General features: G+C 41.8%; 4 protein-coding genes across 6 annotated transcripts; 3 read left to right on the forward strand and 1 right to left on the reverse strand.

Moving 5' to 3' along the window:
• The first annotated feature begins 13,945 nt into the window (after nt 1–13,945).
• On the forward strand, nt 13,946–15,253 carry LOC120726491 (fer3-like protein). Its single transcript, XM_040020099.1, has one exon. It carries the CDS (start codon nt 14,238–14,240, stop codon nt 14,649–14,651), a length of 414 nt encoding a protein of 137 aa, XP_039876033.1. The 5' UTR covers nt 13,946–14,237; the 3' UTR covers nt 14,652–15,253.
• Nucleotides 15,254–16,739: 1,486 nt separating this feature from the next.
• On the forward strand, nt 16,740–18,478 carry twist1a (twist family bHLH transcription factor 1a). The gene is made up of 2 exons (XM_040021430.1): nt 16,740–17,541; nt 17,998–18,478. The coding sequence occupies exon 1, from the start codon at nt 16,966–16,968 to the stop codon at nt 17,512–17,514; it is 549 nt and encodes a 182-aa protein (XP_039877364.1). The 5' UTR covers nt 16,740–16,965; the 3' UTR covers nt 17,515–17,541; nt 17,998–18,478.
• Nucleotides 18,479–32,239: 13,761 nt separating this feature from the next.
• snx13 (sorting nexin 13) lies at nt 32,240–58,770 on the forward strand. 3 transcript variants are annotated; one of them, XM_040020811.1, is made up of 25 exons: nt 32,240–32,261; nt 43,239–43,351; nt 43,473–43,575; nt 43,708–43,797; nt 47,318–47,439; nt 47,628–47,746; nt 47,889–47,993; nt 48,086–48,174; nt 48,407–48,490; nt 48,604–48,742; nt 48,890–48,978; nt 49,119–49,218; nt 51,486–51,679; nt 51,877–51,981; nt 52,091–52,261; nt 52,351–52,420; nt 52,928–53,070; nt 53,396–53,503; nt 53,600–53,710; nt 53,932–54,093; nt 54,194–54,265; nt 54,547–54,692; nt 54,806–54,874; nt 54,957–55,069; nt 56,168–58,770. In XM_040020811.1, exons 4-25 carry the CDS (start codon nt 43,720–43,722, stop codon nt 56,401–56,403), a joined length of 2,625 nt encoding a protein of 874 aa, XP_039876745.1. In that variant the 5' UTR covers nt 32,240–32,261; nt 43,239–43,351; nt 43,473–43,575; nt 43,708–43,719; the 3' UTR covers nt 56,404–58,770. The 3 variants fall into 3 exon arrangements, with proteins under 3 accessions (XP_039876745.1, XP_039876746.1, XP_039876744.1); XM_040020812.1 differs by lacking the exon at nt 32,240–32,261 and adding an exon at nt 34,054–34,230; XM_040020810.1 differs by lacking the exon at nt 32,240–32,261 and adding an exon at nt 34,246–34,572.
• Nucleotides 58,771–59,948: 1,178 nt separating this feature from the next.
• Nucleotides 59,949–60,730, reverse strand: dmac1 (distal membrane arm assembly component 1). Its single transcript, XM_040021234.1, has 2 exons — nt 60,289–60,730; nt 59,949–60,214 (listed from the first exon to the last, which is right to left on the reverse strand). The coding sequence occupies exons 1-2, from the start codon at nt 60,497–60,499 to the stop codon at nt 60,150–60,152; spliced, it is 276 nt and encodes a 91-aa protein (XP_039877168.1). The 5' UTR covers nt 60,500–60,730; the 3' UTR covers nt 59,949–60,149.
• Between the last annotated feature and the right edge of the window lie 218 nt (nt 60,731–60,948).

Consider the following 60,948-nt stretch of genomic DNA (forward strand, 5'->3'; position numbering starts at 1 on the left):
ACTTTTACTTTTACCTTGATTCTTTTCTTTTTCAGCCATTGCTGTACTTTTAATCATCGTCCTGTTGATTTACTAGTCAGACAGATGGTCTCAAGTTTGATTCTTGAATACTTTGGTCCACAGAGTAGTTCATGGTCGACTGAGTGACTGCCAGGTTTATTTGGTCTTGTCTGACCAAAAGGACTGCTCCACTATTCCTGTAGTTTGTTCAGATCCAACTTTATAAACCCAAACCATGATGTCATGTTCTTCTTATAGAGAAGAGGTTTCTTCTGGCAAGCCTTCCAAACAAACTGTGCTGTCATAAACTTTAAATTTTAATTTGCTAACTGAGATTTGTAGAGTCTGAGATGTAGCTCTACCTTTTTGGTTTTTTGTAATTTTTCTGAGCATTGCATGGTCTGATGCTGGGATGAATTTGCCGAGACGTCCGCTTTGGCAGATTAGCAATTATCTTGAATGTTTTCCACTTGCTAGTGATCAGTAAACTAGGTGCACTTGATTAGCTGCACTCGCTGCTGCTTACCTTCTTAATTCCTATGTAAGCAGTAAGGACAGACCTACTTGTTGACAGAACTGCACAAAGTCATGTGAAAACTTTCTGTCTCACAAGACTGTACCTCACTAATGGTTAACAAGAAAAAAGAAAAACAAACATTTCAGAATAAAAATGTCAGTTACCAACATAAACCATCATCTCCTCAACAGACACAATAAAAACATTAACTCAAACTGTTTGAGGTGTATATGTTGGCTTCCTAAACTGGCACTCAGTCATTAAAACTGTGAGAAACCCTGCAGGTTAAGATAGCATGTCTAAAAGTTACAGATAAAGACATTATATCATCTTTGTTTAACCTGTGCAAGAACCAAAGTGTAGGAGAAAAGGAAAAAAAAAAACTGGCATTTTACAGAGAATTATGAGTATCAGACTATTTCTTGGCTGGGATCAGCTACTTCCTGGAGTCTCTGCTGGTTCCCTAGCATTTAATGTAAGCCCAGAAATAGTTCACATTTTTAAATACTTAATCGCGGCATTAACCCTTTACATCCAAACCTCAGCGAAAGGGTAAAGGAGGATATTTCACAACATTTCAAGCTGTTCCTTGAACGAATTGTCAGAATTCCTATTTTTTATGACTTGGCTTGAAAAGAAAATCTTTGATAAAGACATTTTTTACAACTTATCAAGTGTGAGTAAGTAGATAGCGTTGACCCAAAATAACCCGAGTGTTTCGTATATTGAAACACGCGCACACAAAATGCATACATATAAATGCTCGCATTACACATATTTCATTCCTCTGCAGAAAAAAAAACAACAACAACTACTCCATTTAAGTTTTCACCATCTTGCGTTCTTGTAATCACACAGTCATTACAGCGTTCCCAGAATGCCGTGGATGACCTCAAATTGCACAACTGTGAAAATACGCAAAACACTTGTAATCTTAAAGACATTTAGAAACAATTATGTGAGAAGTTCAAGTGATTGTTCGCTGCAATCCGTCCTCCCGTGACCTCCTTCGTGTGTCTTCACTTTCATTCGCCCAGTTCCAACCCCAGCCCGGGTGCACTTCTTTTGCACCTGTGCCCTCCCCTCCCTCCATCTTCGCTCATTCCTCTTGTCATTCCTCCTATCACTCCCTAAAGCTGACTGCCCCCCTTTCCTGCTTTACCTCTCCTTCTTGGCCTCCTCCTCCTTCTCCTACTTGTCTCCCTGATTTATACGAGGCAGTGTGCAGTTCACACACATTCCACTTCTGACACCCCTCAGCCCACCACCACCGCCTCCCCCTCCTGCAACTGGACTCTCATATCTGTGCACGGTCATTTATCTTTGTGATCCTCGGATGGGAAGAAGAAGAGGGAGGGTGGGAGAGATGAGACAATAGGAGGAGTGTTGTTTTTGCTGAGGAGGCCAGACTGTCTTTTCATATACTTCATAGATTTCTGTCAGCCTTGGTAGGAGTACTATCTGAGTATGTGTGTGTGCTTGTGTGTAAGTGTTAATGAGTGTGTAGGCTGGCTGCCGGCCTCTATCTCCTGTGTCAAAGTTTCCAGGCCTGGCGGCTCCTCACCTACATGAAAGGCCCAGTAGAGTCTTTATGGAGAACAAACGGCGCTCTGACGCAATTCTCCAGGTTCGGGACACATGCACACACGCGTGCGTGCATGCATGCACACACACACACACACACACACACAACCTGTGCCATACATTCACTGGCTCGCTCGCTAATTCAGTCATGCAGACACACCACATCCACAACCCACAATCCACAAATCCCCATCCTTACACACCTCTGTTGGCCAAGTCTAATTAGTTATGTGGTCGGCACTCTGCTCTATCCCAGAGCCCCAAATGGCAGCAGGTCATAAAACCTTAAGTGTTCCACCAGTCAGAGCCGTGCAACTGTGGTCATATATCCTCCCAACACGACTCAGGCAGGGCCGACTTGTATCAAAGCCCATCTCTCACAGGCCTACTGACATCCATGAAATCTCTTTATGGCATTTTCAAAGGCATTTCTGGGAGATTTTTTGTGGCACTTCTGCTTTGCGTCTCTGCTTTTTGTGCTCGCTCAGGTAGGCGAATAGCCCGCGCTCGCGCCACAGTCGCACCGGATCAAGTGTTCAGCTCTTCCTCGAGGGATCTGCACACAAACATATTCAGGCATACGCGCACACACTACTAACACCCAAAGTAAACATCACATATGGTTGGTGACCAGTTTCACTGCCATGCTTAGTTTGTTTTCTTTGGCACAATCCTGTCCTTAGTAACCTTCACAACTACAGATGTCTACAACTACATTTTGCTCAAGGGAGTAGTTTTGTGTGAGAAGCAGTCTAAAATGAAAATAAAAAAAAAACAGAATGTATTTTATTTTACAATAAAACAGAAAACAAAATATTTAAACTGAGAAAATGTGCCAATTTAATAAAAAAAATAAGCTAATTTGATGGCAGCAACATGAGGGGGTAACAAGAGGCTGAAAAAGTACTAAAAAAGGAACAGCTGGAGGAAATCGTATTATGTTTATTGGCACCTGATCAGTAACAAGATTAAGTATAAAAAGAGCATCTTAGAGCAATTATAGAATAATGTTACCCTGGTGTCTCATTGTGTACCAATCATAATATCATACCAAGGTTATGAGAATCTGGAGAAATCTCTGTGCTCAAGGGACGAGCCCAAAAATCAGTATTGGAAGCCTTTGATTTTTGGGTCCTCACACTGCACTGTGTTAAAAATGAAAAACACTGCGCGGGCTCAGAAACACTTCCAAAAATGACTGTCATGGAAAAAATGGACACCACATCCTCTGGATTAAAGAAAACAGGGACCATCCCGCTTCTTATCAGGGCTAACTTTCGTAACTTTTGGTAACTAACTTTGACTAACTTTGGTCTTTCTGATGGTATTGGGGTTCATTACTGCCTTTGGATTTGGCAGCTTGCAGATCTGGAAAGGAACCATCAATGCTCAAAGGTTTTAGAGAAACATACAGGGAGTGCAGAATTATTAGGCAAGTTGCATTTTTGAGGAATAATTTTATTATTGAACAACAACCATGTTCTCAATGAACCCAAAAAACTCATTAATATCAAAGCTGAATGTTTTTGGAAGTAGTTTTTAGTTTGTTTATAGTTTTAGCTATTTTAGGGGGATATCTGTGTGTGCAGGTGACTATTACTGTGCATAATTATTAGGCAACTTAACAAAAAACAAATATATACCCATTTCAATCATTTATTTTTACCAGTGAAACCAATATAACATCTCCACATTCACAAATATACATTTCTGACATTCAAAAACAAAACAAAAACAAATCAGCGACCAATATAGCCACCTTTCTTTGCAAGGACACTCAAAAGCCTGCCATCCATGGATTCTGTCAGTGTTTTGATCTGTTCACCATCAACATTGCGTGCAGCAGCAACCACAGCCTCCCAGACACTGTTCAGAGAGGTGTACTGTTTTCCCTCCTTGTAAATCTCACATTTGATGATAGACCACAGGTTCTCAATGGGGTTCAGATCAGGTGAACAAGGTGGCCATGTCATTAGTTTTTCTTCTTTTATACCCTTTCTTACCAGCCACGCTGTGGAGTACTTGGACGCGTGTGATGGAGCATTGTCCTGCATGAAAATCATGTTTTTCTTGAAGGATGCAGACTTCTTCCTGTACCACTGCTTGAAGAAGGTGTCTTCCAGAAACTGGCAGTAGGACTGGGAGTTGAGCTTGACTCCATCCTCAACCCGAAAAGGCTCCACAAGCTCATCTTTGATGATACCAGCCCAAACCAGTACTCCACCTCCACCTTGCTGGCGTCTGAGTCGGACTGGAGCTCTCTGCCCTTTACCAATCCAGCCACGGGCCCATCCATCTGGCCCATCAAGACTCACTCTCATTTCATCAGTCCATAAAACCTTAGAAAAACCAGTCTTGAGATATTTCTTGGCCCAGTCTTGACGTTTCAGCTTGTGTGTCTTGTTCAGTGGTGGTCGTCTTTCAGCCTTTCTTACCTTGGCCATGTCTCTGAGTATTGCACACCTTGTGCTTTTGGGCACTCCAGTGATGTTGCAGCTCTGAAATATGGCCAAACTGGTGGCAAGTGGCATCTTGGCAGCTGCACGCTTGACTTTTCTCAGTTCATGGGCAGTTATTTTGCGCCTTGGTTTTTCCACACGCTTCTTGCGACCCTGTTGACTATTTTGAATGAAACGCTTGATTGTTCGATGATCACGCTTCAGAAGCTTTTCAATTTTGAGACTGCTGCATCCCTCTGCAAGATATCTCACTATTTTTGACTTCTCTGAGCCTGTCAAGTCCTTCTTTTGACCCATTTTGCCAAAGGAAAGGAAGTTGCCTAATAATTATGCACACCTGATATAGGGTGTTGATGTCATTAGACCACACCCCTTCTCATTACAGAGATGCACATCACCTAATATTCTTAATTGGTAGAAGGCTTTCGAGCCTATACAGCTTGGAGTAAGACAACATGCATGGAGGGGATGATGTGGACAAAATACTCATTTGCCTAATAATTCTGCACTCCCTGTATAGTCACATACAGATGCTGTCTTTTTCAGTCAAGGCCTTGCAAACATTCAGAGCATCATTAAATAAAAATAGGATAAAGAAGACTCAGGACTGCTGAGCGTTAGCTGATTTTCTTGCTTCAGTGTTTAATGAAGGATGTTCAGTTTTAGAATTCATAGAAAGTATAAAAATGTGTAAGCTTGTTTCTTTTAACCCAAAAAGAACGCAATGACTTGCAAATGATTTGAAGCCATATTTAACTGAAAATGGTTGAGACGCATCACATGTTGCAACCTATATGAACTGAATTTTATGCAACACCTTCCAAAAAGGGTTGGAAAGGGCAAGAAAAGATTTTATTTGAGTGTCTTAGAGCCTGCACAGGGCTCAGTATAATCAGGAGGTAATGGGAGGCTCATAGGCGTCTAGACAGTGTCCAGAGCAGACAGACTATAACTCCTACACCCAAAACAGTGAGAAAAAAAAGCAGGGAAAGGACAACGGGTACATACTGGGAGTTACAGTTAAGATTAAAATGAAGTATGCTGCTATTATGGTGATCTGCAGATACAAAGATAATTAAAAGAAAGAGGCTATAACATATGAGCAGATGAGAATTACAAAACAAGCTGAATTTTAAAATAAATCTTTATCACTCCTTATACCTTTTGTATATAGATTTAAAGAAAAGCAAACATGGAGAGGAGTTATAAGGGGAGGGGTAAGGAGAGGAACACACACAGCATATCATCAGACATTCAGCCCAACCTCCCGAAACCACAGAAAAATAAATAAGCCAAGAGGGGAAAAAAAATTTAGGACTGGAAAAAATGATCTCATGTTTAGTCACGTAGCTTTTCAGGACAATACCCAGGACACAACTAAATGTTTTATTATTGTATTTTAATGACGACCTTGTCAAACTGCAGAGGAGACTGAAGGCACTGCTGGGCAACACTGAGATGGAATGGGAGTAAGATGAAAAGAAAGTGAAACCTGGGTGGCCTGTACTGCTGGTGATGCGTGCATTAGAGCCAGATTCTGGAAAAGCACTTACAGGAAAAGTATGTCCCCTGATCAGTGAGCCATCTTCTGACTCTAATGTGCAAACAAATTTTGATTACAGAAAGCTAAAAAATACTGCAGACAGATAATATAGCTATTAAATCATTGCCACTATGATTATAGTGCGAAAAGAGCAAGGATCAACGCATGCGACAGGTGCAACAGCAACTACCAAACATCTCTTTAATAACAGGATGAAGTCGTGTACATACAGGCTGGAGAGGGGTTTTTCTTTTTTCCCCCAAAAACAACAACATAATTATTTGTCTTCTTTCACTTTTATTTTAAGTCTGCATCATGGTGCAAGCACATTTTCAGAAGATGATGTATATTCCCAAGAACTGAGGTAAAACTGGAAATTACCAGCCTTTCCAGTGTGTTCTCTCAACTTCCAAGAAATCCCAGGCACTCATATTATTCATACTGAGTAAAAGCATTTCCATCTTTTGAATTTTGCCCAGAGCAGCAAAGTGGTGCATCAGGACCATTCTGTTCAGAGTTTGAATGTTCTCCCTGTATCTGCCTGGGCTCTCTCTGAGTCCCTCGGCTCCTTCCTGCAGTCCAAAGACAGGCGTGTTAGCTTAATGGGTGATTGTAAACCGGCTCTAGGTGTGAATTTAGTGTGAATGGTTGTCTGTCTTTCTGTGTTAGCACTGTGATAGACTGTCCAGGGCGTATCCTGGAAGAGGCTCCAGTCCCTGCCACCCGGATGGATGGATGGATGGATGGATGGATGGATGGATGGATGGATGGATGGAGGACGGATGGACGGACGGACGGACAGATGGATGGATGGATGGATGGATGGATGGATGGATGGCCGGACGGATGGATGGATGGATGGGCGGCCGCCCGACGGACGGATGGATGGATGGATGGATGGATGGATGGATGGACGGCCAGCCGGCCGGCCGGATGGATGGATGGATGGATGGATGATGGATGGATGGAGGGATGATGGATGGATGGATGGATGGATGGATGACGGACGGACGGACGGACGGACGGACGGATGGATGGGATGGATGGATGGATGGATGGCCGGCCGGCCAGACGGATGGATGGATGGATGGACGGATGGATTGACGAACGGATGGATGGATGGATGGATGGACGGATGGATTGACGAACGGATGGATGGATGGATGGATGGACGGATGGACGGATGGATGGATGGATGGATGGATGGATGGATGGATGGACGAACGGATGGATGGATGGATGGATGGATGGATGGGCGGCCGCCCGACGGACGGATGGAGAGGGATGGATGGATGGATGGATGGATGGATGGATGGACGGCCAGCCGGCCGGCCGGATGGATGGATGGATGGATGGATGGATGGATGGCGGGATGGATGGATGGATGGATGGATGGATGGACGGACGGACGGACGGACGGACGGACGGATGGATGGATGGATGGATGGATGGATGGCCGGCCGGCCAGACGGATGGATGGATGGATGGACGGATGGATTGACGAACGGATGGATGGATGGATGGATGGACGGATGGATTGACGAACGGATGGATGGATGGATGGATGGACGGATGGACGGATGGATGGATGGATGGATGGATGGATGGATGGACGAACGGATGGATGGATGGATGGATGGATGGATGGATGATGGAAGGGGACTGAGGACGGGGACGGACGGAGGATGGAGATGGATGGATGGATGGATGGATGGCCGGCCAGACGGATGGATGGATGGATGGATGGAGGATGATGATCGGATATGGTGGATGGACGACGGAACGGATGGATGGATGGATGGATGGATGGATGGATGGACGGACGGACGGACGGACGGATGGAATATACTTGCACAAACACATCTTTTAGTGAACTGTCATCATTTGTGATAGACTAGTGACACTGAAAACTTTCCATGCTTTCTTTTATATGCATACATATACTCTTGCAGCGGATGTTCCTTTGAAACACAGACAACATTTCCACTAATGAGGTCAGTGCATGTGCAAATAATCCCCGCGAGTCAAAAGCTAAGTTTCAGACAGTTTTTATTATTTTTGTACCCACGTGATGGCTTAGAGAGGGGATATCCTTAATATGGTCATTTCAGACACACAGCTTTGCCTGTGAGAACAGCAGTCCCACCAACTCGCTGTTCAAACCTTCTGTTTGCTAGGAGCAGCAAATCCACGTGAAGCTGTACTTCTCAAACTTCTCATCTAATCACTAATAGAAACACTTCAGATAGGATGCAGATGACCAGGAAAACAAATATGGAGTAAAAAACAGTTTAGTGAATATAATATTTTTGAATGGAAAACAAAGAAAAACAAATCTGCAGATATTTTTGTGTTGAGCAAAAGTGCACTTAGAGATAAGCAAAAGGTGGCCTGAACCCCTGCTCCTCCAGTCCACGTGCTGGAAGACCGAACCCCAAATTGGTCCGGATACATCTCTGTGTGAAAGTTATGTAATGCATCAACAACACAGGAAAAGTAGAGCAGTATCAGAGAAGAGCTATCTGACACTGCATAAAAACACTGAAAAGACTGATGCTGTGTTCCTGGCTAAATGTTAAGGTAGAGTCCTGTGGAAAAAGAAATCACAGGACTGGTCTGCAAACCTCAATGGTGTGAAGTAATGTTGTAAAAAAGAGTGGGAACAATTCCTTTACAACAATGTGAGAGACTGATAGTCCTACAAAAAATGATTACTTCAAGTTATTGCTTGACATTTTTTCTGCATGATTGTATCTGATGAAACTGGCTGGAAGCCCAGAGGTGCTAACAGAGGTGTAGCTCATGCAGGTCTGCCTATTATCAATAGTTCCCTTGGGAGATTAAAAATGTTATTTATTTGTGTGAGAGTTACTGGCATTTCTCTTTGGTGCTGTGCATATTTTCAAGCTTGTTCGTCCTACAAAAAAATCCTAATCTGTGAAACACTCAGAAGTTTTTCTACGAACCTGTTCCACATAAATAATCTTGGTGTAAAGAGGAGAAAACAATGTCTCGAGCTACATACAAACAAACCCAGACAAGGGCAAACCCAGAGTGCTGAAGCACATACTCGTTCTGCTACTATCTACGTTGTCATCATCATCATCATCAAAGAATAACATCTGTTGCCTAGGAAACTCAGACATCTGAGCACACGGGCTGAAGGTTGAGAATATGACTCTTAAAACAAATGAAACACGGCACCCTAAAAATACACAGTAAAGAGTGGGTGAGAGTAAACACAGACATTACTCAGACAGAACGGGTGTGGGGAGGGCTGGGGAGGGCGAGGGGGGGAGGGGAAAGGTGCTGACATGGGTGAGGGTGGATAGAGGAGCCACGTGGTGAGTGAGCTTGGATTAAAAGAAGGAGGGTTTTTCAGAACAGAGTAACTGAAGGCATGCAGCGGTTTGGCGAATGGGAGGTGTAGATCTGGAGGAGGAGGGGGAGGTATGGGAGGGTGGGGTTAAGAAGATATATTATGTGGTATCAGGGTTTGTCCAAGGCATGAGCCCTATCTTTCACATGGCCACCCAGCTGTCTAAACAGCCCGTGACTGGTTGCTGGCTAAAGGGTCTGGCCAATGGGAGGGGGGAGATGTAGCAGAAGGTGGAGCGAGTGAACAGTTGAGTCAGCTTCAGGATGTGCAGAGAGCCAGAGTGACACAATGAAGACTAGGCACACAGGTCAGGAGTTAAACTCATCTTCCTCACTCCCTCCCTTTCACTTTGACTCTCCTCCCTCTCAGATTTTCAAATTTGAAAATTTGCTTTATTAGTATGTTATGAAATGTTTGGCAGAAACACGATTTGCAGGGTGGGTGGAATTATTCTTCCACGCACATGAGTGTAATCCGCACACAAACTGAATAACAACTTTGTGCCTCTGTAAGTAAGAAACGGTGAGTGTCTCAGCATGGATGTGTATTAAATCACCGTTGTGAAAACAAGCAATGAAACAGTTCAGCACAAAAAAACCTGAGAAAGAGACACAGAGAGAGACAGAAAGAAACAGAGCGAGAGAGAGAGAGGTGTCTAGTTTCAGATTTACAGTGGTGGTGGTGGGCGAGATTTGGCCATGCTCTTACAGCACACAGAGGACACAGCCAGAGGAGGAGGAGGAGGACAGATTTACATGGTGAGAACAGCTATGGCTGCTCTGGAGCGGCCATAGCTCCAGAGCAGCTCCAGAGCAGCTTAAAAACTAATATATGGAAGCCATCACCGTGTAAAAATACAACCAAGAAATGTTACCCTCAGAAGTGTGACTTGATGAAATGTGTGATTTCTTAACTGACATGAAACAAAGTATGTTCCTTTCAGGGTTCCCTCTTACATTTACTGCAGTATTATGTTGATTTGCGGACCCCTAATCCGTTAGGATTAAGTGTCGAGATGCTCTTTCTGTGGGGGCCGAGCGACTGTTCATTTACTCAGCACAAACTCCGCATTGATTTCACAAATACTTCAAAATGCGTTAATGAAATTCACGGCACAGTCATACAATCGCTGAAAAACCACCTTCTTCGACTGAGCATCCAGACTTTGTGGAAAGGATTTGGTTTAACACTCAGTTTGTATCTGCTAAAACGCCGACTGTTTACTTCCATAAACATTTAGTCACACCACAAACTATCATTAATTTCTCCCTGTGTAACCAGTAATAACAGAGCAGAGCAGGAAATGAACCATTATGAGTGTCTGTGTGAAGGTCTGTCCTGTCTCACACAAAGTTGGGATAAACCCTTGTAGGTGTGTGTGTGTGTGTGTGTGTGTGTGTGTGTGTGTGTGTGTGTGTGTGTGTGTGTGTGTGTGTGTGTGTGTGTGTGTGTGTGTGTGTGTGTTTGTGTGCCTCTTTTGGGGTTTTACTCCTTATTTAAGACCAATATTTACAAAGTAGCCCCAGGGTGAGATTACCTCATATTCTCCCGCCCAGCTGTGCTTTCTCAGCGTTTCCACCACAACCAGAGGAATGTCCCATCATGTTTATCTGCGTGCCAGGAAAACACAGAAAGAGAGGAAGAAGAGGCAGCAGAGGGAGATGGAGAAGTATGCTTAGGTTGGAGTGTGTATACAAGACAGACACTTGTACATTCACACTCTTGGGTATGGAATAATCACACAAGAATGCATAAAAAACTTTAAATAAAAAAAGAGCATGCCCTTGATGTCAGTGTTAACTCAACCAGGAGGACATTCAACATCCTACTGGAGGATTAGCTGTGTTAATCACACTCTTGGTGTTCTACTTTCATGAGAAAAGTCTAAATGCCCACTATGAATTCAAAGTGGGTAAGGTTAAATTGAACTTAAAATCTATGACAAATATTTATTTTTTATATTCTGCTAGTAAGATGGGAAATATGTGTAGCAATTTTTTTATAAACATTTTATAAATTTTATAAACAAAACTGGAGTTGCTACAATTCTAACAAGCTTATAAGTCGATATTTGATATGAACACCTTTATTCTTCAACACAGTCTGAACTCTCTTAGGAAAGCGTCCCTTTAAGTAGTCTTCAGGAATAGTTTTCCAGGCTCCTTGAAGGACCTTCAAAGCTCTTCTTTGGATGTTTGATGCCTTTTTTTATGTTCTCTGTCAAGATGATCGCACACCATCAGTAATGTTGAGGTCTGAGCTGTGGGGAGCCTAATCCATGACTAATAGTGTTCCAGTGGGTGTTTTTATTTCCGGGTATGCTTTTACTGTACTGTCAGTGTGTTTAGGATCATTGTCATGATGAAAAATGAAACTATAGCTAGTCAGATGCTTTTGATATGGTATTGCATGGTGGATCAAACCTGATCTCTAAGTGCAACCATGACAGAGCCTCCACTGTGGTTTACAGATGGCTGTAGACACTCCCGTTTGTACCTCTCTCACGACCTCCTCCTGACTTACTGACAAGGATTTGTATGAATAATTTCAAGTTTGTAATCATCACTCCATGAGACCTGTTGTCACTGATTGATAACGTGTCTAATGAGGCTTCAGCAAACAATACTTTCTTAAGTATGAATTTCAGAAACTGTTCATCTGCTGCTGAAGAAGTTTTAAGCCTGCCACATCTTCTTTTGTTCTTCTTTTGCTCTTTGGGAATCAACTTGTTGCTCAAAAAATACAAATTGTGTTACCTTTGGCATTTTTATGTAGATTCAACTAAAGAAATTGGAACAAAGTATGTGTTTTTGCAAGAGACTGCTAGTGACTAAGGATACAATTTAAAATTGGCTCTCTGCTATGTTGTCTGTTATGTACAGACACAACACGGATTCTTCCTTGAGTTAGATGCCTTTTATGCTTCAGTGACTCTTAAATCAGTGTTAAATAGTTAAAACAATAAAACAAGCAAACAAACATTCATCAGAAAAAGTGGACAGAAGAGAAAATTAGTGGGAACAAAATAGTGAATGTCCAAAGAAAAACTTTGAAAGTCCACTTTAAGAAATCAGAAGAAAGTCTGGCTCCTTGGAAGCAAAATATAAAAAAGAGGGGCAGCTTGAGGTCTTTCAGACATAATCAGTGCTCAGCGATACTCCTGAGATGCAATTCTGGGATCCGGAATAAAACCCAACTTTCCAAGATGGACAAAGGAAAAAAACTAATTAAAGATTAGCTCATTTTCAGATGATTCATAAAACATCTTGTGAAAGGCTGATATAAGAAATGTCGCTGGAACAGCTTGTCAGCATATGAGTTTGCTGCGAAACCACCGGCAAAGCTGAATTCAGCAACTTTCAGACCAGCACATTCACTTCCCGACACCACAATAATTCCTGTTGCTAAATATGCACATGCAGGTGACCCTTTCTGCTGGCAATTCATTTATGAGGTAAAAGGTAAAACAGCAAATGGACTGTACTTATATAGCACTTTTCTACTCAGCTGGATCTGAATTTATGCTCTTGGTCTTTGTGGCTGGTTAAGGTAATATCACATTAAGCTGGAAAATTTTAAATGATCAAGAAAAATAAAATAAGGGATTGATGCGCCGTTCAAGTGAACGCTCACATAATGTCAGTGAAAAACACTCTAAACTCACAGAAGTAGGAGTAGAGTAAAATAATGATTTTACTCTTGGAATTTGGGTTATTGCTGTGAATTTATTTAGGTTAGCTGAATACAGTCTGACAAAAATCATTATTTTTAGATCATAAACACAGCAAGGAGCCTCTGGCTTTAAAGCCTCCATCCTTTTGTCCACCCTTATACCTCCATATCTCCAGGGTTTCTCCTATAACCCTGAGATATTCAAGATATGCTAAGGTAACGTGAATGAGTAAGTATAAAACTGATCTGCAACTTTTAAAATGCCAAAAATGCTGTGATTAAATCAAAGTCATAATGTTATCAATACAGGCATAAAAGGTGTCTGTATAAGTTACAAACCACAAGTGTGCAGTGCAGTAACCTTATGAGTTTATTGGAATTACCTTGCCTTAAACTGCATTATTTTCTGAGAGTGCAGTGTTTTAGGCTGAGCAGTGGCTCTCTTGTTGGTCCCTGCAGTGTGGACACTGTCCTGCCATGGGAACGGACAGTTATTTGCTTTAATTTGCAACAGAAAAGCTTGTGGTGTGTAGTGACTGTTAGAGAATGTTCTGTTTGGCCTTCTCCTGGCTGGTTTAAGTGATAAAAGTGTCATTATTTAGCCTCTGAGGCAGAGGAGAGAGTGCAAACAAGACTGCATGACCCTCTGTTAAGAGCCCTCGTTCTTCAGATGCTCATTAAAGGCCTCCAGGAGGACAGTGCATCAACTGGCAGGGCCGTCAAGCTTGCCTTTTTTTTAAAAAAAAAGTCTTTCTCATCCCAGTCACCGGTCGACTGATGGCAAAAATGGGCTCAATTCAGAGCAAGAGGGACATGAAAGATGTCGCGCTGTGAGGTGGTATAGGCGACTTATTAAAACAGCAGGAAGAAGCTCTTGGACTTGGGCCCAATAGGATCTAACCCTGTAGCGCACTGACCGGATTTGGAGAAAGTTGTATTTATCTGATTGGGTGCTTTGGATTCTGTGTCTGGTGAACGACTTTAGTCCGTCTGAGAGCTCTGATTGGAGTCAGTTTCTTAACAGAAAAACAAAAGAGAGACTTTCTCTCAAACTGCAGCGGCCGATTTATTGACTCCACGGTGATGAACATTAATGTTATGGAGTATCCCCACAAATATGCTTTAGCACCAAAGCAGCAGGTGGATGCTGCTCCATCCTGTCCAATCAGCCAAAGGCAGTTAAACGAGCCTTCCTGGAGCCGGGAAGCGGAGGACGGTGTGCGCACTGCTCAGGTGGCAATGTGCTCGCCGAGATACTACAGCCGCGGGGCCCGGGGGAACACGAAGGCCAAGCGGAGGAGGATCATCACGGTGGTCCAGCGGCAGGCGGCCAATGTGCGGGAGAGAAAGCGAATGTTCAGTCTGAATGAGGCGTTTGACGAACTAAGGAGAAAAGTTCCTACATTCGCATACGAGAAGAGGCTGTCCCGTATCGAGACGCTGCGTCTGGCCATCGTCTACATCTCCTTCATGATGGACCTGCTGGAGAACACCTGAGACACAACAGCTCAGCTTTATCTATGGCAGACTGAACTAGACTGAAGGCGCCACTCAACTCACCAATGACACGGACATAAATGAGCAGCTGACTTTCCGTGTATGGACCAACAAGAGGGATTCTATTAAGAAATGTCAGATTTTTTTGTGGCTGTAAAAACACATACATCGTTGGAGAAAGCTCACTAGGTCAGTGAGAACCGAGATTTCATTAGTTGCATGTGAATCGATGTTGCTTGAAAATAAAAGTACCGCTATGGTCATGTTTGTGTTCTTTGCCTGGACTGCCACGACAAAGAAAGCAAAGTGAAATTTAATTTTGACTAACCTTACTAAAGTTAATAAGACCATAAGTCCGCTTAAATGGACAGTTTACAGGCAGTGTTGGATCAAAACATATTTACACTGTCGCGTTTAATAAATCCGTTAAGAGGAGATACACATGAATGTCAGCATCTTATGGTTGTTGTTATACAGCTCTGAAGCCGTGTGGTTTTCAGCACCGTGGAGAGCTACAGAGGCACGCGCCTCACCTGGCCACTTGAAGGGTGTGGCCAAAAAAAAAAAGCAACTCGAGGTTTTCCTCACTCAGAAAGCGAGAGCACATGAATCATGATTGTTTTCTCCTTGATGGCCAAATATCCTCAAAAGAGTTTATAAGTGGATCTAAATCACAAATCAAGGGCTCACGGCATGAAGCTGCAGATTATCTTTGTCACTAAGGTGTAAATTGAGTTATTCATGGAGGTGAGATGAAGGTAAACTGAGTGACAAAAACACCACCCACACCAGATGCCCTCTTTCAGTCCTGGATTGATGGTAGAGGCAAAGCTGTTTAGCGCTGGGGGACAGTGTCTCCACAAGAGAGCGGGGCTGGGCCCTCTGTGGTCCTCTTGTGTCATCCTTCCTCATCAGAAGTGAGGCTTCTCGGTGGGCCATTCACACCACAGACTACCTCCAAGAAGTTGCCAGGTCTAGTTTCAACCACATGAAGACGTATTTTTTGTTTTTTTGACTAGGATATTAGATCACAGCAGAGCAGGCCACGGAGCTGGGTGGTCATGTGTAGGTGTTTCGACTCTATGTGAGCCAGTGAAGTGCTTTTTTCCTCTCTCCTCGGTCCATCTTTATCACGTCCGGTATTTGCGTTGTGCTCCAGCCGAACACCGCCTTTCAGCGTCCCTGCTGTGAGCACGGATCCGCCCTGAGAGCTCCCTGTGACGGGCTGTCTTTTAAACCTGAGCCGCGGTGCCGAGATCCCTGCGGGAGTCAAACCCTTTAAGTGCATACCTCAACCGCGAGGCCGTTGACGGGAAAATAAACACACAGGTCTACTAGAGCAGCGACCTCCTGCTGTGACAGCCTCATGTGTTTTTCAGTGGGCCTGATCGCTGCTCCCTTGTCAAACGCCTGCACAGAAACACTTTAATGTTTAAAACTAGAGGAAGAGTTCTGTTCTGTGTCATTGGCTTTGAATTGTTTTCAGCAAGAGGGGGAAAGCATGAAATTTCCACAGACGATGACACAGCGGTAAAACTGCTGGGCGATTTCCATTTGTAAGTTTTATTGTCAGTGACGCAAACAGTGGATAAAGTCTGTGCAGCAAATTTGGAAAAACAACAAAACCTGCTATTCATACTTTAAAAAAACGAGCCTGAAACTAAATAATAAATAACACAAGAAAACAACAACAACAGGTCTTTATTTAACACTGAGTAAAAAAAAAGAGCCTGGACATTTAATGAGGTCTGCTCTAATTCAATGTAAAATAAATAAATAAATAAATAAATAAATAATAATTATTATTATTATAATTCCGCATCTGTAATAAATGCGGTGTGTGTGTGTGTGGGGGGGGGGGGGGGGCATTGTGCTTTTGGGGAAGAAATAATTTGGGGTGGAGCAGAGACAAATAATTTATCTCTAAGACAGGTCTTACAGTGCTTGCACAATGATCCAATAGCAAACACTGCCCCCACTACATCCTTCCAGTCTCGAATAAAAAACACTCCATCTCTTAATTCCTAATATTATAGCAAGAACTCTCTTTTTCTGCGGTATTATGTTACAGCCCTCCCCACCCAATCACAGCAAGCCCCCAAATCCTCCTGCCTGCTCCCCGTTATAAGAACTCGGGTCGTCCCAGTCTGGCAGACACCTCTCCCATTCTGTGGCGCACGAGATTTACCGTAATACCAGCTCACACACGCTCCTGTTACCTCTCGTGTTTGTTGATGTTGTGACCGCTTCAGTGGATTTGAGTCAGGGATTCGTGACTCTCTGACAGGACACAGAAAACCTTTCTGAAAAGACAATGCGGGAAGACGACTCCTCCCCAATGGATAGCGCTGGTAACAGTGAGGAGGAGACCGACCGACAGCTGCCGCGGAGAGGCGCGAGGAAGAGGCGGACGGCGCGGAGGAGCACGGACGAAGAGGAGGAAGCGGACGTGGAGAGCCCCGGTCCGGTGAAAAAAAAATGCAGGAAGAGCGAAGACGGAGGAGGAGGCAGCACCGGGAGCGGCGGCAGCGAGGCCAGCAGTAGCCCAGCGCGCTCATTTGACGATCTGCAGACGCAGCGCGTGATGGCCAACATCCGCGAGCGCCAAAGGACGCAGTCCCTCAACGAGGCATTCACGTCGTTACGTAAGATCATTCCCACCCTGCCGTCGGACAAACTCAGCAAGATCCAGACCCTGAAGCTGGCAGCGCGGTACATCGACTTCCTTTGCCAAGTTCTACAAAGCGACGAGCTGGACGCGCGAGGGACCAGCTGCAACTACGTGGCGCACGAGCGCCTGAGCTATGCGTTCTCAGTCTGGAGGATGGGGGGCGCGTGGTCCTTGTCGACTACGTCCCACTAGAAGGGCTGCTCTTGGTGGCACAGTACGGTAGGTTGAGCTCCTTTCACTTTTCATCCAGCAGGAACTCGAGCCGTGCCAAAATGTTCCGGTTATGCGCATTTTACGCACAGGCCCAAGATAAACAAACTAATACAGTCATGTATAATCCTCCAGTAGGTCGCTGTAGTTTTTCTGTCTCACTCTTTTAAACTTCCTCTAATATTAATTAGGGTTGATTAATTTCATTATGAAAGAGATGTCAACTACAACTTTATGCGCCAACAGACCAGAGTTATCGCTGTAAACATGGCATTCTCATATCATCTTATAGCTACAAAGAAAGAGACATAGCATTTCTTCCACGAAATCCAAGCTTCGTGTTTATTTTCTTCACCTAAGCCCACAACCAGGTTTTGTCATTTACATACATGGCCAACACGCACCAACATATATGTCATTCATTTCTTATTTTCACTTGTTTTAACCAGAGTATTTCTTTCACAGATTACTCAGACTGAGGAACCAGTGGATCAGACAGACTAAAATAGGCCAAACACACCTGGGCCCCAGTCTCGGCTGCTGTGCTTCAGGCCTCAGAGGAAAGCAGCTTTTTTCATATTTCCCTTTGCACGGACTGAAATGTTTGCAAGGGAGCACTTAGGACAGACAGGACGGATATGAGGAAAGAAAGACCACTGCGACTATGAATGTTGTAAAGAAAAAAAAAACTGACAAACGGCTCCGTTTTGAAACACGAGAGAAAGATGACAGACCATTCCACATTCCCTGTGACACCGCATCACAGAAAATGAAGTATTTTGTATTTATTTTTCTACACAGGTCAGAAACTTCTTCCTCCCCCTATTTCAAATAAAGGTTATTTATTTTTGCAGTATCACAGAATTCCAAATGGATCTAGAGTCTTTGCATTTTGAGTGTTGTAAATATTTGGTAATATCTTAAATAAAATTATGAAAGTATCGTACATTCTTCTGGTCTGGATATTCTTTGAAGGTCTAACTAGAGGCTGCGTCAAAGAAATTTCATGCCCATCAGCTGAATTTAGAAGCCTCTGTTTTTACACAGAAGAATAAATGTCACTTTTTTAAAGAAATGTTTTTTCTTTCTTTATTTTTTTGTTAGGGGAAACATATTCAATTTTCATGGTCTTTGTACTTTGAGTCTTTGTAGAGAGCTTATTTTCTTGCTTGATGTTGAATCCCCATGTAACCAAACTACAGTGGAGCGGGGCAAAAGAAAACATCTCATTCCAGTGGCTTATTTCGTAGTGATTTCTTGAGCTTGGGGATCTGGGAAAGCCATAATTAGCCAATGGTCTGTTTGAACAAGATGAATCTGGAGCTGTGGGGGGCATGCATGATATTCCCAGATGTCCACTGAGCTGCAGGTCAGCATGGGAGTCTCCTGCAGGTGCTGCAGCAGAGAGGCTTGACAGATTGATGGGGTGGAGAGAAGTGAAAATGCAAACAGAATAGGCTGGATGGAATTTACAAATACCAACAAGTTATAGTCCACATAAAACATATTGGATTATCAGAGTATTTCTACTTAACAACAAAACAGCTGATAAAATTGGCCCAAACTGTAAACGGGATTAACTAATAAAACTCCATGTAGCTGTTAAATAATAAAAGCCAAAAAACAAACAAACAAATTGCAAATTATGTGAAAAGGAATAATCGTGGGTTTTTTCAATTATTTTTATTATATTTTTTGGATGGTTTACCACAAGTTTGGACAGAAATAATCTTTCCACCTAAATGCTGAATGTGATATGTCCAAATACCAAATCAGCATCTGGGCTGTTACACACCATTAAAGTCAAGAAGGGAAGGACTAGATTATATTAAGACAAGAAGACTACATGGGAAGTATCTCATTGGCTGATGCTGTATCTACCACATATAAGTCCTGACTGAATGCTTCAAGGCTACTATTTCCCATAAAATAAAGTAGGATTAGGCTATTTTATGGGTGCAACAGGAATATCACTTTGAGATGAAACACACCGATGTCATTCATGACTCACTTAAGGGAGTTCTCTATCTCTCTGTAGGGTTGTTAAGAGATGATGATGGGAGCATCGCTGTGTTTTTGTATCACGGGTTGCGTGCGGAAGGTAAAGCCATCTGCGCTGACCCAAAGCCCTCGCCAGCCACCGGGGGGAATCGATTCCCACCCTTAGATCACCGTGGACGTGTTATCTTAAACTTGAGGCTGTTGCTCTGACACAGAGGAATGTCACCTCTGAGGCTTCAAAACACACACGCGCACACAAACACATATAGGTTATACACACACACAGGGAGATTTCTCACGCCTACTAAACAGGGAAATACATTTCACACAGAGAAGGAGAGAGAGGGAGAAACTAATCGGGAGGGGGGGGCTCCTGAACCTCAGCTCCTGCTCGACTTTGATGTTTGAAAGTAATGGGATGACCGCTTGTTATCAGTGTGAAAGCATCTGGCTCTCTAGTTTTAAGTGTGCTATGATTTATAGGCTCTTTGAATACTGACACACACACGCACTCGCGCTCTCTCTCTCTCATTAATCACCGTTTATATCTCCTCGCTTTGAGCTTGCAGTCCTTAAACTGATCTAAAAGCCAAAGGTGCAGGCCTGTGTGTATTTTAGTAACGCCAGGAGCTGTAAATCTTTCCAAACATGGATTTCTCACTGCTATACATGGAAAGCAAGACCAGGTAGTTTAACAGTGGTTTACTTGTCTCCTTTACTTCTTTTAGTGTTGTGTCTCCTTCACTTCCCATCTCTCTGTGAAGTTCCCCATTATGGGGTAACAAGCCCTGGTTTACATTAACCCTCAACACCACAAAAAGACAAGGTGGAGGGGGAGGAAGTTGGGTGAGACAGACGGAGGGGGGGCGACTCGATTTCTAAGTCTGGTTTCCATTAGAGCTAATTATCTGTGTTTCATCGCAACCTGAGGCAGTTAGCATGTGTGTGTGTGTGTGTAGGTGTATATATGTATTTGTGTGTATGCTGGAGTTTCTTTTTTACTTGTGCTCTGTTGCGTTTTCGTCATATATCTCAAATTAAGATCTGCATAGCATTCTCTGACTCTCTGAAGTGAAATTAAACAAATAGTGCTTTGCGTATCACTCCAACCCTCCATGTCTGCTGGTCAGTGATGTAATATATCAGTAAACTGGACAAAAATAGAGTCCATACACTTCTTTGGTTTTTGCTATATAAGAGTAGTAATGAGCATTTTTAGATTTATTATTGCTTTAGAGTTGCCCTCCTCATCTGTGCCAGACTTTGTTGTAATCTTTAAAGTGGTCTTGAGCAGTAGGTCTTCAGGCTTTCTGAAGGTCTTTCAAAGTTTGTCTGTGGACATTGGCTGCTTTTTCACTCATTTTTAGTCCAGTTCCTGCATCTTACCATTTTCAGAGTAATGTTTATTTGTTTGTTAAGCCACTTAACACTGACTGATGAATCATTCAGACATGAAAAAAAGCACCTAACTCAAGGGATGAGCAAGTGTTTTGTCTTCACACAACACACAGCTTAGCAAAGAAGCCTCATCAGAAATGGAGGACGTCCGCACAAAGGAACGACAGTGAGTGTCAGTCATCTGCAAAAAATGGCGGAGGCTGTGGCATGGTTTGTGGCTGCAATTCAACTAGTGGTTTTGGAGATTTTGCCAAACTGATAGAATTATGATCACAGAAAAGTATCGACAGATTTCCACCATGCAAAATCATTTGGAAAGTGTTTGATTGGCTGCAATTCTTCTGTTTGGGAATGATCCCAAAGACAGATGCTAATGCAATAAAAGCATATAAAGCATATAGATGTATTGGTATTCCCAGATCCTGGACCTCTACATCTTTAGAGCAGTGTGAGATCATCTTGACAAAGAACAGAACTAAAGGCAGAAACATCAAAAGAGAGAGCCTAGAGACGTATTCCTGAAGACTATGACAAGAAACGACAAGAAAGGCTTCCTAAGAGAGGTCAGACTGTGTTGAAAAATAAAGGTGGTCATACCGATTATTGCCTTTCAAACTGTTTTTGCCTTATAAACTGTGTAGCTTCTATTTATGTTTTCACATATTTTAATAAACTGTTGCGTCTATTTTCCATTTTCATGGTAAAATATAAAGAAATAAAGGGTGGATCAAGAGTTTTGCACAATACTGTGCATCTTGTCGAGGAGCGCAGTCTGAAATTTACCAAAGAATAATAAAACCTTCTTAATATTTTAAACTTCCCATGTGTTTGTTATTAAAACAATGTATTCATCTAAGTCAAATAAGCATGCATTAAGTCAAAATGGTACTCAGCTTTCTTCTGTTTATTTATTTATTTTGCAAAAGAATTTAAGTTTCCTTGTCATGACGTGACAATGTCTCTGAAGTCAGAAAAGAGAAAAATAACCAAATCCTATCTGGCAGGAGGACGAGATGATGTTGAGGTATATTATAAAATGGTTTGTTGTTTTAATGGTACAGGAACAGAGAGTGACAGGAAGTCCGGGTAGAAACCGTTAATAGAATGAGCTCTAATTCGCACACGTTCCCTGAGGTCGGTGCCAACTGCACCCATCAGTGCTGACCTGTGACCTCTCAAACTGACCCTGTCCCCAGAATGCTGTGACCCCCAAGCTGGACCACGGGCCACCAATTCACCTCCACAAAATGCCCCACTCAGTTCTCTAATACTTGTCAAATGCAGCACAGAGTATGAGAACAGCAAGAAAGATGGAGCCTGGATTACAGTGGGAGGTGAAAAATGAACACGCTGATAAAGCAGTGAGAAAAAGCAAAAGAAGAAGAAAACTCAAGAGGGAAAAAAAAGTATACGCATCCTCTCAGCTCTCTTGCCTAAGGCTGTTTATCTTTCAGACTGAGTTAAACATAAGCCTCTTATAACTCTCCACATACCAGACAATATCACAGTGGCCCCGCTTTACCAGTATAAACATAGGCTCTTTATCAAAGGGTAGCACGACTCATTCAAACATATAGGCTCTTTGTCCTAACTTAATTTACTGCACCCTATACAAAGATCCTTTATTGGATTTTAAGCTTTCCAAATGTTTAATGGGGAACTTTGGTGGTGGTGGCGGGGGGTGTCTGTTGATGAAGGTTAAAGGGGCTTCATGTGTTTACGTTAGAAAACCACAGTGGTTTCTTATCATGCACAGATCTGTGGACTATCAGTACTGAAAAGGCCCAGTTCAAGCACAACACGTTGTGTGTTATTTCCACAGAGAGAGGGAATTGTCTGACACCACATAGGGCCATTCACACAGATGGGATTGTGGCTTTCTGCAGGGGAAATGCATGTTTCCTGGCTGCGTTAATAGCAGAGATGATAGTTTCAACTCTGTTCACAGTAACCAAGGCTTTTCTGATGCGCAACAGAGTGTTGCATCATCCCGTCTTATATAAAGTTTTCGAGCTTTTCCTCGTTGCAGGCAATAAGCAGAGCGCAGCCGTGGTTTACTAGCGTTCTGGGGGCCCTGTCATGAGTCAGTATGTGCGTGCACACATGCAGAAGGGCAGAGTGAGGGATGGCTTGGCAGTAAGATCGACTCCTGCTTCGGGTGTTGGTTTAAGGAGAGCTGTGCTGGGAGAGAAATAAGATTTTAAAATCTGCACGGCGTTCCCGCTGATGTTCACTGTGGGGTGGTCTCTCTTGGTTTCTTTCCCCACTTTTCTATATTTCTATCTCCTCGGTCCCTCTCTCATTACTTTGAGGTGGTCTGTTTCTGTCTTTCCAGCTCTCTCTAGTTCCCTCTTTCCCAGCCCAAATCCCCTCCACCCACCCCACTCCTCCCTCCTCTTGATCATATTTGCTCCTTTGCTTACTCCTTTTATCATCAAATCATCTCTCTCTCTCTCTCTCTGTGCTCTAATTTCCTCGTCTTTCTCAAACTCCTTCCTTTTCTCTTCATTTTGTTTACTGGCATGCACAAAGACAAAAACACCCGTCAGGCCTCTATATTTGCTGGCTAAAAATTTGCGTGTGTGTGAGTGTGTGCGCACAAAGCTGGAGAATGTAGGTGAAAGGAATAAAACCACAGCGAGATAAAGAGAACGATTCAGGGACTGCATGAAAACAAAGTCTTGCTGATGCAATGATTATTGTGGGCCAGCATTTTTTAGCCAATTGTGCTCTGAATCTGTGTGTGTGTTTTTTACTCTGTTCAGTATTAGTTTAGTATTGTAATTTTGCTCTTCTGACTGTTGTTTTTCTGTCTCTGCCTCTCCCCCCCCCCCCCCTTTCTGTGATTTTATAAGCCTGGAGGTTGGTGTCATATGACCTATTTGCATGTTTTTTCAAGTCCAGTAAAACTGGCCTGAATGCCCCATAATTCTGTTCCCCCGGCTGCCTGGTAAAGGTAAGTGCCAACTTTCAAACCCTCCCCACCCACCCACTCTCTTTCTCCACACACACACACACACACACACACACACACACACACACACACACACACACACACACACACACACACACACACACACACACGCTTAGACACACATGGGTAAACTCTAGTCATGGCATACCAACAGGAAAAGTGTAAAGTAACACCGCCTCTTAAAAAGGGGTGGCAAAAGGTCCTGAGACTAAAAGTAGAGTAAAATGCGAAGACAGACATATTAGAGAAACCCTGTGTGTGTGTTTGTATGTGCGTGTGTTTCGAACAAACTCATCTCAAGAAATGATGGCATAGTAAAAATCCAGGCAGTGGGATTACAACAGGCGAGAGTAGTAAAGTTGTGTGTGTGTGTGTGTGCGTGTGAGTTATAAATAGTTGGATCATCTGGAGTACATTAGAGGTACAGTGTTTAAGTGAACAGGTCCGCTACCTGCAGCCACAGAAACCTCAGAGGAGACGCTGCCAAGCCCTAAGCTGGACACACACGTGCACACAGCAAAGCATAAAGAGAAGAAGAGAGAAAAAGAAGGAAATTAATGAAGAGAGGCAAATTAATTTAACTAAATTAAAAGGATAAAGCAAAGAACTGATCAAAATAAAAAGGTGGGACATCTGAGAGGGAGAGTCTTACGCAATAACAGACCGTGACTGTTGTTAAATCTCGGCTCTGTAGCTTTAAGGTAAACACGGGTTATTAGGAAAGGCACCGCTGGGATATCAACTCTCCTATTAAAAGGTGGGCTCGTGTGAAAGTACAGAGGGAGGAAAAACATAATGTCTGAACAAGGTTGTTTAGCTTAGAAGTGGCTAACACTTCCCAAGGCCACACACATGTAATCAGCACCTGCATGGACTAAGGTATACGTCCTCATTTTTATCCCATACATAATAAATATGCAGGTAAAGAAGCTTAAATACTGATATTATATAGATCCACACTGTTAAAACTTCTTAATTTTTCATATGGTCAATATTTGGTATATGAAATGTAAATGTTTCCATTTGCACTTCATAACCTCTTTTTAAAAATAAATAAATAAATGCTGTCTCTCCAAAGCATTTTTGGAAAGGGGGTGTAACTTCTCAGTTTATCCCCATTGCACTCCGTTATAAATCTACAATAAAGTTTTTTTTGATCTTTAAGAAAATCCTCAACTTGCTGCATATTGTTCCCAACTTTTTCCATAACCCCCGCAAAAAGCTCAGGAAGCAGACCCTCCCCCCATGGCACATTTACACACTGAAACCTGAGCCACAGGAAGTGGTCCTGCACAGCATCATGTCAGGGCGTACAAATTATTCACCGTTTAAAAAATGCGCTTTTTCTCATCTCTTGTATTTTCCCTTCCCTGCACCCAATACTCCTGCCTTGTCTCCTTCTCTCCGTTTACTGGATTTAATTTCTGGTCCTCTAGAGAGTCACAGTCAGGGAGACAAACAAGCTTTGCTACCTGTGATATCTCAAAATGAGCTGCGCTCTGACTCAAAACGAACCGCCGTTGCTGCTGTTGCTGTGGGTGTACAGGCCCCCAAAATTCCGGGAAATATTCTGCTCTGGTGTTCCCTGAAGACTTGTGGTATTCCTGCCCACAACGCTTTTGTGGAATTTCCTAAATGGATATAGAGCAGGTTTATTTGAACTCTTCTGAACAGTGAAACATTCACAGATCTACCTTATCGCCACATAGACGTATTATTTTACTGTATAAACCAAACTGCAAAAAGGGTGAGGGGGAGACTAAAAAGAACTGTTTTGCACTGGTAGGATGAAAATAGAGTTGAAAAGACAATAAAACCACCCGGCTGAACACAAAGTGTGGGCGAATGACATTGTAAAAAATAAGCTCCTTTTAGTGACCTCACCGCTTTTCTTAGCACGTCCAGTCAAAACAGGATGAAAAATACCTTTTTTTTCTTTCTTCCTTTTAAAAAAAATATTATTAAAATTAGATACAGAGAGTTTTTACACAAGCCTGATTTTGACTATAAACTGATGTGGGATGAAAATGCTAAAACTGAGACTAGCAAAAATGCTTGGTGGTTTAAATACTGGTTTAAACTCTCCTGTTATTAAAAGGTGCTAACTAAATTTTTTTGGTAAAAAAGGGACCTTTTATTCTTATTTTCAGATGCATATAATCCTTGGACTCTGCTGCAGTCTGATTCACTCTTTACGTTAAACCTTATTTATCTGTCCCTCGGGGCCACTACTCACTGTTTGAAAAAAAGGTAACTTTCTTCTGATATGCTGCCTTTTTGCAAACAGGAGGTTTGAAGAGCAGGTGAGTGGGACTTGTACCCACATAGCAAAGTCGGTATGGCCCCGATTTGGCCCACACAATGTGCTTACACATGGCCCACATACCACAAAGAATGACGGCCCTTTGGTGGCCCAGATCTGGTTTGCTAGAGGTGGCCCACACATGGGCCATCACAAGGTCAGTTGCAGACACACTGGTGGTCCTGTGCTGGCCCATGTGTGGATTACATCTGGCAAACCTGATCTGGGCCACCAAAGGGCCATCATTCTTTGCAGTATGTGGGCCATGCGTAAGTTGTGTGCAGCCACGGGCCAGTTGCAGACACACTGCTGGCCCTGTGCTGGGCCAGATGTCAGTCTGATGTGTACTTTAATCAAGTCATGTAATAAAAACATGTGCTGGAACATAATAGTAATAACATTATGAAACTCTGTTCAGACAGTGAATGGGACTGATTCTTTTATAGCGTTTTTCTACCCTCCTGGATTATTTAAAGTGCTCTATACAATATGCCACATTCACCCAATCTCTCTAAACTGAGTGCTTCCTAACTACATTCATACTCTTGACATGCAGACAGGAGGAAGCAGGGATTGAACTACTAACCTTCCGATTAATAGGGGACCTGCGCTACCACCTGAGTTACAGCCACCCAGTGGTAAACATGAGTAAACCCTCACTAGGTTTGGATAAAGTGTACACTCACAAACCTGCTTTTGAAACATTGGCTACCATAGCAGTATAGTATTGCAATATGGCATTTGGATCTTCTAACTAAAATAGGAAAATAGGAACATAAATAGTGCATCATTGCCAGACCTGGCCCACATCTGGTTGACATACACTCTGCCATGACACCAGTCAGTCAGAAGTGCCAGCTTGATGCCAGATCTGGGCCAGACCTGTTTTCTATTAGCCTGGGCCACATAAACCAAACCACAATTAAGCCAGATGTGGCATGCCATTACATAGACAGTGCCGTCTATGCCAGGCCTGGCCCATATCTGGATGACACACATCTTATCATGCCAGAAGTCAGCCAACAGTGCCAGCTTGATACCAGATCTGGGCCATACCTGCTTGCTATGTGGGTATGTGTGTTTTAACATATCTGCAAAGTGCCTGTTACTAGACATCTTTAAAAAACGCTCAATCCATGTTAGCGAGAGTAATTTTTAAATGTGACCTCCTCCCAACCTGTAATGCCTTTTGGTGAGTATGTGGCATTCTCAAGACCTCTGTGCAGCTCTGTGATGTAATTTTGGAGCCTGCTCTCTGCGCTGAGGTGGCATGTGGCTTGTTATTCTGTCTTTGTGCAATATCAAACCAAATGTTATTCAGTGAGAAGTATATTTCCCACGAGGACAGTGAACTAGCCAGCTTATGTTGTGTATGCCTGCCATGGCTACTACTGGACCACGGGAATGTGCACACAGCATTAAAATGAATGCGTTGTTGGCCATTAGGAAGTGTCCACTCACCTCATCCTGCCAAGACTATGACAGTGTGGATTATTATGCTGAGGTTAGGGGGGAGGAGGTCGTGTTAAGTGAAGTTTAGAAGAGCACTGACCAAGCACACTTTTCCCTCAGGCATGTGGTCAAGGGACAATTGAGGGCACACACACACACACACACGTACGCAAGCGTGCGCGCACACACAAACAGCTTCCTCATGCACACATTCATACCCACAATCTGATTCTGAAATAAACATCTTGCCCCATAATACCCCTGGGCTAGTTGGCCCATTGGCCCATCCTGGTGACCCTTGTTACCATGGTGATTAAATATTGGGAGCCCTCATCTGCAAACATTTAGCCAGTGTCACCCCTAATCTGCCTCATGTCACCCTGCCATTATAACCTACAGGAGATAGCAACACACTACCAAACCAACCAAAACATGCAACCAAAGATCAGCATTGTGCCGCAAAGTTCATCTTCCCCCATCACTATAGACAAGTGCAAAACGTTTAAGAACAATATATGTAAAATGTATTTGTAGAGACAAAGTTAATATCAAAGTATGGAGGGCCAGGACTGCCAAATTAATTCAATTAAATACATTACTAAATGGTTAAATGTGGCCTTGGTTAATTAAAACTGGAAATCAATTATTTATAAAATGTTTTAAATGCAACTCTTTGAGCTTCAATTCATTATTTATAGATTTAATTAATTAATTACATATTTATTTAAATAGTTAATGATATATTTAGTTCGTTCATTTTGGCACTTGTGACCCTCCATACAGGGGTCTATGGACATTTTATAGTGTAATTTTTGACAGAAACAGTAATTAACAGTAATGTTTTTATTCAGCAACAAAGACATATATCACATATCTATATCAGATCATTTTTTTTAGTCATTACATTACCATTGGCTGTCACATTCCACCTCCTAACCTTTGAACTATGACTTCCTCTAGGCCAAACCATCATGAGTGCCATGCCTCGGGTCACTTGATGGCTTACAAAAAAGAGCAGGAGTGTACTATACTTATTAAGAAGTTAGCAAATCCTTTTTTTTTTAAAAAAAGTAATAATTGTCAAGTTGTATGTGACTACACAATAAGGTTAACTGATAAATGGTCCTTGGTCCTTTCTGCTCTTTTGTAGCTTTAGTGCAATTTTTTCCCTCAGCCTGGAAAATCTAGTCTCTCAGAGTCAAAAGTATCTGAGCTATAGCAAGCTTTAGCTTTAGCTTTAGCTCATTTGGGTGTTGGTGATTCAGCTGTCTCATTAGCTTTTTAGTTATGAACATTTTTAGTGTGGTTCTTCTGCACTTTAGTTTAGTGAACTTTGTATCTTCCTCACTCACAGTGAAAAACTGACTGACCCACAGCCAAACGTAAGTGTGTGAGGTGCTGTTTATCTGCACCACTGTGCATGTGTATGTAAAGGACCAATTCATAATCCAACATATGTAAGAATGCCTGACTGGTGGATTTGTGCTTCTCTATTAGTGACACTGTGTATCATGTTTAAAGATGTAAACATAAAAAGGTTTAGATTAGTGTTACAGATTTGGGATAACCTCAGCACAGCTAGCAGCACCAGCTTTGATTTCTTCCATGTTTGTGTCCACATCCTGTTACAGAAACATGCTTGCAGGTGGCAGTTGCTTGCTTATATTCTAGTTTATTCAGACAAACCTGACCTACAGCCATTTCTTTTTTCTACATCAAAGTACCTCAGAACAGTGCTGGTGAGGATAGCTGTCATCTGTTTGCTTTCCCCCTTGCTGGTTTACAGCTTCCATTTACAGATAGAGCAGTGGCACAGCCATCTGTCAGGGCAACAGCCCCAGGTAGTGGGGTGGTGTTAGAACATCTTTGAATCACTAAATGCTGCATTATCATTAATGCAATAATAATAATTAGAAAAGAAGATTAATTTGAATAATAAAAACTATGAATAATACATTGACTGACTAATATTTCTGTTGCAAACTAACACAGTTTCTCGCCTGTCTAGAAAAGATTGAACAAAACCACTGGAGGGAGGAGGACATAATGAAAATATTAAGGTATATTACACCTGATGCTACCCTTGCAAACAGTGCCACATGCCAAAAGCAACGTCACATCTGCTAGTGTGCTGTAGTGTTGTTTCAGCCAGACCTCTTGAATGGTCGATCATGAACATATACAGTAAAAGATGATCACTGTGATTCAGTGTAATCATATACTAGAACTCACTAGTCCATGATATGCCTGAATTCAGTGAGTCAAATGCTTTTGTTCAAATGCAGAGGAGGTTTAAAAGGAAAGAGAATAACTAGGAAGAAGTATGTTGACTGTTAATGACAATAACTACCTTTTCATGGTATCTATTTATGGGATTGATTACCATTTTATCAAATGCGTCAATGTTGTTTTCTACAAACGATCAGCAGGTGATTTTTTTCCTGCAGTTTTCATTTGTTGTTCAAATTTTACAATATGAATGAAATGATTTGTGTAGGTAACTCATGTGTACAGCAGAGGTGTTCCATCGGGGCAAGCAAGGAAAGCAGTGCTTGCCTGACACTTATAAACAGACGCCAACTAAACATACCAAAGTAAAGTGACTGCTCTCCTTTTCTCTCAGTCTTCTGCCATGCCTGTTCCCATGCATCCTTTACATTACTGCCATCTTTTGGCTGGAGTTGGCTGTTGTCTCTGGAAGCAGGATTAACTCCTCTTGCATATAGAGTGACTAAAATCAGTGTGGGTAAGTGGTCTCAAAGTTAACAGCGGCTGGTGTTTGTCAAGCTAAAAGGCAGCAGCTTCTTCTATTGCATATTGTGGATAAACCTCTGGTCTTTGATGGGAAACTGATGGTAGATTAACATGCTAGACAAGGTGCTGTTGACTGTTTCCACGTCTCTGAGATCAGTTACCATCTGCTTTGAAGAAGAAGCATTAGCAAGAAAATGAGCACTCACATTTATCATTTTAACAGATAACTATTCTCTTAATAACCACCTTGGCCAACATTTGTGACTTTTAAAAGCTTGTTTAGCCTGTTAGTAATGAAACCTTTAATGACAGAGAGATGAGCTCCTAACATGTCGAGTTTAAAAAAAAACAAGAAGTTAAAGAGATGCAGGCTCCACAAACAATTTCAAATTACCAGAGAAATTACTTAATTTCCCAAATGTACAACGCTGTTTTGATACAGCTAGTTATACGCCAACTTAATTTTCCAAAAATATTTGAATCCTGCTGTTGATATAAACAGTTAACAACATCACACAGTCTATATTAAATATTTTTAATATACTTCTCAAAGACATTTCTGTGTTTCTGACCCAGTTAAAAGCTGTATTTGTTTATGGGTTTGTTTGTTTTTTAGAAACATGTGACTCTCACATTACAGCTACACAGTTTGGGACAGCTACATTACAAACATGTGATGTACTACTGTGGAATAAACAGAATAAAACGTGTCTACAGCAGTAATAGAAATTATCCATATAACACTGATGTTCTGATTCTGTAGAATAAATACTTTTACTTTTGATACTTTATGTAAAATTTGCCAATAATACATATTTATGCATAGTGAGGTGTTTTCTTTATGCTTTATTGACACTTTTGCTAAAGTAAATGTTGTTCTTGTTCTTGTTTGTTTGTTTTTTAAATTTCACCACTCATCATTGTCAACTAATAGTAGATTTTTAGATTATAAACACATAAGTACATAAGCAATTCTTCCTCAGAAGTACAAGGAGTAGATATCAGAAAATGGGCAGCAAGAGGCTGTCAGAATTGTATGTTTTAATGAGGTCCAGAGTGGAAGATTGAAGGAAAGTTTGTTTGCTTGTCTGCTTGTTTATATTGGAGGTGGGGGTCCTCACGGTTTGCCTTCGTGTAGAAGTCACGGCACACCCCTGGTGTACAGGATGATTTATTTGACACTGGAGTTTCCCCCATTGGAGTTTAACTTGGGTTGACGGTGACATCTAGTGGTAAAGATGCAACAACGTCAATTAGACGCTGCACTTGCTGTAGTTTCTGAAGATGCCTCGGTTTTTATGTTTTTTGAGCAAGTGCATTTCATGTGTTTGATGCAAAATCATGAAACAAAGTTACTTTTTGTATTGGCCTTATTATTATTTTTTTTTTTAAAAGCCAAGCCCTATGATGCAAACATGAGCATACCTCCCAAACAGGTTGATCAACAAGTGATTGTTATTTTTGTTACTGCATACGATAAATAGCCTAATATTAACCTAGGTGTATCTACACCTTGCAACGGCACCATTTAGTTCATTACGTGTTTTGATTACAACAGCGGTGTAACTCATAAACCAAGGGTATAAAGTCTACTGCTATTAACTTTCACTGTGCCCGTGTGAGACTGAGAGCGAGCAATCAGCTGACAGAAACAAGAAACAGTAAAGGGATTTAGAGACATAAGAAACATGAAAGGCTTAAGGAGCTCTCTCTTATGTGTTGCTGTGTATTAAAGAATGGATAGTCCGACGTGTGCTCTCTGCTCTTGTGGACCTGCAGGCACCTGTTTTGTCTTCTTTCACCCTTACCTGCTGTGTGACTCAGATGTGGCTGTCACTTCGGAGACAGGTACTGTGACCTAGAACAACACATAGATCTCTGTTGCATCCATCTTTTTTATTCACTCTGAGATCCTTTGTCTCTGCCCCTTTGTACAACCTCCTCCAATGTCCTCTCTTTGCCAGGCAATGTAAGGTAGAGCACAGGTTAATGAAGATCGCATTCGGGCAATGAATTATGCATTGGTACCATGTTTGCAGGTAGCCACTGCCAAACACGTGATCAAACTGCACACTGATCTTTCTTTGTTATCATGTATTTGATGAGGTTGACTGCCAGGCATATTATTAAACCATACATTTATTAGGCTTCACATACTGCAGTAAAAGATTCTTCTATTTATTAGAGCACTGGAGAATCAAATCAAAACTACTAAATACCACTGAGTGAAAGAAAGTCATGCTAGCATTTAATTATTGACGTTTCTTTAAAATTGTAGCTATTGTGACATGAAATATTATGTAAAACTTGTTACAAATAACATTAAGGAAGGTTTGGCTGTTTCAGGTGCAAAGCCTTAATTAACATTATTAGTGGCACCTCTGTTTACCTACCATTTTCATGTAGTGAAAGAGGTCTGTTTATGTAGGTGGAGCCATTGTTAACTGCTTTGTGTTTTACTGGGTGGGGCAAGCTATGACCTCTGTACAGAATCTTTTGCAGTAAATGAACTAATGCAGTGCCAAGAAACAGTATTTGCCAGCTTCCTGATGTTTTCCTGTTTTTTGCACATTTTTCACGTTATTAAACAAATGTTTATACTGATAAAAAATAATCTTAGTAAACCAAACAAAATGCAGTTTTTCAAACAAGATTCTATTTATTAAGGGAAAAGCTATCTAAGCCATGAACTGACTGTGATTAACTAGATTTTCGGGAAAGCTGAGTTCAGTTTAAGTAGCCACATCCAGGCTTGATTATTGCCAGACCTGCTGGGTCAAGAAATCACTTAAATAGAGCAAGTCAAAGTGGAGTAGGCTAAAAGATTTAAAAATACAGCACTTACTGCCACAATCTTAAGAAGCAGGTGAGAAACAAATTCATTGACATCCCTCAGTCTAGAAAGATTTACAAAGCCGTTTCTAAAGCTTTGAGACTCCAGTGAACCACGACGAGAGCCATTATTTAAAAATGGTAAAAACTTGGAACAGTAGTGAACCTTCCCAGGAGTGGTCAACCTACCAAAATTACCCCAAGAGTGCATCGATGACTCATCCAGGTCACAAAGAACCCAGAAAAACATCTAAAGAGTTTATGATTCAACAATAAGAAAGAGCGTGGGAAAAAATGGCAACCATGGGAGAGATCCAAAGAGAAAACCACTGCTGACCAAAAAGAAGTCAAAGGCTTGACTCACATTTAGCAAAAATCATCTTCATGACTTTTGGGAAAATATTCTGTGGCATTACAAGAAAAAGAGCTGAACTTTTTGGAAGGTTTAGATCTGGTTTCATCTGGTGTAAAACTAACACCGCATTTCATAATAAGAACATAAAACAGTCAACAGTCAGTCATAGGGCTGGTAGTGTGATGGTCTGGTGATGCTTTAGGCTTCAACGACTTGCTGTAATTGCATTTACTGGAAACTGTTAATGCTGTTAACTTGATGGTTTATTATTTTCTCTATTTCATAAGGCCTGGTGCGAGATAACAAGAGATAAAAATATTGGCTGGAAATGACTTACAGTTTGGGTACAGTCTGTCAGAAATTTGTGAACTAATAATTTATTTAGGTCAGCCAATCGTGATTATCGCTGCATGTGGCGTCATCGCCTCCCAGCCAATGGCGTGACCACGTCCAGAAACGGGGCACCCACGACGTAAACCTTGCAAACATGGCGACGCTCCGAAGACAGTACGGAGATTGGAAATACGACCGATTTTAACCAAGAAAATCACCTCCTCTTCGCATGTTACAATGTGGTGGGGTTAGCCAGAGCCGCCGCAACTTACAGCCTTTTAGACGATGTTTGCAGAGGTAAGTTATCTCCCGTGAAAAAGTCTCGCGTGTGTTGGTACACTAGTTTGAGGTTGACATAGCTAGTTAGCTTGGAGCAGCTAGCGCCTAGCCCCGCAGGTAAACACGGGAGCCGGGAGAGAGGACTGTTCGCTCCCGCTGTGTTTTCACAAAGCATGTCAGCTATAAGTGGCAGTCAGCGCGGGATTACACCGTTAACGCTAAGTTAATACGACGGGCTTAGGATATCCGCACTGTCAACACTGCGCTGGAATTAGCTCGACACAAGCAATGTCGGTAGTCTGCGTTTATATTATGAATGAAGATACTCACAAGCGAATTTCTACATTACAACGAACACAGGTGAGCTGGGCGTTAGATTGGCTGACGGCTAGAGAGACTAACTAGGGAAAGTTACATTTTTGTATCGGCGCAGTTGCGGTCCACTGTTGATCAATCTGCATTGGATGCAAACATTTATGTCGATAATAAACGTGTTGCGCTGTTACACCTAGATGCAGACAGTGTGAATGGTGTGGGAAATCAATTTTCAGGCATTAATGACTGATGTCAAGTTGAGATGTAGTGGATAAGCTTGTCAGTCATACCGGCTTCTTCCCTCCTTTCATACACATCTAAACGGCCTAACGCAGGCTTGTCTTGAAATATTAATAAAGGCCATTGTTGTTGATCAGTGGTTGCAGAGATTTTCTTTTACATCTCACGGGATGCCCCCCAGTTTAGCGACCTGAAAGGACAGCTAAAAGAGCAGACTGCCCACCTCATCTGAGCTGCAGGTGAGGTGGGCAGTCACGTGTTACACTTAGTTGGCTTAGTTGCTATTTGGAAATGTTAGTCTCTGGTAACCTTAGTAAGAAATCAATGAAAGATATCGCTTTGTTTTATGTAGTCCTTTGTAGTTTAGTTGCTTCTGTGAGTGAGTGGCCTGTCTGCACAACTTGATCAATTCACCTTTGTATATTGAGTTTGATGGGAGTGCATGTGTGCTCGTCCACAGCCACACAGCGTTATCTCTGTGCTTTTTAGCACTTGCTAAACCTCGTTAAGCTCCCTTAATCAAAGCTTGGTAGATATTAAGTCCAGCATGCTGTCACATCAGGCCTGCTAGTGTACCTCCTCTTCCTTCTACGTGCTGTTCAAGTTGTTGCCCTGCCAAAGAGGCTCACAGCTCTCATGAATTAAGCTCTGTTCAGACCTGTCTTTTCATCCAGATATATGTACAGTGTGTCTAGGTCATGCCGAGACAAGACGCAGCTCACATGATTCATCAGATTTGGAGTTGTTAACAGTCATGATTACTGCAGCGCCTCAATAAGGCTTAAGTTCTGTTCCCACCGCATGCTCATTGGTTGTGTGTTACAGTTTCAGTTCTAGTTGGGTTACTGCCAACCTGATGATCGCTACTAGCTGAATACATAATGAGTATAAATAACCAGTTATTGCCTTCCTGGAGCTGCTTCTCACTGGAAGGTGAAAAGTAGCAGCTGGGGACACTGTTTGTGACAGAGGAGGGGTGTGGCTAACTTTACCCTCCCCAGGGTAATAACAGTATCAAACCACAGCTCAGGGGAACTAGACAAAACAAGCTGGACCATTTGCTCATTCAGTTTTCAGGGTCATTAGTATGCTGTTATTAATTTGTAATAAAGTTCAAATCCTGGAGAGAAGTGAACTACAACATTTCTTGTCCTCTCTGGAAATTAACATCATTACTACTTCTGCCTTTTTGATCCTAAGGTTAATATAGCAGCTCTTTGCATTTCAGTGGTCCTGGTGGATTAGGCCAGCACGATCAGTCAGACCCATTTACTTTCTCTCTCTCTCAGGCATGATCTCCCACAGGAGAGCTTTAATGGGCTGAGTTAACCTTTCACCTAATGACTACACTGCCCAGGGTTTGCAGCTAAGCACTTGAGGACTTACATTGATCACAAAAATAGAAATATCCACCCTTGAGTAGTTCTTCATGCGTGTGTGTGCACGTCCATGGTGGAAAATTAGGAAAAAATATTCTCAGACACACTGATAAGAGGCTACGTGTGAATATCTGAATGTGCCTGGAGTCAAGGGCATCCAGAGCGTTCTTCAAAACACACTGCCTCTGTGTGTTTTACTCCTTTTAAATTCTAGATTGTCTTCTACTTCTTTGTAAGTAAATTTGTAAGAAATATTAAAACACAAATATATGGATTCATTTCAAAATATTAAATTGGTTATATTAAAGTTTAGAAAATAAAAATATGTCTTTGTTTGAAGCCTAGTAAAGTCCACAATTATATTTTTGTATTTGATCTTTGGCCAGCATATTCACACAGGTAATGATTTTTATCCCTGAGCATCCTTTCAGGATGATGAAGCAGGTTTTGACAGATGTTTTTAAACATGTCTTCTGAAATTCTCTTTGAAGCCATGCTGTAACATCCAGCCACTTTTTAACAATTTGAAATGCATGAGAGCGGTACTTCAGTGCCCATCTGCATCTGTGATCTCGCCCAGTGCCTTTAATACTGTCACTTTTGTGTTAATGAGTGTCTGTTTAGTGTGTATTGCATAAGGAATTGCCTAGATATTCAGATGTGAGGATCCCTGATGGGCTTGGGTGTTAATCACTGGAACAGATGGTTCATGTTTTAAGCCCTGTGTAAGCTGTAATGACTCACGAGTGTCAGTTATCATCTCTTCTACAGAGCCAAGCCTCCACAGTCTCATCACACAGTCCTACTGATAGCGTGCACATTCACTACTGCTTACTAGCACCACTGACGTCAAACATATACTTGCATTTCCCTTTTGAACTACATCCAGTCTCTTTCTCAGGAGTCACAGAATTTTAAAGGGTGTAATTGATCAGACTGTATATGCTTCAGTACATCTAAAAACACTCTTTCTCATAAGTGTACTCATTACTTACCTTTTGTGTTATTTATTAAAAAACATGTTTAAGATGATTAATAAAATGATTTGCCTAACTAACTGCTGGATGCTGCAGTAAGCACAGCATAGCTTGTGGTTTGCTCTGGTGAGTACAGTTACATATGTCGCTGTTTTGGTCCTATTTTAGTATAGACAAAGCACAACACATTACACTCTGCACCAGCTGGAAGGAAAACACAAATAAATATTATACGTATCTAGGAGCTGAAATGCAAATGAAATGCTTCTAGCTGGCTTCAGTTACGTCTGATGTTGGCTCCGTGTTGACAAGCTGCTGTAGTTTAGTGAAGCCACTTGATAGGGAGGCACCTTCACCAAATACAAAGTCAGTGGAAAGTTGGTTGCCCCTCCACTGTGCTAAATTTAGTTGCACTCTGCCTTTATTCAGATGTTTGTCACAAGCATTAGCTTTGCTAACTTTGGGCCTGGATCTTATTTAGCAAAAATCTTTAACAAAATCCATAAGTTACTACTACACCATCACACTGTTAGCGTGTGTGATGGTGATGTATTATAATTGTTCTTTACTACCATCAGGCTGAGGATGTAGATTATGGTAGTAAATATGACTTTGTTGGTTTGGTAAAAAGTTTTCGAACTCTCCTGAAAATGTACCTGCTTGGTTCCCTGTGATGTAAGTGTGCGAGGAAATTGAACAACAGTTCAGACTGTTTCTTTGTTTGCACGGCGGTTTAATTTGGATCTCCTTTAAATGATAAAAGGATTCTGGCTGATATGTTATAGTTCTCTTGGTTGTGTTAGATATCAGGACACGTGGATCTGTTTTTGATGGTCACATTTTGTGGCAACCTTTCTGAAAAGCATTCCTCTGTGTTGCTACACTCCTAGTTAAATTGTAATAATGGTTCTCTCTACTGGCCAGCCCTATTTCTCCTCCCAACCCTGCAATCAGTGACTTTGTTCTCGCCCTTTATGACTTAAGGAAGAGGGTTAGTCTAGCCAGTTTGAACACATTCTGCAGCCTGGACTTCAGTTTATTCATATAAGTTTGAGACATTTTATTATAGTCAATGTTCGCAGTAGTTGATTTCTTTACATCCATATAGATCAAAATTGTGCTTTTTATAATAGAGGCAAGAAATTGAGGAAAAGGTTGGAAATTGTCCTTCCTGTGTTTGTGTAGTCAGTTAAGGTGTTTCAACAATAAGAAAAACTGCAATGTCTTATGCAACCGAGATAGTGAAATTATGTCACCCTTGGTACAAGACAGGGTGAAATATAGGGTGGAGAACTGCATGTACCCAACAGGGTTATTACACTGCATATAAATGTCCTCTAATACTTCCTGCCTCTCCCATAACCACATTTGTAAACAAAGTGACAGGCAGGTATGCAGCATTTATTCCAAGGCACTCTCAAAGATCCTGCTGTTCTGTTAATGTGACCCATATGTCTTGGCCTGCACACTGTCAGTGCCTGTCTAGTTGACTCTGATGAGTAAGCAACATCAGGGTCAGAAGGTCCTCAGTGACAGCCATCAGCCTCAGGTTTTAATTTATCCTATTTACTGTGAAACTAGCCTCAGCTGATGTGGTGAGGAGGGACGTCACAAGTTCACCTCAAGTCAGATTTACTTATGTAACACTATTCGTGCGCATATGCGGTCCAAAGTGCTTCAGAGTAAGACTTTAAAAATGCTTTGCTTTAAGATCTGAACCAGTACTAGTGAAGTTATTGTTTCAAATTGCCCATTATCAGCTTTTTCAAACCTGATCCAACTGAGAGGCTGTGTTTGTTCTAGTTTTATCTGCTCCAGTTCTGGACCAGGACAAACAATTATGGCCAGTTTTAATAAAGACGTTCATGCTGACAAGGTCAAGTCAGCAAGCACACTCATCTGAACAATAGCAACCAGTATTAGACTACTTAAATTCATAATCTATAAATTCAGAGATATTGTATGAAGTAAGTGGGCAGTGCATACTAAAATATACATATTTCACATTTTTTTAACATGAAAAACATTCATAAACATATTGGGCTCTGTAGTAGACAAAAAAGAGAGTTGTAAATTGTACTCCTCACTGAGCATTCCTGCGTCTAGGAACTTTGCTTTGAATGAAAAGAAGCTTCACAGTTGTCTTTAAACCTATCATGACCCAGATGTTAGGATACCTGTCCCTTTCTTCTTCTTCAGGCCTGTCCCTGTGGGGACACCACAGCAGATAATCTGCTTCCATCTCACCCTATCCTCAGCATCCTTTTTAGTCACACCAAACCTTTGCATGTCCTCCTTTACTGCATGCAGGAATCTTCTTCTTTTCCTCCCCTTGGCAGCTCTGTATAAAATTTTAGCATGTTCAACTCTGCCACCTGCAGTTCGGTCTCCTGTCTTTTTTTCAGTGCAGCCATCTCCAAGCCGTACATCATAGCAGGTTTTTATGACATCGCTGATGTCATAAAATTCTCTGGCTCTTTCCTTTTTCTTTTTAATTTATTAATTTAATTTATTAACTTATTTTTAATTAGAGTTCTACCATACAAACAAAAATGTCAGGCTGAAGTTTGAAATATCCTCCTGTTTCCTCTAATTACCTCGTAAGTACACCGTGCAATAATGTGTGTGCACTTACCTGTGTGCTCTGGGGCTGCATGTGCGACATCAAACTATAGCGAGACAGATTCAATTTATTATGAATGATATTGAGTAATGCATCAGTGGGGAAAAAATACCTCATTATTGCCTATAGCTCTGACCATTGTTGGTCCTTAACGTCATAATCTGTCAATGCATCACAGCAGCTCCTCCACAGTAGCTTGAAGCTTGATTTATAGTCTTGAACTCCTCCATCGAGCCAATATTGCAGTGGGCAATGTGCTGGTGTTTGTGTATTCTTCTGCTATTACAATTGTCACAAACGTAATGAATATTGTGCGGTTTGTTTTGTTGTCGTTGTTTTAAAACTGAAATGCATAAAACCGGTGACACCAGTGCTAATTAAGTTAATAAACAGATTGGTGCCTCACGGTCTTCATGGGCGGTGGCTGTAGCTCAGGTGGTAGAGCAGGTCTTCTGCTAATCGGAAGGTTGGTGTTCATGCAGCCTGCATTTGTTTGCATGGCACAATATGCTTGGGCAAGATACTAACCCCAAGTTGCTCTCCAATGTGTCTGTCAGAGAATGAATGTGCGTGAATGAAAGCACTTACATAGAAAGAGCATAGAAAAAAGTGATTGTGTGAATTGGTAAATGAGTCAATTAGTAAAGTGCTATGATGAGTAGAATAGTGTAATATAAGAACCAGTCCATTTACCGTAGATATAGCATATTTTTACTCCTAAATTATAATGGTAACAAAATGTGTGTAACTGGATATTATTGAAAGACCTAACATAGCTTTCATATGTGTACTTTTCACATCAGGCTACAGTGTAGAGTGTACATTTAAGTCAGTACTGTAAATTGAGGTTCATTAATTCAAACATGTTCACTCCTCTTTTATCATCATTTATCTAGATCACCGATTCTGTTCATAGTTGTTATGGCGTAGTCAAGTGGCGGAGGATTTCCACTTGGGTGGTCTCAGAATCTCGTCTCTGCTTTTCGTAAATGATGTGATTCTGTTGGCTTTATCCTTTATCGGTGGTGGCCTCCAGCTCGCACTGGAGCAATTTACAGCTGAGTGTGAAGCACCGGGAATGAGAATCGGCACCTCCAAGTCTGAGGCCCTGGGGCAGACCTAGAACACGCTGGAGAGATTATGTCTCTCGGGTGGCCCCCGAGCACTTTGGTGTTCCCCCAGATAAACTGAAGGTCTAGGCTTCTGTGCTTGGACTGCTGCCCCCAGAACCAGGCCTTGGATGAACTGAAGAAGATGGATGTTTGGATAGCTAAGTTATCTTTTAGCGTTAAGCAAGAAAACTGTGCATTTGCATGTCTGTGGAGCCACAGATTACTCTTCATTATTCTTTTCATTTGTCCATATGCCTTAATAGTATTTGGCACTAATTAGTAGGGCTGTGTGATATGACCAGAACTCGATATAAGACATCTGTCGTCCGATAACAATATAAATCACAAAGTTTTAACATTTTTTGTAAATTCTGTGAATCTCGGGCAGCTCAACTTGCATGAAATGTTTCCAGCTGGGCGTCGTGTACCTGGAGCCGAGTGTTTTAACCGATGCATTAAAGGATGCTGATAGGTTTGTAGCTTGAACCTATTCGCTGGAACGTTGAAGACAATATAATTACACAGCAAGCAAGACATGAAGTAGGCAAAGTTCTTCATGTTTCTCGTGCACGGGAGAGAACCGGACAAACGCCGTTCCTTCGCTTGACCCCAGTTGCTCTCGACCGCTCCCCCGTAACACTGTTCTTTTATTGAGGTTACATAAATATGCATAGGTTCATTAACATACGACGTCTACATACAAACAAAGAGTACCGTGTGTGTGTGTGGGGGGGGGGGGTCAGAGTGTGACCACATAAATAACTTCCCTAAACCTGCTGGTCTGGAAGTCCAGCAGTTCATCTAAACAAAAGGCACTTAGCCTAAAACAGATATAGCCACGTTTATTCTACCATAAAACAATAAGACAAGGTACGACCTCTCCCCATGCTCCCAGGATGTAGGTGTGCACACAAAGTTTGCAGACTATTAAGGATCAAACCTCTACCAATCTAAAACTAATTATAAAACTCTAAGCATACATAAGTAAATATTTCTAAGCATAAATGACAATCAACAATACAAAACCTAACAGATGCATTTTTAGACATAAGTTGTAACGGCCGCCGTTTTCTTTGTGAGTATTTATTACACAGCGTAAAAGCCTGTTCTAACGTTTGAATCTAAGGTTTATATTTCAGCACCTGACGGCTCATTTATGCTTCTCATCCGTAAATACTCTGCATACTCTTTCACGTGATTCAGTTTATTTTGAAAAGTCTCATCAAGATCTTGAGCTTTATTGTGAAAGGTTTATGTGGAACATAAACAAGCAGACACGCGATGGTTTTACCGTCGTCGTTGCTAACGACAACGCATAAAAACAGGCGCTTGTCTGTCCGTAGTGTGTTTATATGAAATATGAGCGAAAGAGAGAACTTTAAGAAATTAATATAGCCACTACAGTGACAATCAAAACGATGAAAAACATTGCCGTAAACAGTTTATTTTGCGACACCATGAAACAAACGATAGCATAAAATGAAACGATAGATGTTTTTATATCGTCATCCCATATATATCGTTATATCGAACAGCCCTACTAATTAGTCTAGCTCTGTATATACACAGTAAACTGACCGGCCTCTGTTTATGGATGTGACACTGTTGGCAGCTAGTCTAATGTGTGTCATCCGACTGGTGGCAGTCGACTGTAACAGTGAGAACAATGTCTCAGTGTCCAAAGGAAGCTCTGTGTGCTCCTCTCTGGCTCCGTCACAGGATTTGTTTATCTAAGGAACTCTAACATGAATGTAAGGCAGCCGAAGATCGTCACCACTGATCATGATGCCTGTCAGTGACTCTATCTGATGGCGTCAAAGTGAGAACATTTTTGAAGGCTTCTTTTTTCCTTGAACATTTAAGGATCCTTGTATAAGCAGCTGTAACTCATAACAACACATTCACAGCTATTTTCTAAGGTGCCGCGGCCTGGTTTAATATGTGCAGCAGACCCCTCCTGAGGTTTCATACCTGCTATCATGACCTTAAGCATACACTTAGGGGACATAACTTATCAGTATAGCTTATGTTTTCATTTGTTTTGTTTTTTAAAAAGCTTCTTCTGTACCTGTTAATATGATAAGGCTAAAAAAGGAGATACTCAAGTAACTATGGGCTAAAGTTGGAGCTGGAAAAGGGTCGAAACGAGCTCTGTTTCCTGTACTGACAACAATGGGAACACCATAGGATGTGATTGTACAGGATTATACACACACACAGTTTCTGTCTGACACTCTTTTATGTAATGTCTTCCTGCGCAGACATCTCCCTCCCCTCTGCTCTGTGGAGGACCATAGAATATTATCATCAGTCTAGCTGAGTATGGGGTGAATTGAATTGTGTATTGAGTATGTGGTTTTTTTTGTCTTGTGTGTTTCAGGCCAGTCTGTCCATCTGGGGATGGGGGGGTCTTGGAGTTGTGCTGTTCCTCGTCACTTTTGGACCCTTTGCCATATTCTACCTGGCCTTTTATATCTTCTGCTTCATTGGAGGGTGAGCAGTGAGACCTTTGAAGACAATCTAACCTCTTTAAGCTTCACAGTTAACCACAACACATCAGGAGCTTGGCTCATAAGTTTTTTGCTGATTTCTAAATTACATTTCTGTTTTGCAGGGGCTTTGCGGTCACTTTGCTTTATGGAAAGATTAACTCGGAGAAACACCTGGAAAAGTGCGAGCACTCGTACTTACCACCCACACAAATTGGTATACTGAAGGTAAAATACACGCACTTCGACCTCGCCTGCACAAACAGATGACCCGGCCTGCCAGATGTCACGGAGGTCACTAAAGTTTTCTCTGATTATTTTACTCCTGTCTCACTGTGGGTTATGTTTTGTCTCTTTCAGACGTTGGATGAGATGAAGCTGGAGATGAAGCCTATAAAAATTGACAGAAGACTCACAGGCTCGAGTTTCATAGATGAACCACTACAGCAGGTGTGTGTTTATGTGCCTGTCTTTGTGATAGGTCTTGTGATTCCCTGTACATGTGTTTCATAGGTAGGGAAGCATAGATGACCAGTTTTATTGTATGACATACAACACATGGCCAAAGCTCTGTGTCAGTACTAATTGTATTCATTTCTTTATAAGCACACCTTGCCCCTTTCATCATGTCACTACCACAGCAAGTGCATGTTTACATTTTATAAGATGATTAACTAATAATTTGCAAGAAATTGGTTGAGTTTTGATAAGTATTATTTTCTGAATTCAAAATTTTATATTACTTGTAATGCCTTGATAGCACTGCCTTTAAAGGAGCTGGGTCTAACGTCAGAAAATGACACTCATGATCATTAAAGCCTCTTTTCCGCTAGCATCTACTCAACACTGCTGGACTTTGCTCTACTCAGTTTTGGTTATTTTCTATTAAATTTGAGTACCACCTCAATGTAGGTGGAGTTGTTACAGCAAGGTGGGCCAAACATCCTGCGATGTCATTTGATAATTACACAAAAACGGAATACATGAAGATGTTATACGTGCTGCTCGGTGTATGGCTTTTTGTCAGACTTCCTAAAATTAGAGAGCCAAGGAGGCGGCATGCATGTCCATATTCCCCAGTGCCAGGTTTGCAAAAATGGCAGGTTTGATTCTTGTGAAGGAGTCATGATTCATGCAGTGACACCACTCCATTCAGTCTGTTGATGTCACATTTTTGGCTCAGCTCATTACATTAATGTCTCCAGCCTTTTAAAAAAAGGGCCTATTATTACCTGAGTGAGACTAAGTGTCAAAAATCATTATAAGGAATTGCATACAAATTAGCCCAAAGGCAGTTACAGGAAACTGAAAGAATTGATGTAGAACACTTTTTTTTTTTTTTTTTACTTGTTTAACATTCAGACATTTACAATAAAAAGTTTTAGCTAATGTGGGTTTAAGAGAGGTTTAATCACTGCCCACTTCAGCCAGCTAAGAGTGGGCAGTGCACTTGTGATAATGGGACAGCAGCTACAGGGAGAAGCTTAGAGAAGGTCCCTGCCTGACAAATGCTAATACTCCAGACTTTTTGGATTCCGGCTCCTTTAAATCTCTGTCTGACCCATCAGCTCAGCTGGCCCAGGTCAGTGACTTAATGGCATCAGAGAGAAGTACTGGCTGTCAAACACTGCATGACCCAGTAATGTCTGCATTTCAGGTGTTTTCTTCTGTGAGCTCTGTGTCTTTCTTGTGATGTATTGTTTTGTCAGAGCAAAATTCATTTTTCCAACATGCCAAAAGCAGGAAAATGTGACATGATTCAATTATAAAATGACTTAATTAAATGATTTTGTGTACCAGTGTCGTGCTTTGTAATAGAAACCATGCTTGCAGAGGCGTTCTTCACATTAAGCAGAACGAAGCTCCTCTGGTGTTGTTAAATGTTTATTTTCTGGCACAGCTTGCAATGTTTTGTCTTTTTTTCCCCAGTTTTTATATAAAAATCCTTACATCTGTCACACAGCGACTTTTTCACAGTGAGATTCTTTTTATTGTTTTATTAGACAACTAGTCTGACATCATTGGAAACTCTGTACGATTACACCAAAGCTCTTTGTGTAATTTGTCCTTTGTAAACTGTGGACATTGCAGACTGTGACATGTGAGACATGTGATGCAACAGTGTTTGTACTGCTTTTTTTTTTTTTTTTTTTTTTTTTAAAACTCATCTTGACACATTTGCAAGTTGATCGTCTAACTGATGGTTCCTATGCAAGCATTGCAGAATGGAAAGAACGACTTTGTGGCTTGTGTTTATTAGTCAGTTTCTCTTTCCATGCCGCTCTGTGATTACCACACTTGCAGCAGAAAACTTTTTAGCACGTCCTCAGCAAAGCGGTGTGGCCGGCAGAGTTAAGTGCAGACACAGCAGTTAGTGCCGGTCAGATGACGCTAACGGCTCTAGCATGGCATCTCTCCTCTCCCCTCGCCCGTTCCTAGGAATTCTCATTTATCTTTTCAGTTCCATGTGAACCTTGAGATCTTGCACAGAGAAATGTAAAGTCGCATAATGCTGCATCTTGCGCCCTGAAATAAATGTGTGGTCACTATTTTCTGACACATTGTCTGGGCATTTTTTTGCCCTCTCGTATGTGCTCACATAAGCACTTTTTTCATTAGTCACAGCTCCCTCTCATCCTGTATTGCACTGATTCATATTGTAGCTTGAGCTGATGGGACTTCCACACCCTTTCATTTTAAAACCTGTAACTTTTTACGTGGTTTATACTTGGCATCCACGGCTCCAGTCAGAAACATTGCTGGTGTAGTTTTAGTTAGAAAAGTCCTGGTTTGTGTTTTATTGCAGAATTGGTGTCCTTTTTCTTTTTTCTTTTTTTTTTTGTAAATGATTTCGCAGACAATCGTGTCATCAAGGAATTTTAGTGTTTGATCTTATCGGTCAGGTTGAGGTTTGGACTTTCTCTGACTTTCTGTCCTGTTGCATGACCCAGTTTGATCCAGGCTTAAGTGGCTTAGTTGTTGGACAGATGACACCTTTAACCAGAATACTTGGGCATGCAGAGGAGTTCACGGTCGACTTAGTGGCTGCAAAACAAGCTAATATCATCACCCCTCCACCACTGTGCTGACTGTTGGTATGAAGTGTTTGTGCTGATTTGCTGTATTTGGTTTTCGGGGCCAAATGTCTCCACTTTGGTCTGGGCTGTTCAAAGCACATTGTTCCAGAAGTCTTGTGGTTTGTTCAGATGCAACTTTGCAAGCCTAAGCCTTGCTGCCTCACATGGCACTTGATTAGCAGCACCTGGGTGTTACTGACCCTCAATAGCTATGAAAGCAGTAAAGTTGTACTTAGTTTTTGGCAGCTGTGAAAATTACCTTTTGCACATGACTGCTTGTTCCCTTTACTGTAGCAATATATACGGTTATTCACATTGCAGTCTCTCCCAATCTCTTTTATACCACCATAGCCCTGTTTTCTACCAACTGAGGGGGTAATGAGGTCTGTTTGAGTTCAAGTGGCATAGATATTGTCATCAAAGGGTGAATAAAACTGTATCTGTATCCATGTACTCCCATCTGTGCATCCTTAAGAGAGTATAATCCCGAGCCCTATACTTACAGTAACACTTTCATCTCATTGTTGAATTAAACAAAGAAGTCTTCAGTCTTCCATTAATGTTGTGTCTCTGTAATGTTTTCCACAAACAGCCAGCCCTCTGCTTCCTGTTTACTCAGCTCCTGTGTAATTGAGCTGTCGTGAGATTTCTGCTTACCGGCAGTTTATCAGTGGAGATTATTTCAGAAAATGTGATTAAAATGGTCACCTTGGCATTTTGACTTTTAATCACTGTTCTTATCTACTTCCATGTTTGTTCGATGAATCAGAGGGTTATCCAGGTTTGTGTTGACAATTCAGTCAGATCCCTCTCTCTAGTTCTCACTTCACTCAGTCTGAATTGTCTTTACAGAATTTTGCCTAACTCCTCACTTTTTCCTTATGTCTCTTTAGGTGATCCAGTTTGCACTGAGAGACTACATCCAATACTGGTACTACACCCTGAGTGAAGATGAGTCCTTCTTACTAGAGATCAGGCAGACGCTGCAAAATGCCCTTGTCCAGTTCTCCACACGGTACAACACACACACACACACACACACACACACACACACACACACACACACACACACACACACACACACACACACACACACACACACACACACACACACACACACACATACATTCAAACGCATTATATGTCTAATATATTTAGCAAAAAATCAAGCAATCTATATTTTGTGTATATTTGTATGCAAAGGTCCAAAGAGGTGGACTGGCAGCCTTACTTCACCACTCGCCTGGTGGACGACTTTGCCACACATTTACGTGTTTTCAGAAAAGCCCAGGATCGCCTCGGTGACAGAGAAGACAAACTAAGTACGTGCATACATCACACTCCCTGCAGTTATTAACGTGTTTGCCATGTCTTGAGAGCTGTTTTTGTTTTTTTTTAAATGAACCCAGAGTGATCATTTCTAAGAATAGTGACAACTGTAACTAAATAGTGATTTCTGAACAGGGGACATAACAGATGATCTGATGGAGTCTTTCTTTGAAGCTGAGGTGGAGATGGAAAGGAAGATTTGTCGAGATGTTGTGTGCACCTCACACAAAGATGAAGAAGGTAAACACACCTCTGTTTCTGGCCTTACATTTCACAGTTATGAGGAACTTTTTTGTTCTAGCTTGTAACCCTGTTCTGCATGTGTGTGTCAGGGTTTCTTCGGGACTTGTGTGAATTGCTTCTGTACCTGTTACTACCTCCTGGAGACTTCCACAATAAGAATATGAGATACTTCCTAAGGGTGAGTGCATGAAAAAAAAACTAGTGTGAGGTGCAAATAAGAGATAAAAAAAATGCATATGTATGCTATTAACCAGTGTTTGTGTATTCATCACAAAAAAGCCACATGCCAAATGCTGCCATTTTGGTTGCCAGGCCGCCACGGCATCCCCCTGAATGTGCTGTGCAGTGACATGTTTGTAGTCTAAATTACAGCGAGCATGCCTGGAAATACACTGTGGTGTGTTTTTTAGGAGGTGCTAGCGCGTGGTGTGCTGCTTCCTTTGATCAACCAGCTGAGTGACCCAGACTACATCAACCAGTTTGTCATATGGATGGTGAGGTTTAACACCACCCCAAACTGTCCAAGAAACAGTTTAATTTAAGGGTTGGGAGACCAAATGTGATTTGGTGCTGGTGTTTGTAGCTGTATGTCCTGTTTTATGTGTAGATCCGGGATAACAGCTGTAACTATGAAGCCTTCATGAACATCCTGAAGTTAACAGATAAGCCTGCTGAGCTGGAGGCCGTTAGAGACAAGGTGCTGGAGGAGCTGCAGTTTCTCCGCTCCCTGGACACTGCTGGAGACGGTGGGCGCTCGCTTTTTTCTTTCCATTTGCATCAAACACACACACTCAAAACTGATTGTTTTCATTCACTAACTACAGAATGTTATTTGAAACAGCGCACTGCTTTCCTCTTCTGCCCTGATGGCTTTTTGTTTCTCTGTCCTTCAGACATTAACGTGATCAAGAACCAGATCAACAGTCTTCTGTTTGTGAAGAAGGTGTGTGAGACCAGGATCCAGAGACTGCAGTCTGGCAAGGTGAGAAACTGCAGGGGAGTAAACATGCATCGCACAGCCTTGTCTGCACAGCTGTCAGCTGGTTTTGCTCAAAGTCCGCGTTGGTTATGTTAATGCTTTGCTCTCTTCTTCTTTACTTATTCGGTTCCTGTGTTGTTTAGGAGGTTGATGCCTTTAAGCTGGCAGCCAACTTTGGAAAGCTGTGTGTCATCCCGCTGGATCACATCCTCGTCCACAACATAGCCCTGCAGTTCTTCATGGGTAAGTGCATCAACACCTCACGTATCACATAGACGCCAAAGGTCACTGTAGTTATAACTCTGAACTTTTCTGTTAATCATATGTTTTTTAAAGCCCTAACACATGAATGTTAGGGCTTTAGTGTAGGACTCCAGCCTCTGTTTTTTTTTTTAGACATGCTCTTTTGCTGTCGCTTATGTCAGTGTGAGAATCTTTAAAGGTTGGAGAATTCCCATTAGCCTAAACATAATGACAAAAACAATACAACTTTATTTATAGAGCACATTTAAAAACCAACGATATACCAAAGTGCTTCACATAAAAGAAAATAAAACATAAATACTATAAGACCATAACAAAGTACCAAATGTGCTAACAGGTCAATGTCACTAACACACAAGAATAGCATAAAATGCATATCAAGTAAAAACATGTTAAAAGCACAAAGCCATAAAAGATATGTATAAAAGGGAAAACAGAGTAAGTGTAGGAATCAGATACAGGCATTAACGAGCAGGAAAGGCAAGGTTAAATAAAAAGGTTTTTAACCATGATTTCAATGATTGGATAGAATCGGATGCGCGGATGGCAATAGGAAGGTTATTCCACAAATCGGGTGCAGCCAAGGCAAAGTGCACGGTCACCTCTAGACTAGGGGTGGGTACCGGTATCCGGTTCTGACATAAACGGTAGTAACCAGACTGAAAAGCAGCGCACATTTCGGTGCTTTATTTTGGTGCTTTTTTCCCCCCTGAGATGTCATACACTTTGGATTTTAGCCAATCATTTTACCTTTCCGAGGATAGTAGGCGGGTCCAGGTACGTATGTTCCTTTAGAGCAGAGCTACAGATTAAAAATGCCCAAGGCGATGCGGTCAAAAGTCTGGCTGTACTTCACAGCAAAAGATGCAAACTCAGCAGCCTGCAACAAGTGCTTTAACGTGATTCTGTGCAAAGGAGGTAACACCTCGACTCTGATGAAACACCTGGCGACGTATAGCGTTTTTTAAAAGCCGAGAAATGCGGCATATTTGATAGCTTGCTGCGAGACCTCACACCGAGTGCGGGTGGGTTGCCTGTTATCGGACCCGGAGTTAGCAACATCCCCCAAAAACCCGAAGAGCAGAGTCCTGGCCCCTAGCCCTGCCAGTGTAGCAGAAATGATGAGGGATGATGATGCAGCAGCAGCCGTTCTTCTCTGCGTGAGTAGCTTAATGTTGTTCGTGTGTAATTTACGTTGAGTAGGCTAACCACGTTATTACATTAATGCACGTAAGGTGAACTAGCAAACATCATCATAGCTACATGCGGCTGTCTTCTTGTTTGATGGCAGATACTCCCTTCACCCTGGCCAAAAAGGCTAAAATGACCAAAGAAAAAGTGGAAAACAGTTAAACATGAGAGGTTTTTGGACAAAGTTTGTGTTTTTCCATTGTTTAAGCACTGCTTCCAGCCAAGAGTGATACCATATATGCCCCATAGCTGCAGAAAAGGCTAACATTGTTATCTTTTTACAAAAAAACAGCTGAACATGGGAGGGTTTTGGACAAAGTTTGTGTTCTCCATTCTTTAAGCACCGGTTCGAGCACCGTTTAAGCACCGGTACCGTTTCAAAAGTAGCGGTTTGGCACAGGTATCGGATAAAACCTAAACGATACCCATCCCTACTCTAGACTTCAGCTGAGATCTTGGCTGCACCAAGAAACAACAACAAAAGCATGCTAACGTTTACGCTGCCTAAAATGTTTTAAGTCAGATTGAAAATCCCAGCTGTGCACAAAAAAAGCCAAGCAATGATGCAATTCTGAACAGTTGGACTCTCCAATATTTCCAATATCAGAACTTCACCGTCTCCAAATATCTCTTAGAACTGTCTGACAATTGATCAGTGTCCGATCCAAAAACTGTCAATAAATCACTCGCCTTTTTTGCCCCAAATGCTCAATCAGCAAACACTCAGCTGTGAGTAATCTAGAAATTTTGAAGGAAAGATAAAGTTAAAAAAAGTTAACATTTTGTGCTATAGCTTGGTTTTCAAATGCCGTGTAACATTTTTGTACTTAGATCAAAGCAAAACTCAAAACTAAACAAGTAGAAGTTTGATATCATAACTTGATCTTTAGAAACGAGGCTGCCAGAAACCAGAGGCTGCCAAAAATACTGAGTATAAAATTTACTGGCCGTGATTGCTGTGTATGTATGTGTAGCCAGAGTCTTAATCATAAGCAGACACCTGTGAGTACATCATATGATTTAGGAGACTAAATGCTGTCTGTGTGTTGACCCAGACTTCATGCAGGCAGCGGGGGCCCAGGCCGAGCTGTTCTTCTGGCTCACAGTGGAGGGATACAGGGTGACGGCGCAGCAGCAGCTGGAGGCCATGCAGAGCTGGCAGAAGGACGGCAAGAAGCAGCCTAGTGACACTAAAGGGCTGCTGAAGGCAGCTGCACTGGGTGTCTATGAACAATACCTCTCTGACAAGGTAGCTGAAAATGTCATGCATCCACAGCCTCCTCCGATATTTTAAGCCAGACTCATTTCAGCTATATTTTACACAGTGTCTGAACTTCTCTTTTAGAAACAGGGACGTTTATTTATAGATAAATTTAAAGAGCTGTCTTTCATCTCTGTAGTTATAAATGTGAAAAGTTAACCTCTTTGCTCTGTCTGCTCTAACAGGCGTCCCCCAGGGTGCAGGTGGACGAGGCATCACTAACAAGGCTTGGGGAGAAGCTACGGAAAGACGACCCCACGCCAGAGATATTTGATGAAATCCAGAGAAAGGTTACACCCCCCCCCCCCCCCCCCCCTTTGTTTTTGTTTTTTTTTTCCTGCTTACGCTGCATTTTCCCCCCCCAGTCTAACAAATACTACTGCTTGTACTTTACAACAGGTGTATGACATGATGCTACGCGATGAGCGGTATTACCCGTCCTTCAAGCAGAGCCCTCTCTATGTCCGCATGCTTGCAGAGCTGGACATGTTGAAAGAGCCAAGCTACCGAGGGTCTGACGATGGTGATGGAGAGTCCTTTAATGGTTCTCCAACAGGAAGCATAAACCTAGTGAGTCCTTTTCATTTAATATTTATGGGTTATCTGTCTGTGCTGTTTATTATTATTAGTTTATGATGATTTGTTTCCTGTGATTTCAGTCTTTGGATGACTTGCCCAATTCCTGCCATGATGAATCTATGCACCTTCATGCCTTCATCTCTGACACAGGTACGCCAACCGAGTGGTTTAGTTTTATATTCTTCTAACATGTTGAAGTGTGTGTGTGTGATTTTTCTTTTGGATATTGGGTATCTGTTACTTCCTTTTAGTCCTTCCCTGCATGTTTTCTATCTGCATTTCACCTCTAAGCTCGTTTCATCTGCATGTGCCTGTTGTCTTGTGCCACATTGTTCCAGCATTCTTTATTTCTATCACTCCATTACCTTCACTATTTTTCTGTTTTTCCTTTTTCCCCTCCTCCCTCCCTCCCTCCCTCCCTCACCTTTCCTGCCATTCTGTTACACTTTTCCTCCCTTTTATCCCATTCATACACACTTTTCCCCTCTGCTTGCTCTTTTACTGCCCTATATTACACCTGCAACACTTCCCTTTTGTCCACTTCCTGTCTTTCCGCTGCTCTTTTCAACCCATCCCCCATTTTCCAATTCCCTATTTTGGATGTATTACCGGATCGGGTAGCTGATGCTTGTCTCCCCGGCTTCTGGGGTGCTGCAGGGGTGTGCAATGACCACGGTAAGACCTACGCACTGTACACCATCACTGTGGTTAGACGCAACCAAGATGGCAGTGAGGATGCCTGGAAGACCTACCGCCGCTACTCAGACTTCCATGACTTCCATATGAGAATCACTGAACAGGTGTGTGTGGGACTTAACTCTATTACACCACTGTTACACAATTTAAAGTAAAAAACAAAGGCCGGTGGTGCCTGGTGGCTGACGTGACCGTATCGCAATATTGACGGCACAAGAGAAAAAAATGTTGGAGGCAAGTTTGTGAACCTAAACGTCAGACTCACTGGAATTACTTATAGACACACTGACCTCATTATTTCTATCATAGAAACTTTGGCCTGGCATCCAACATTGTTACAATAAATGTAAACGTGACAGAAAATAAGGGAAAGTCATCAGCAGCATTTTCTTCTTCTGAGTCTCAGTTTGTAATCCTGCTCTGCTTTAGTTTGAGAACCTGGCATCAATCCTCAAGCTGCCAGGAAAGAAGACCTTCAATAACATGGACAGAGACTTCTTGGAGAAGAGAAAAAAAGACCTCAATGCTTACCTACAGGTAATGTTGTTATGTGATAGTTTATATATGTTATTCTTTTTTTATTGTCATGCATTTTTCCTTCCATTAATAGTTCTTGGTGCGCATTTGTTGCAGTTGCTGCTGAACCCAGAGATGGTGAAGGCCTGCCCAACTCTGATCCCTTATGTGTATGACTTCCTAGAGAACAAGGCCTATAGCAAGGGCAAAGGAGAGTTTGCACGGAAGGTATTTCCTTTTCTCAAATGCCTGTTTAACTGTTGTGCAGTTTTTTTTGTTTTTTATTTTAATTACTACATATATTATAGTAGATATTATATATAGATATTGTGTTATAACGTTTTAGTATGTTGGAGAATCATTCATTACTGATCAGCTGTTTATTCACCATGTGACTGGCATTTTGTCTATAAAGTACATTTTCTGCTTTTGTTTTATTCCCCCATCAGATAGACACATTTGTGAACCCTCTGCGGAGCTCCATGAGAAACGTGTCCAATGCAGTAAAAGCCTTCCCAGACAGTTTAGCAGAGGGAGTGACCAAAGTCTCCGATAACATGGGCCGCATGTCAGAAAAACTGGGTCAGGATATCAAACAATCCATACTGAAGGTAGAACCGTTTAATACTGCAAGTGTTTTGAGTTAACGTCGTGAAGCACGGGCTTCGCTTGATCCTCTGTAGTCGTTAATCTAACCTCTGATTTTCCCAGGTGCCTCCAATCCTCCCCAAGTCTGAAATCGACCCTGAGCACTGTCGAGTCTCTGCTCAGCTCGATGACAATGTGAGCAAAGTCCTTCCAAAGTTTTCTTGAAATGCCTCAGAGTACAAACATCGGCTCATCAGTTAAATGTGATGAGAAACTGCTTAAAAGTTTTAGTTCCCACTAAAATGAGGATTTGAAAAGCTTTTATCCTTCTGCCATTATCTTTGCTGTTAGGAATAACCCTGTAGATTTTAATTCAGCATTCTTTGCGTTGACATGTCTCTGCAAAAGTCTCTGATGTGAGTCAGTGTGCTGCTGTTTCATTCCTTTAACTGTGCTTTAAATTAAACTGCTTCCAGGTGGATGATAATATCCCACTCCGGGTAATGCTGCTGCTGATGGACGAGGTGTTTGATCTCAAAGAGAAGAACCAGTGGCTGCGCAGGAATATTAAGAACCTTCTGCAGCAACTCATCAGGGCCACATATGGGGACACAATCAACAGGTGAGTGTCACATTAAACCCGCAAAAAAGACTGACATACAGTTAAAGGTGGGAAAATGTTATCACTTACACAAATAGTAGTTTGAAATATTTAAAGTTTGCTTCTTTCTGTAGGAAAATCGTAGATCATGTGGACTACCTGACGTCACCAGAGCAGGTGGCAGATTACGTCAAGAGGTTCAGGTAACTCATCGCCTTTTGTTTTAAAGACCTCTGATTAGTCAGAGGAGTACTGTATAACTTTTAGTGCTCCGCCTCCGAACAGGGATTCCTACTGGCCCAATGGTATTCTAGCTGAGACCCCGCCCCGCCGGGACAAGAACATCCGCATGAGGACACGAGTAGCTGCCAAAACCAGCCTTCTGGGAATCATGCCAGGTGAAAACACACACACACTCACACTTTATGAAGCTAGCACCTAGCCATAAATAGAGACAACCACATCTACTTACTCATTATCTTTGAAGCATTCATACTTAAAATGAAAAGCAGTTCTCAGTCCCTGCTCGTCCCACTGAATATGGAAGTAAAAGCTGTGAGGAGGGAGGAATCAGTGACGTCTTTCTGGGTGTCACCAACAGCTTTTTAATAAAGGGGTTTAATCCACTGCTCTTCTGTGTACTACCACTCCAAACTATGACAAACAATTTCGATGTAAGACTATATCTTGTATGTGTGAAGAAACGATTGAAGTACGGCACAATAGTATTCTAGTTTAGGAGTGTGAGAATCTGGAGTAAGTTAGTGAGAACCACCCAGAGACTGACCTCTGTATGATTTGTCCAAGTCTGCTTTTAAGAAATGACTGAAATGAACTCATTGCCCCCCTCTTGTGTCCAGGCGGTATAAATGCTGTTTAACCATCATTTGTTCTGCTAATTATGAGTCAGCGCACTAGAATGAGGCAGAGAAAGCATATTGGAAAACTGAAAGGGTGACATCAAACCAGACGATTTGCCAGTTACACACTTTCCTTGATGGTTTGCACCTCTGATAAATCACACGGCTAGAAATATATTTTTACACAGAAAATACAAGAATTGAGAGGCTGTATTATCAGGTGTCTATGTGAAGGTAGCCAAGCCCTAATGAGGTGCAGTGAGGACATCTGTATGACTCATGCTCACTTTTCTTTAGTGCCATCTCTTTACTTTGTTTCTGCTGTCAGACTAAAAATTCCAGTTGTAATATTATTGCGAACCAAAGGAAAGGTGGAATTCTTTGCAGTGCTGTAAACTCATACAAAAAAATCAATTTCATTCAGTTTTAATTATTAAGCGCCAAATAACTGTCGCCTTAAAAGTAAAGATGCTGAAGCGTTAGAGAGAACAATAAAAAACAACAGAAAACTCCCCCTGAGCAAGCATTTGGTGACAGTGGGAAGGAAAGACACAGTTTTAACAGGAAGTAACCTCTGACAGAACCAAACTTGTTCACGCTGCTGATATCTACGTCTCCCTCCCCCTTCTTCCTCAGATGAGCTGAAGCACATCATCGGAGCCGATACCACGAGGAAGGGCATCCTCCGCGTCTTTGACATGTTTCAGTACCAACCCATGAACCGTCGTCTAGTCTACGTTTTCCTGGAGGGCTTCCTGGAGACCATGTTCCCTCAGTACAAATTCCCCGAGCTCTTTGTCAAGCTGCACTCCCGTTCGCCACGCATCCATAGATACAACCAGAAACTGAAATCCACCTCCCTCAAGAGGTGACAGGAGAGGACAGAGGCAGCAGGACAAGGGCCGATAAGATACACAGACTTGAGAGCTGAGGGTGTGAGTGGCAGTGGTGGGGATTGATATGACTGTTGTTGAGGGGGGTGTGTGTGTGTGTGTGAGAGAGAGAGAGAGAGAGAGAGAGAGAGAGAGAGAGAATTCTGCCCTTCCTCTTCCCTCACACATTGCTGAAGGTGAAATCACTCCATTTTATCTGGCTGATTATTTCTGTCAAGACAGAAACGAAGGATGTGTAACACTTGGACACACGCGCAAACACAAATCTCATAATTTGCACCAAGACTGAACTTGGCTGTGTTTTCTTTTTAGTTCCCCTGCTCCATTTGAGACTTTTTTTGTTGTTGTTGTGTTGAGCGTCATTCTGGGCCAGCTGATGCTGCTTTATCATGGTCCAGAGAGCCCAACCACAGGTATCGTTGTTTTTAAACTGCAGGACTCAATAGCATTAGACCCACACCTTGCCTTACCTTCCTGCTTCTATCTGTTGGCCAGTGCAGTCCTCCTCCACGTCAGCGAAGTGGCCGCACAGCTGTAATCAAACCCACCCTCATGCTGTAGACATCTAAGCTGCAAAAATCACTTGCAAACTGTGTTTTCGCAACCAAAAAACGTCGATTGCACTGGGTTTAAGAGCCGCTGTTTTTAAAATGTGACAAATATGTCTTCTTTTTTTTTCTCCTCACCCTCAGTGCTTGTCTTGACTTTCTTCCACCCTTTCTCTCTCTCTCTCTCTCAAGTCTTAGATCACCTGTACTTCCCTCGATCATCCAATCAAAGAACCCTTTTTAATGCTACTCTCATATCCTGCAGCAACCAAAGCTCATGCTGTTCGTATGTGTGTGTACTGTTCTGACATTGGGGAAACATTACTGTGTTTCATATCACGCAAAGAAAAAGAATGCAACGTTGACCTTTAATGACCCTTAAGGTGAGGCTGTGACGACACACTGAGGTGTGTTATTGTCAGGAACTATTCAAGAATGTACTCTCTGGTCTGTTCTGTATCTGGCTTGAGCAGAAGTCTGTCTGTGCGTGTGTGTGCGTGTGTGTGTGTGTGGTTAGCACAAAGATGCAACCCTCTTCTGTCAGAAACTGTGCCAGTGTGAGCTAGGGGAACCAGCCTTAAGTCTATATACAGTGTACACTGATCAAGAGATGCACGCTAGAGGTAGCTCTCCTTCACATGACTGAACATAACAAGGAAATCAGGACAGAGATATGGAGATGTGTCCCTAACCACCTTTGGTCAGAGGAAAAACGACTTGGATTTGGTGCAATATTTTTTTGTTTTCTTTAAGGCATGTGCATTTTTGAATCATTGTATTACTGAAAATTGTTTTAATAGTAGAAAAAGCGAGAGCTCTTTTCCCAGAGATGTCCTCTTACCCCCGACAACTTAACATTCCGTTGTTATAAAAGTACAATGTTTAATTTTACAGACTTGTTTTATAAGTCTGATTTTTCTTTTTTAGATTTGTTTATTTTTTTTCTCTTTTCGGTGTGCAGGGGGTTATTTTCCCATTTATCCCCAGCTGACTCTTGCAGAAATAATCAGAGATGATTATTAGACTGTGGTGGGGGGACAGCTACTTCAGAGGTGGCCTTGAACAACTGCTCTTTCTTTCATGCATTGAAGCCTGTGAAGTGTGAAAAGAGGTTTGTTATTATGAACTGACCGCTGAAAAGACCCCACTCACCCCCCTTCGACACCCAAAAATTGGGTGAGACAGGTTCACAGAAGAGCTGTGTCTTGTGACCACTAGAATCACTACTAATAAGCACTTACTGTAGCAAGTGTGGGAGTCCCACTCCCCCATTGACTAAACGGCGCCCCATTCTGCTGCAGTCATTGGACGGAAACTTCCTCGTCTGCTGTGATTTGCTTGCACCGAGCTGCCCCGATGGACTCTGATTGGCTGAGCAGGACAACATGGCTTAGACTGGACTGGAGCCTCTTTTACTGGGAGGTGAATAATGTGTCCCTTATGATGGCGAAGGCGGTATCACCTTTAACTTTCTGCACACCTCTCCATACAGGAAGGCTCATGTTTTTTTTAACCCCAGTATATATGAATATGATAATGAAAATTGTGCATATCTGTGTACAGTATGTGTTAATAGTGTGCCTAAATGTACTGTCAACTCTATTTTCATATTTTTCTTTAACCTAAAAAAAAAAAGAAGAAAACATCAGAATGTCATGATCATTTTAAGCAACTGAAAAATGACTTTAGGGTGTTTTGGTTTATTTTGGCATCATGCTTATCAAAATTTTCCTTGTGAGCATTGTGCTCAGAACAGTACAACACTAATAAAAAGGTAACTCAGACTAACTGAACCACAGTGTGCATGGTGTGGCAGCATTTCTTTTTTTGTAAAGACTCCATTCAATTGGAAACGGTATGTAACTGCTATTTTTTTTTTTTCTTTTTTTCACACTGCTGAAGGGTTTCCTAACAGCTTCTGGAAGATCAGTCACATGAGGCGGACTTATTGGTGCTCTGGAAATTGGAAAGTCCTGCAACAGGTGTGAAGAGCTTCTGTGTGAGCTGCTATAGTGTGATAAGTGCAGTCCTGACACTTTTGGGCACTGTTTCTTTATCAGTAACACAGATGGTTGCCACATGCAGCAAAAAACACAAATGCAAAGTATGGAAGAACAAACGGTAAACAAACACAGGAGCAGCAACTGACGAGAAAGCTACAGAAGTTAAAGTTAAATCAGGGTCATGTGCTTTATTAAACACAGTTAATTCAGTAATCTTTTTGATAATCACCATGTCGACTCAAGACTTAAACTGTTTTTAATACTTGGGAGGTTGTCCTGAGACATCAAGGCAGTTTGACCTAATTCACTGTTTTTATAGTAACTATTTAGTCACAAACTGTGTACTACCTGCAGAGGTTTTGAACTGTAATCTCCAGGTAGTGTTCCAGTGATATACTAGTGAACCAAGATGCAAAATGGCACAGTTTCATGCACACTGTCAGTTTAACCGTGCTTTTTCTGTTTTGACATTTTAAAAAAAGTGTGAAAAAGGTCAGTCAGTGACAACATAATGATGAGAGCTGAGTATACATACGAGTAGTGTGCATCACCATTGGTTTCACATTTTTGTACTACAATAAATCGTCTTTAATGCAGGTAATAAAACGAGTCAACATTACCACCAGAGATGGGCAGACTGTAATCTGATTACTTTTTAAAGTAACAAGTAAAGTAAGGGATTACTATCGCAAAAACGGTAATTAGAGACAGAGAATGGTGCATATAATTTAATTTTTACTTGATGCATAAAGTTAAAAGATTAAAACTGATAAAACAGTTTTTATCAGTTTTTTATTTTTATGTTTTTAAAAAAAAGTAAATTACTTTTGAAAATAAGTAATCAGTAAAGTAACGGGATTACTTTTGGGGGGAAGTAATCAGTAATTAGTTACTGATTACTTTTTTCAAGTAACTTGAACAACACGGTTTATCACACACGTCTGATGCTGACAAAGAGACTTAAACTCACACATATAGACAAACAGTTGTTTTAATTTAAGAAGTCAGCAGCTTCCAGCAGTAGAGCACATAGTCCAGCCATACAACGTCAGCACACATCCACTGTCATTACAGGTCTCTGCAGGCTGTCCAGAGCAGTGTCTTTGCCTCGGTGTCCGGTGAATGACCCCACGCAGTCCTGAGCTCATTTACACGCACGCTTTCTAAAGAGTCCTCAAGTCTTCCTCTGCGCTTTTCCTACAGGATCCGTGATGACAACTATCCCCCAGGCAGCCAAACCTTGAACACAAGTGCGCATTTCTTCATTAGAAGACTCCTAATGCAGCAAACAGTCAGAAAACTGATTGACTTACTTGCAGCGAAAGTGATCTGTGCCACTGTCCCCATAGAGGTGGGTCCTCCCTGCCGCATCACCTTCCGCGCTGCGTGAAACACATAAGCTCCGGACAGAATCAGCCCACCTCCGGAGATAAGCCTGCAGCTCCAGCAGCTCTTAAACATCTGGCTGGGTTTGGACACGGGGGCATCTGCTCCTCCTGTTGGCGGCTCTGGCCCTGTTGACATTGTACCACAGGATGCTGCTAATGCTAATGCTAATGCCCTTGGTTATAAACTCCTAGAAACGTCAAACATGAAAAATAAACCGGAAACTGTTCCGGTTTTGTTTGAATGACTCGCCCAAATGAAGAACAAAGTTAGAGACTTAACACAAATGCTATTTTCACTGGCTGAAGAAAGGTCGGATTTAGCAAAGTGGTTCCAGGTCATGGCCCTAATGTTTCCTATCTGGTATTTTCAAAACAAAAGTTGTACTTTACCATTCGAAATAAACGCTGGTCTTTGGGGGAGGGACAAAGATCGACAGAAAACATAAAAACATTGTGATAAATATTTAACAGTTTTCCATTAATAAAAACATATTGTCTTATTTCATCCATTTCTAGCGGCTCAGTACAATGAACAGTCAGTTTCAGGGAACTCCAGTGTTGGTACTAGCGGCTTTTATGATTTTA

This window comes from Simochromis diagramma, unplaced genomic scaffold (assembly GCF_900408965.1).
Source record: "Simochromis diagramma unplaced genomic scaffold, fSimDia1.1 OVJJ01000753.1, whole genome shotgun sequence".
NCBI classification, from domain to species: Eukaryota; Metazoa; Chordata; class Actinopteri; order Cichliformes; family Cichlidae; genus Simochromis; species Simochromis diagramma.

Coding starts and splice junctions, on each gene's coding strand:
- LOC120726491 (XM_040020099.1), top strand. CDS start 14,238: ATGAACATTAATGTTATGGAGTATCCCCACAAATATGCTTTAGCACCA.
- twist1a (XM_040021430.1), top strand. CDS start 16,966: ATGCGGGAAGACGACTCCTCCCCAATGGATAGCGCTGGTAACAGTGAG.
- snx13 (XM_040020810.1), top strand. CDS start 34,501: ATGTCGGTAGTCTGCGTTTATATTATGAATGAAGATACTCACAAGCGA. Junction 43,352..43,472: donor ATCTTCTGCTTCATTGGAGG/GTGAGCAGTGAG, acceptor TCTGTTTTGCAG/GGGCTTTGCGGTCACTTTGC. Junction 53,071..53,395: donor ATATGAGAATCACTGAACAG/GTGTGTGTGGGA, acceptor GCTCTGCTTTAG/TTTGAGAACCTGGCATCAAT.
- dmac1 (XM_040021234.1), bottom strand. CDS start 60,499: ATGTCAACAGGGCCAGAGCCGCCAACAGGAGGAGCAGATGCCCCCGTG. Junction 60,215..60,288: donor ACAGATCACTTTCGCTGCAA/GTAAGTCAATCA, acceptor CTTGTGTTCAAG/GTTTGGCTGCCTGGGGGATA.